The sequence below is a fragment of the Chenopodium quinoa genome, unplaced genomic scaffold, assembly GCF_001683475.1.
Source record: "Chenopodium quinoa cultivar QQ74 unplaced genomic scaffold, ASM168347v1, whole genome shotgun sequence".
Lineage (NCBI taxonomy): Eukaryota > Viridiplantae > Streptophyta > Magnoliopsida > Caryophyllales > Amaranthaceae > Chenopodium > Chenopodium quinoa.
Window position 1 is genome coordinate 398,923 of NW_018743937.1, and position 65,430 is coordinate 464,352.

Genomic DNA, 65,430 nt, shown 5'->3' on the forward strand with positions numbered 1-65,430 from the left:
AGTACAAAAATACTTAACGGTGCGTAGACCGTATTTAGATTTACAAAAATACATAACGGCACGTAGTCCGTATTTTCTATCCTAGTCGGGTCCCACTAGTTGCCATTTCATAAAACCTGTGAGAGAGAATATATATATTCCATTCATCCATTCACTATTTGTGAATATCCCATGCAATTTACAAAATAAAACAAAATAAAATGCATTTAAACAACGCGCGCACTAGTGTTGAGTTTTCCACCTCCCGAGGAGACCGGAGCTGGAGCTGGAGCTGGAGCTAGTGGAGAGGTTACTCCTCGTACGGTGTAGTTTTATGAGATGATGGGTGTACGTCCCCCGGCGCCGTAGTCTATTCCTGTGCTTTTTTTTATTTTATTTTGACTTTGTATAGAACTTTGCCTCTATTTGGACTCTTTATTTAGTCATGCTTGTATATACATATTACTTATGAGTTTATTCAGTATTTATTTATTATTTATTATTTTTTTATTTTTTAATGTTTATGTGTATGTTTGTGTGTGCAAAGGATTGTGAAAATTAACTTTGCGCAATAATTCCGTCATTTTTATTATTGATGGAGGGTATCCGACTTTCTCCCACAAAAAGATAAAATGAAAAAAATAAAAGTCAAAAATATTGGATTTATAAAAAACTTAGAAGTTAAGCCTAAATAAAATCCGAAAAATAATATAATTAATATAATAGTTATATTAATTAAGAAGAAGAAATAAATAAAATTTAGAAAAGAGGTATAAAAAAGAATAAAAGACCGTAAAGTCATTGGTCAGATTCGAATCAGGCCAAAAAACGCGGTTTTTGGAAAGCTTGTATAATAAGACACGTTAGCGCCACCTGGCGCCACGTGTTTTGGTATAGCGCCAGGCGCTACGCTTAGCGTTTGGCGCCAGGCTCTGGCGTTAGGCGCCAATATTTGGCGTCTGGCGCTAATGAGCGCTGACTCCAAATCCTTCCCGGATTAAAACTGCGCCGATTTTGTGTATAAATAGCCCCCTGCCCAACCGATTTTCTTCATAATTTTAGCAGATTAAATATATTCTTAGATTTTGAAATAATAATCATGTCTCTAGTCTCTAAAAGTTTTACCAACTTCACTCATGAATGGTGTCGGTCTCGTACTGCCAAGGAGAGAAAAGAGTTAGATGTGTTTCACATGGGGGTATTTATGGTGTCAAAGGGGTAGATCTTGATTTAGACTTTATTCATACCGCTCTAGAATATTGGGATGTGGATACTCATTGCTTTAGATTAGGGTATGATGAAATTAGCCCTTTGCCGGAAGAATTCGGTGCTATTTTAGGCTTCCCTGCATTAGATCTTGTAGTAATCCCTAGAATAAACGAATATTATTATAAGGATTTTGAACGCTTCTTTAATTTAAAAGACAAAGATCTAACAAAATTAGTAGATGGTAGCATAGTTAATTTGAAAGAATTTGCTCGCCATTATTTTGATTGACCTTATTCTGAGTCTTTTCATGTTTATAGAAGAAGAGCTTTTCTTTTTTGCATGCTTAATCAATATCTTCTCACTAGTGGTAAAACTAATGAGGGTCAAGCAATCCTATCAACTGTATTGGAGCAGATAGAATCTAGGAGAAATCCAATGCCATTAATAGTTGGAGAGACTATGCTTAGTCTTGACGAATTAAAGAAGAATTCAAAAGCGCCTTTTCGGGGCTCTCTAATTTTATTACAGGTAAAATAATATTTTTAATTACAGAAATCAAAAACATATTTTTGTATAGTAATAATAATTTATTTGCATTGAAATTTTTTTATAGATATGGCTAATGGAAAGACTAGAATTAATTAGTCCTCCAGACAATATCGAGAAATACACTCCAAATTGTTTTGTGAGAAGGAAGAAACACTTCTCTAAGATGGGGCGCCACGATTGGAAGAAGGTCTTCGGGTCTTGCAATTTTGCCATCAAGTGGGTCATCCCTTGGTGGAAAATAGAAAAGATGGTTGGTGTTAACAAGCAACCTTTCTGCAGTCTTCCAAACTTTTCCCGAATGACTTTTATTACCCTGAAGGGTAAAAAGACAGTACGACCTACTTCAAACAATTCCTTCCGGGGATCTTTGTCGTCCCTATGAATTCCCTGTCTCTCAAGAAGTAGACAAATTTGATACTTATTGGAGCGCTAGACCTTTATGGGAAGTGATTACCCAAAAGGTTCCTCCTTCTTTGCCCAATGATGTGAAGAATTGGCTTCTGAAGAAACCTTCAAAGGACATGAAGAAAAATCAGAGTAAAACTGATGTGAAGAGTCGTCTAGGTGATAAAGTGATTCCTGTTAAGGAACGCTTGGGTGAAAGAGTTGAGTTCAAAACACCTACAATGCCTAAGAAGAAAAGCTCTGCGAAGGATAAAGGAAAAAGGAAAGCTGACACTACAGAGAAGAAGGCTTGGGTAGAAAAGAAACATGGGGTCCTAGCTAAAGGAGAAACTATTTACTCCAAAATTGAATGTAGGTCCTCTAAAGGATGCCTACTAGCTAAAGTTATGGATGAGGAAGAAGACGCAGATAAGAATTGGAAGAGGGCAAAGAAAGAGAAAAAATATTAAAAGCATTGCTTAACTTTCAATTATTAGACTTAGTTTTAAATTCAAATTTAATTTACTTAGGCTTTATTTAAATTCCATCAATAATGTAATTTATTTTATTAATGAAATTCCAGCTTTATAAATTTAATTTATTAAAGCAATGAAAATCGAAAATTTAATTTTCCAGAAATTGTTTCGAGTACGGAAGTCGAAAATTTTCCGAAAAAACACCGAAATATATCCACATATTGTACAGAGAATTGGTGCCGCGATTTTATGACTGGCGCCAGCTGCGGCAGTCAGGCGACAGAGGTTGTCGTCTGGCACTAAGGTTCATCGGCTGGCGCTAGAATTTTTTCTGTGACGCTGATGTTTCGTCGATCTTTTGTTGAATTTTTTATTAAGTCTGGGATGCAAGGTTTGGAAAAAAATAAAGTGGTCGCACCCGTAAAGGGTTGCCTACGTATCCTTTCTTAAGGAATCAGGCCACGTAGCTCTCTTGAGTGTCCAACTCAAGTGATTATGGGTAGTATTTTTTAAGTTGGTCAAGATTTGTCATGTTCGAGAACTCATTGCCATCCATGTCAGTTACTTTTGTTGCACCTCCTGACAGGATTGTTTTGACAATGTAGGGTCTGAATTTTCCTCTTGGATCTAAAACTTTTTTCTTTAATGCTTTTAACACCAAATCACCTACTTTGATGTTTCTTGTCTTGACCTTCTTATTAAAATGCCTAGCCATACGAGTTTGATAACATTGAGTGTGATGTAGAGCTTCTAGTAATTTTTCATCAATGTTGTTTCAATGAATACTACAAGAAGGGGGGGTTGAATTTTAGTATGATACTTTAGCCAAACTTTTTGCGGAATTAAGATTAAGTAAGCTAAAGGAACGGAAAGATTAACTAAAGGAACTAAAGAATGCAAGAGAGATTTTTACGTGGAAAACTCCTTGGCCCTAACAAGGAGAAAAACCACGACCACTTGGGATTTTGGGAAAAGAATCTTCACTAGAATAGGGAAAATGGCCCTATTACAAACTAAAGACTCAAACTCAAGTTCCTCTACGAACTTGAAACCCCGAGGAACAAGTCACCCAACTTGTCACTCTTCTCTTCTCTTTCTCTCTTCTCACTTCTCTGTTCTCTCTTCTCTTTCTCTTCTCTTTCTTACTCTCTTTCTCATACACAAAATTTCACTCGAACTTCCCCATTCCCTAAATTAAAACTCGAAAGAAAAACAAACTCTAGTATAAGAACATTAAGAACACTCTAATGAACTTGTGTGTAATTGACACTTGACTCGAATTAAAATCTAGAAAACTTATATGATCAAGGGTGAGATTTTCCAACAGAAATTATGAACTATTTATAGAGCAATAAACTCCTTGGAAAAACTTTATTGTGCAGCAAATCCATTACGCCACTACTCATACCCACTAAGAAGATCATGTTCCTAAAATTAAGGAACCATGAACTCCTCAATGTGCAAGACCATGAATTGAAGCAAATCATGGAGGAGTAGGCCGCAAGCTTTTAGAAAACGTGGGAGATTTTATTTTCAGAAGATATTTTCGAAAATCAGAAATAATATAAAATCTTTTTAGTTAAGAAAAAAGATAAACGTTAAAGACTTAACCACTTTCCTAAAAACTAGCATGCAAAATTTAATCTTTTTAGACCAATTCCACACAGCTTTTTCGAGTGTAATTAAATATCTTATACTTACATAAATCCTAGAGTATAAAATATATTTAGTCTTTATGCCTTCTGATGAAGCTTCTACTCCGAGGCTTCCTGTTCCCTAGAAGGAACTTCTCTTCTCTGATGAAGCTTCTTCTCTGAAGCTTATGTTCCCTAAGGGGAACCTTCTCTTATCAAGTCTTCATTTCTGAAGCACCAGTTCCTGTTTAGGAACTCTTCTTTATGGATAGCTCTGCTTCTGGCCTTCTTGTTCCTCATGGTATTTTTACAAGACACTTAATTCTCCTGGTCTTTGCAAATGAACACACACTTAAACAATCAAGCACTTATTAGTTTGTAAGTAAGTGAGGTTGTGTCATCATCAAAATCATTAAGTTAAAAAATAAAGTAGAATTAGCTCCTCATATCTTGCCCTAGTCTATTCAACTTCATCAAGTTTGTTCTCTAATGCGATGCGTAGAGATGGAATCTCTAGCTCTACGGGTTGTACGTCATCCATTCCATAAACCAGGGAAAATGGCGTATTTCCTGTTGACGTGCGATAATCCCACAATGCGAAGTGAAGTTTGTCAGGCCAATCCTTGTAATTTTCCATCATTTTCTCGATGATAGTCTTTAAATTTTTATTAGCTGCTTCGACTGCTCCATTTGCCTGAGGTCTATAAGGAGAAGAATGATGATGTTGAATACCGTATTTTTGTAGCAATTCTTCACACTCGGCTTGAAAGTGAGTTCCATTGTCACTTATCATTTCATGTGGGACTCCATATCGACAAATAATATTTCTTTCGATAAAGAGTGCTACATGTTTTGCAGTGAGTTTGGCGTAAGATTGTGCTTCGACCCACTTTGTGAAGTTATCAATTGCCACTAAGATATATTCATGACCTCCTGTTCGTGGGGGAGTGATTTTGCCGATGATGTCAATTCCCCATATAGAGAATGGCCATGGAGAAGTGTAGGTGTAGAGTAAAGATGGAGGAACATGTTCTAAATTAGCGTAGATTTGGCACTTAGGGCATATTTTTACGTATTGATAGCAATCCCTATTCATTGTAGTCCAATAGTATCCTTCTCGCATTATCTTTTGGACTAACATTTTGCCATTTACGTGAGTTCCACAAATTCCTTCGTGGACTATCCTCATTGCTCTTTGAGCATCCTCTTTTCCTACACATAAGAGAGCTCGACCCTTAGGTACCCTTTTGTGTAGCTCGTTGTCTATGAGTACGTATTGGGAAGCCAAGAGTCTTAATGGTCGTTTTGCTCTTTTGTCAGCATGGGGACGGTATTCTCCTTTGGTGACATAGTTGAGTATATCCGTATACTATGGTTCTTCTTCTTCTTCTTCTTCTTCTTCTTCTTCTTCTTCTTCTTCTTCTTCTTCTTCTTCTTCTTCTTCTTCTTCTTCTTCTTCTTCTTCTTCTTCTTCTTCATGGGTCACTTCATCATCTTCTATAGCTTGAATGTAAGCCGGTTTATGACTTTTTTTTATAGTTAGAGGCATTTGCTCGATTTCCATAGGAATCCTAACCATTGAGGCAAGTCTTGCAAAGGCATCAGTAAATTGATTTTCTTCTCTAGGTAGATATGTGTATTCCACCTTCTCTAACTAATTAGTGAGGGTTTCCAAATAAGTTTGATAATGGGCTAGGCTTTCACTCCTTACTTTCCATCTTTTGGAGATTTGATTGATGATCAATGAAGAGTCTCCGAATATCCGTAACTTTTTCACTCCCAATGCCGAATCTGTTTCAAGGCCTACCACGCATGCTTCATACTCAGCAGCGTTGTTGGTAACGTCGAAATCAAACTTTATGGAGATTGGAACATGCTCTTCTTTTGGTGATACTAGTAATACTCCAACGCCACATCCCTTTTTGTTTGATGCTCCATCGAAGTACAAGGTCCAAGTATCATCTTCAGTGACCATTAAGTCTTCATCTGGAAATTCATTGTCATGTATTGGCGTCGAGTCTTCTATTGGAAAGTCTGCTAGAAAATCCGAAATCACAGATCCTTTTATAGCTTTTTGTGGCATGAACCTTACATCGAACTGGGCTAAGTTGACTATCCATCTCGATATGCGCCCATTGAGTGTAGGTTTCTCGAATAAATACTTGAGTGGATCTAATCGGGAAACTATAAAGACTGTATGAACGAGCATGTAATGTCTTAACTTGGTTGTGGCCCACACCAATGCGAGGCACAATTTCTCAAGTGGTGTATAGCGTGCTTCATACTCGAGCATCTTTTTGCTTAGATAGTAGATCGCATTTTCTTTGCCTTCTACTTCTTGTGCTAGCATGGCTCCTATTGTCTCTTTGGTGACTGTTAAGTACAATCTAAGAGGTATTCCCGGATGTGCTGGTGCTAATACGACAGGATTTGCGAGATAGGCTTTGATCCTTTCAAAGGATTTTTGACACTCGTCATCCCATATCACTGGTACATTCTTTTTAAGCTTTTTGAAAATTGGTTCACATATTGTTGTCAATTTTGATATGAACCTGCTTATGTATTGCAACCGGCCAATAAATCCTCGAATTTGCTTCTCGGTTTTGGGCGGTGGCATTAACATGATTGCCATGATCTTGGTTGGGTTTATCTCTATTCCTCTAGAGCTTATGATATAACCCAAAAGTTTGCCTAAGGTGACTCCAAAAGCACACTTATATGGATTTAGCCTCATGTTGTATTTTCTCAGCCTTTTGAAGAATTTTCTCAAGGCTATTTGATGGCCTGGGCGATCTTTTGATTTTACAATCATATCGTCCACGTATACTTCAAATTCTTTATGCATCATGTCATGGAGCAAGGCAGTTACTGCTTGTCGGTAAGTAGAAACCGCGTTTTTCAACCCGAATGGCATTACCGTGTAGCAGTAAGTAACCCATGGTGTTATGAAGGTTGTCTTCTCCATGTCTTCTTCCGCCATGAGAATCTGATTATAGCCCGCGTATCCATCCATGAACGAGAGGAGCGCATGATTTGCTGTGTTATCCACTAGAAAATCGATGTGTGGTAAAGGGAAGTCATCCTTTGGACTTGCCTTATTTAGATCTCGATAGTCGACACACATTCTTACCCTTCCATCCTTTTTCGGAACTGGGACGATGTTGGCGACCCATTCAGGGTATTTGGATACCTTGATAAAACCTACAGTTATTTGTTTTTGAACTTCTTCTTTTATTTTAAGAGCTACGTCGGGTTTCATTCGACGTAACTTTTGTTTTACAGGTTTCATTCCTGGAATTAATGGTATGATGTGTTGAGCTATTTCTCTATTAATACCTACCATATCTTCATATGACCAAGTGAATACATCGATGAATTCTTTTAAGTAAGTTAATTAAATCGGTTCTTTCTTATTCATTAAGTGTTAATCCGATTTTAACTTCTCTTTTATTGGTTGAATCATTTGAGATATCAACCGTCTCAGTTTCCTCAATTATCGGTGTTTTCTTTTCAAGTGTTCCATTGCTTTAATAATTTCTTTGTCATTTTCATTGTTAGTTAAGCAATGCTCATCATCTTGGGTTAAAGAAGAACACAAAGAGTAAGGAGAAGGAGACATATAATTAAATTTTGAGATCATTACATCAAAGAGATATATGTCCTCAGGGACTTGATCACTAACTATCCTAGAGGAAGAGATAGAAGGAGGGGGTGCTACAACTAAAGACTTAGATGACTCTATAAGGAGAGACTCTGTCTCTGACTCTGACTCTAACGACTCTTCGAACATCGGTCCTTGCCCCGTTGTGATGGAGATTTTCCTTCCGCTTGGAGTAGTCACCTTGACGGTCTTGCGCCACCCTTGTAGTGATCCTTCCGCTAGAGTGATGAGCTTTAAGGGATCAAAGCTTTCACTTTGTAGGACTGTTTGGATGAGCGAGGAGTTATCCTCTTTGTATGTTGGCTCATCTTTTTCTCGCCCGAATAGTAATCCCATGACATTAAAGTCAAAGCATGGGGGTGCTTTCTCCTTGTGGACAGGAGTTGGGATTTCTTCTATGAAGTAGCAATCTTAGAAAATCTCGAATCCCGGTTGCCTTATGCCATTTACGACAAATGGTTTAGGAAATTCGTAACATGGATAGTCCTCCCCTTCTTTTATGAATTGACCATTGAGGGTAAGAGGATACTGATCCATTGGGATTGGCTTTCTTGTGGATGCGAGCGTCCCTACGTGCCTTTGACTTTTCCTGGGCTCGCTTGAGATCTTCCCGAGTCGGTTCGAAACCAAGTCTAAAAGTGTCTAATTTAGGGAGGCTAGGTGATTCTAGCGGTTTTGCTATGCCTTTCTTCTTTCCTAGGGTCATCCCAGGAAAATGTCCTTTCTTCTTTAGAATAGCGTTCATGATCATATTGGAGTGGGGGTCGTGGCAGAGAGGGATCCTTTCATCCTCCTTGATTAAGGAGACCTCTTCATTAAAGCCCCACAAATATTCATCATCTTCATCGTGCTCCACATTAATTATTGGATTCTCTATAGCTTTAATCCTCATGGGTAATGGGAATTCCTCCAACTATGGCTTTTACCTGTTGGTGGAGTGATGAAGGGACGACCTTTAGGTCATGAAGCCAAGGGCATCCCAACAATAGATTGAACGAAGCCTTAATATCTACTACTTGGAACGCAGTAGCGTGTTCTATTGCTCTCGCCGTTACGTTCATAGTAATTTTACCAAGAGCTTGACGACGAGTGTTGTCGTAAGCTCTTATTCCTTGCTTTGACGGGGTTAGGTCTTCATACCTTATGCCTAGCATTTTCGCAGTTCTAAGTGGACAAACATTAATGGCCGATCCATTGTCTAAAGGAGCCATAGGGACGTTCATTCTCTTGCAAACCACTGTGAGATTTAACACCTTATAATGCTTGTCACCTTCTGGAGGTAAGTCTTTGTCGGAAAAGGTGATCAAGTTGATAAGACTAGGGAGATCACTCGTAAGGAAGTTAGCCAACCCCTCAGGAGTGGTGTTAGAATCTATCCCTATCTTATCCAAGGCATTCATTACAGCCAACCTATGCTCTTGAGATGTTTCCAGAAGCTTCCATATGTTCATTTCAACCTTGGTTTTCTTGAACTGTTTGACAATGTCATTGTCTTCTATGATAGGTATGGGAACTTGCTGCGTGGTTGGCATATGTTGTGTCGAAACAGGAGGTTGCATTCTCCCGAATCTTGTGAGGACGTTTATGGATGAATCTTCTTCAACCCAGAAGTCATACATGGCATATGACACCGAAGGTGGAGGTCCTACCATGTCTTTCAAGTAAACGTCTTCTTCGTCGCTGTCCTAAACTCCATTAATACTTATGTATTCTTCTTGTGGAACTTGGACTAGTCTTTTGTCATCAATCATCTTCTGAATTAAATCCTTGAATTTAAAACAGTTTTCAATAGTGTGACCCCCTGATTGATGATATTGACAATAAAATATGTCGGTCCTTTTTAACGATTCAAATGGTCTCGGTTCGAGAGGTTTGACCTCGCCACTCTCGGAGAGCATTTTGAACATTTGAGCATATGGAATTCCAATTGGATTGTAGAGTCTATTACTCATCTTGGGTTTATCAATTACTTGCAAAGAAAAGTGTTTATTCGTTTCCTCGCTAGCTAGAGGCAATGGAATCTTATTTGCTTCCATGAGATCTTGAATGAGGTTTTAAAACCTGTAACATTCATTTGTGGTATGACCGTTCCCTTGATGATACTTGCAGTAGGATTTGGAATCCCATTTTGAAGATCGTTTTTCTAGTGTGGGATCCCTAGTTGGGCCAATAGGTTTGATTAATCCTTGATCATGGAGACGATCAAAGATAGCGTCATAGGTCATTCCCATGGGCCTGAACTCTTTCCTAGGTTTATTTTTCGAGGGTGGAACCTCGTCATACTTTTTCTAAAGTTTCTTCACAACTTAGAGGGCTTCACGTAGCAAGTTTGATCCTTCCAACATGGACAGTGTAAGCAATTGTATGTCCTCTTTACTTGCTAATTCTAGAAGGTTATCCACAGCATGGATTTCCTCCTCTTCTTTGATAGCATGGATTTCTTCGACAGGTTTGATGAGAGATGAGGGATCAACCTCGTTTTCCTCATTAGAGATGGCCAAGGAGTGAGCGAGAGGCGCATTATCAATACTTGGCTTCTTACTGGCAGGAGGCAATAATAGCTTGTTATTGTCGATTAAGTCTTGGATAGCTTCATTAAGCTTCAAACAATTCTCGGTAAGATGGCCCCTACCTTGGTGATACTTGCAATGCGCATTGGGTTCCAATTAGCCGTCCTCTTCTCGACTGGTGGATCCCCAAATGGTCCAATAGGAGTTATAAGACCTTTTGCATTTAATCGGTCAAATGCGATGTCATAACTCATACCAATAGGAGTAAAGTTCCTCCTAAATGGTTTTTTTTGTCTTTGATTATTCATAGCAAGGACTTCACTTAAGTTAAAGGTACCAATATTATTTGAGTGGGTGGTTCTGGAAAAAGAAGGATTGTCGTTCTTCTTGCCTTTCTAGCCACTGTTGGAGTTATTGTTAGCAGCTTTCAACTTAGCCAGGTCATCTTCAATATTAATTCCAATGTCGTAGACGACCTTGAAGGTTTGGAGATTATTCTGGTATTTGAGATTCTTGGAGTACTTTTCTTGAAGGTTTTTTGATGAATAATTTTACGGACTCTTTTTCACTTTGAACCTCAATCATCTTAGCTGGGGATTTCAAGTTCCCTATAGTCAGTCTCAACTTGAATATTGCATTTGTATCTATCAATGAAAGCGTTTACTATGGACTCCCAAGTAGAGGTTCTTTCTTTCTCAAGAGAAAAGAACCATTATTGGCAAACGGTTTCGAGAGATAGTGAGAACAAAGAGGGAAATACCTTCTTGTCGATACCATTAATACTCATTATTGTTTCTAAGGCTCTTAAATGAAAGTAAGGGTTGTCAGTTGCTTTGAATTTCGGGATGTCGTTGGCATTGAACCTCTGCGGAAGAAGATCCTTGTCCACCGAGACCCCTTGTGAGCTAATACCTTGAAACTTGTAGTCACTAGACAGTTTGCTCAGACTGTCTTGCATGAGGTCCATCTGTTGTTGTTTCACAGGATCATTAATCTTGAGGGTTAGAACCTTTAACGCCTCGGTCACAGTAATCAGTTGGTTCCTGAGCTCATTGACTTCCTCTTGTGTTGCCATTATTGTCTTAGCTTTCCTCTTACGAGCAATGGGTTTGTCGAAAAGTTGGACTTGGATAAAAAAGATTGTCTTTGATCAAACGCCCTTCCTTTCTTGACCATGCGCTGTAAATTAAACCATTTTTGTTTTAATTATTTGACTCAAATTGACCTTGACTTTACGGTTTGAAAGAGAAAAAGCAAAAATAGGTGCATATTTTTGGCAAAAAATAAGGTATATATTTTTGGGAGTTAAGCATAGGGTTCAAACAAGTTGATTTATTTGGAGGATTAATATCCGACTTACCCCTCTAAAAAATGACGGAAAATACACGCATACAAGACTCCCTTAGACATGGTCAAAGTGTACATTAGTGTGTGTTGTATATGGTGAGTGTAAGTGACATGCTTTGACTCTTGTGTAAGACCACGGGACTTAGTGCTTAGACTCAATTAATGACTTGACAAGGTATAATTACCAGTTAAAATTAACTGAATCGACTAGAAAACTGCTCAATTAGACATAAGGTGATGACTCGAGCGATAAACCGAACTGTCGCCAAAACGACAGGACTGGCGCCTCTCTTTGTAGTGTAGCTCCAGGCGCTACACTTCATAGAGTGGCGTTGCAGTTCAAATCTTGGCGCCTTTGCTGGAACGTCAATCTGGAACTGCTTTCGGTATTATTTACTCTACAGGGTATGCTTAAAGTCGTACTAAGTCAATTCTGATTAAATTATTAAACTTTATTTACTCAAATTAATTTATTAATTAATTAATTAGGCAAAGTTCTTTTAGACATAAATCATTTTATTTAATCTTAGCACAAGTCAAACAAACGGTTAGGAAAAACACATAGAGTATGCAAAACCAATAATGCACAATTAGTCGAGTAGGCACAACATGATGTAATGAGTTTGCAACCTAACCACTGCTCTAGTTCTCTAAAGTTCGGGATATGGGTTAGTCAATAGAGGGTCCATGGTTAATTTTCCGGATGCACCGCGCGGAAGCCTAACCGTGAAGGGTTGGCGCGAGTGGATAGGACACCGCGAGTTTAGAAAAACTCGCTTCCATGGTTTGGTGAATTCAACATTCTCGGATGTACCCTTTATTGCTCAGAGCGTTTAATCAGGTAGATGGAGCATGAATTCCCAGAGGGTTATGTCCATATGTAGAACACATATGGGTTTCAGAAAAGTGAGAAAAACTCAATCAGGAAGTAGGATCGAGTAAACAGTGCTAAAAACTGGTCAAAACTAGAACGCATATTTCTGGCTCGGTATTGGAAGAACTTGACGCCAGCAAACAGAGTCCAACGCCACCTTTTGGCTTTAGCGCCTGACGACAGAAGTTGTTGCCTTGCGCTAACGTCAAAAAGTTGGCGCTAGTCTTTGTTCGCTGATGCTAGTTCCTACATGCCTCAGCAGCTTTCTGTGCTCGATAAAATTTTTCGGTTTCACGCAACATTATTTCGATCCTTGATGTGAAAGATATTCCTCAAATTTCTTACGTGTAAAAATCCTATGTTTTAACTCATTACGGATGGTCTTTCCAATGAGATCTTTTTTATGCATATGACAATAATGTTAATCAAAATTACGCACATGAAATACTTAGAACTTTTCGAGTCTCATCCACTCATTCTAAATCATTGCCGAAATAAATTTCGGGAATTAAAATAGAAATCCTCCCTAGTGGAGTCGCCAAAAATTGTAGGGAATATTTCAAGCATTATCCCAAACTTGAACCCCACTGTGATCATACACTAAAGTACGGTGGCGTCCAAAGGGAAAGAAGATAGAGCAAAAGAGTCGCCAACAAGTTTTAGAAACTTGTAAACCGTTCACAGAGTGAAGGTTACACCCCTTAACGATCCAGGAGATCGTCAACTCCTATAGGTCTGGAACCATGACATGTAGTTCAGGGATGAAGGTACAAATCCAACCTAAAAGAGATTGAACCTGCCCTAATAATAGGCCTATACTTTATTCTAATCGTATTCATGTGCGCTTTCTGACTAACATGCAATCAATAGGTTTAACCCTAAACTTGTTTATCTATGTTGGTTGAATATTAATGCACAAAAAAATCTATTATTGGCGATCACTTGAATTATAATCAAATTAACCCTAAACAAGATTATTGATTATCTTATTAAGCGTGATTACAAGTACCAATTCCTTTTAAACATGCATAAAAGGTGTGATCAAGCAATAACAATAAATATCAAGGAACATAATAAATAATCAAAATAATAATTATAATCATAATAATAATTATAATAATCATGTTAAAGCATAATAATAACAAGATCCTAGGCATGATACTAACAAGATTAATAACAAACTCTAGCATATCACTAAACATTAAAGATCAAAGTTTTAGTCCTAACATGATACTAACATGAATGTTATAAAAGAATATATAAGTCATCATACTTTAATCATACTTGATATTAGCATTTTTTAGTTGTTACCCTAAACATGATACTAGGAAGATCAAAACACCCTAACATAACGCTAGGAATCATAATAACAACCTAAGCATGATTTCTATATCATAATATCAATAAAAACCATTAAAGCACTTACTTGGATGCCTCGTACCTCTTTCTAATAACAAAATACACATGTTAGTAACTTCAAGGAAAATAATAAATCAAAACAATTAAATTAAATAATTGAAATAGAGATTTGGGACGAAACCCTCATAAATTAAAACCTTTCACGTCTAGGGAAAAGGCAACTTCAAATAATTCTAGGTGTGTCTAGTGCTAATGTATGAGGAATTGTGTTTATAAAAAGCTAGGCTTAGAAAGAGAAAGAGAATCAAGAAATTCTTGATGAGAGTTGATGAGAATTGTTGATAGTTGTTGTTAATTAATGATGAAAAACGGAGTTTTTAGGAGGCTATTTATAGAGAAAATCAGCCAAAAAGATAGAATAATAAACCAGAGTTTCGACGTGAAAAAACGAAGTTAGTACCAGACGTTGACATTAGCGCCAGACGCTAACGCTAGCGCCAAGCGCTAATGTCTGGCGTTAGGCGCTAATAAATTTTATACACATTTTCTAAATTCAGATAAAATTTAACCGTACAGGAGGATAAAATCGTATTTTCCTCAAAAAACGTTCTTTGATTTCTATTAAACTCTAAAAAGTCAACGAAAGTCAATTTATCAATGCTAATTGAATTAGGAATGAAAAGAACCTTGTAGAAGAATCTAAAAGACTAAAACCATTTCTAATTGCATTAGGAATGATAAATCCATACTAGGCCCTCCTCTAGATCATTGGGCCGCATATAAGGCTCAAACCGGGCCCAGTTTAGTAATTTGGCCATAACTTCCTCATTATTCATCGGAATTGAGCTTATAATATATCGTTGAAAAGCTCTTTTCAAGCCCCATCCAACTACACCATTATTGGACCCTTGCTATAAACCAACCAAACTGGATTGGCTGTTTTCATAAAATAGGTTTTCAAAAACAGAGAGAAAAGATTTTTTATATGCAACACTAGACTTTCCACACTTTCACTTCATTCGATTATGATTTGACGTGAAAGGTACTCATCACTGGGTTTGGTTTTGGGGAGACACAATTGGGTGTCTACAGTTAGATTCTTAAAGAAATAAATAGATAAACATATGACCAAAGATGTTAATGCTCTCCATTAAGTGAAAGACAAAGTCATGTCTACAACTGTACAAGTTGAAGAGGTAAAATTACCTTCATGTTCATAAAATTATATTGGAAAGGACGATAGATCTTCAATACATGCTAAACAACTAAACTATCACTTCGCTACTAAGCTAAGGAAAAACTAAGAAAGCAAGAAGAAAGCTTAAAGAAAATGAAATGCTTGTTGTTGATCTGATTAATTTATTGATGTATTTCTTTGGTTTCTTCACTTCTATTTATAGGAAAGCTTAGAGCGTTTTTTTGCTAACTCTAATAAATGTTGTGTAGTTATTCTTCCACTCGCTTTTTGAAAGCAAAATGCCTTGTTTCCTTCACGGGTTGTGCTCCTCTTCTTAGGCGCTCTTACTAAGTCCTACCCAGGCCATTCCTTTACTGAAAAGAATGGAGTATTTTAAACAAGTGTATTATTCCGATAGAGGGTTCAATTAATAAATTACGGAGATATGTATGTAGGAGGCCAAGCCAAGAGATCGAAATGTCTTGTGGAAACCACCTCCGATCATATTAATCTCACGGCTTTCTCTTGACTAAAACCAACCGGTCACACTCAATCGTGCAACCAAACTAAGGAGACAAATTAAGTCAAAAGGCTTTTATACGTCGATAAATACATTTCAGACTCAAATGTCAAATTTCGAGCTTAGAGCGTAAAAAACGAGCGTTAAACGTCGAGTAGATTCTAGGAATTGATAGGACGAGAAAATAATTCAAACAACACCTCGTGCTAGTATCGGAGGCCAACACTAGGCCTTACCGCACTAAGAAACAAGAGGCTAAGGGTTGCATCGCATACCATGGGCTAAGGCCACACACCAACCCTATTGCAAGGCCCTACATGTTGTTGGCCTTGATGGCGGGTGCTGGTGCGCTAGCAAACTTTTCTAGCTAAGAAGCCTTGCTAGCGAGGTTAGCAGAAAGCTCGTCAAGCCAACAAGTGATAAGTGTCATTTATGAAACTTATTTAGCTTTTTTTGGGATGATTTTTAGTTGCTTTTATAGCTCATTTTATCTCTATTTCTCTAGTTTTACCTTTGTTTCTCTATATTGTGCATTCCTAGTTGTTTTCTCATTTTCTTGCATTTTCTCAGTTTATTTTGCCTTTCCTCTTTTATTTGTTTGCTCTTCGTTGTTTACAAGAGAACGGTGGTGCTCAAGGCTCTCCATGGCTCTTCCTCGGGTTCTATGAAGCTTAAATGAAAGCCCATCTCTCCCTCCGTAGCTCAAAAGTCAAGGGGTGCAAGCTTCAAGTCTTCAAGGTCACGCTCTCATGTTGCGCTGGCATCAAGAAGTGATGTTGAACCCACCGTGGGGATGTTTAGAGACTGTCACCCCAAATGTTCATCAAGTGGAGCGCACGAGGAAGATCCCTTGCTCCCATGGCGCGGGCGAGCATAGGAGTGCGCGGGCGCGCACAACAGGGGCGCCGGCGCAGATCTACCCGCTCATATTGTAATACTCTGTATTTTTATCATATTTTTATATACATAAATTAATTATTTTATATATTTTATTTATTAAAATTAAATTATTTGTTAAAAATTAAATTATTTATTTAAATAAATTATAAGTGTGTGTAAATAAAATGGATCATGAATTGGGACAACTAAAGTATTTTTAATTAGATCAATCCTATTTAAAAGGGTGGACCAACTTATTGTGAATTTAGGGGCCCAATAAAGTTGGTCCAAAGGGAGAATTTGTAAGGGATTAGGAATTAGTAATGAAAAAGTTGTAAATATGAGTTTTAATTTTAAAAGGAGAGTATAAATACCTTAAAATCTCAAGATTTTTTCACATAAGTTTATAATTGTTATATTTCACAAAAAAAAAAAAAAAAAAAAAAAAAAAAAAAAAAAAAAAATCAAAGGTTTTCTCTTTATTTCTTTCTCTCCTTTTTCCTTTATTTATCTTTTCTTTTTCTCTTCTTTTTTCCCCTAAAACCTACGCATCTCCTCTCTCCTTCTCCCTCTTTTTGGCAAAACCGACCACTGGCACCACCACCACCGGCGGCCACCGGCTGCCCAGCCGGTCGACGCCACCCTTATCTCTCTTTCACCTTTTTTTAGGGTTATATATATATATATATATATATATATATATATATATATATAAATCCTAAAATTTATTCTATTAAATTTATTATAAAATTATACAAAATTCCCAATTAATAGGGTTTATATTTTTGGTTAGGGATTGAGGCGAGGTTGTTGCTCTTGATTAATTCATGGTCTAATCATGTTTTTGATGTGTTTAAAGCCTTTAATTTAATGCTGGAAATTATTTACACATACTACTTTTAATTATTGAGTTAAGGTTTAATTTCCCATAGAAGGGAAAAAAAGGTTTAGTGATTTATATATGATTTCCTAGTCTAAAAGTGATGTTTTATATTAAATAAGTATGCCTTAATTTTATTTAAGTCATAAAAATTAAGTCTTTTTGAAAGGGTTTGAAGTGCCCACTTAAGAAAAGGTTTTATGGTTTTTATGTCATTAAAAGGGGTTAATTAGTATAGTTTACATATTGTTATAGTTAGTTGCTGGAAATTTGTGAGAATAGTGGATTAATTATAGTTATGTATTTTTAATTGTAGGAAGTTTCGAGCTAGGGGAATTCTAGCAAGTGTGGCCGAGTTTAGGCGTTATTCAAGGTACATATTTGCACAATAATACTTGTGTTTGCATAGTATTATGCTAGGATTGTGAATTGTGTTTGAAGTGATGAATAGTAGCATGTTTGGTTAATTATATGCTTGGAATTGATGTTGGTTGAACATAAATAATTATGCAAGCATGTTAAGAAGACATTTGAAGCAAGATACAAGTTGAATAAATGTGAATTATGGAAGTATGTTTTATTTTTGAATATCAAGGAAGCATGAAATTAATAAGCAAAGCTTATGTATGTTTAAAAGAGCTATGATTATAATTATTGATCATGATTCACGAATTTTATTCTCACCCATTATTTATTGGTGTTGAGTCATGAAAAACAGTTTATTTATTTGGTCTTTCAAGTAAGTTGAGATCGAGTCAAGAAAGTTTATTAGTGCATTCTATGCACCAAGGTAGTAATCGTGCAATTTTGTGCACAAAACTAGGCAAGGAACCTTAATTAAAATAAATAGTATGTGCTAACTAATTGATTCAAGAATTTATTGGAAGTATGTGTTGATTATTATTATGTTTATTCTTGATTGATTGGTTGGAGTCTTCACATGTTAAATTGATAAATCACGTAAAGTGTAAGAGGATACGCACCAAAACTCATGGAACGTATCTACCTTGAGTATGGACATATGGGGGGGAGTCATGGGGTTTTATAGTTAACCATAGCTTCTACAGGGGTACAAGACCACTATACATTCTTTTATTATTATTTATGCGCTGGAATTCCGTCACCAAGGCGTAACATAGTAAGTTCCAATTTGGGTAGCTCCCTGGTTGGAAGCTCCATAGGGCTATATTTTTAAGGAAGGAAATCCGTTCGATGCGTAATCCAAAAGATATTAATTAATAATTAATATTGCTAGTTATGAGTCAAAGGTAAGTTGACTGTGATTGTATGGCAAGCATGTTTTATTACTATTCTTGTTTATAGGATATTCATGTTAGTGTGGTGCATATGTACTCAGCATTTGCTGATTTGTACTTTTGTGTTTGTGTTTGGCTTTCCTTTGGTTGGCCATACTATGACCCAATTATATGGTAGTAGAGGGTTGAAATAAAGGGGAAGTGACAGGTACTTGAATCATGAAGAGCATGATGGAAATGAGTGCCGAGAGTTACTTGTTATGCTTTCCTAGTTTTATGTTTTGAATAATTATATTATGGACTAACCTTATGTGTTGTTTGAAGTTGGATTTTAAAAGGGCCATGTTTGAAATGGTTCCAACTTGTGATTTAATTACTTTTATTTCGATTTGAGGTTGTGAACTCAAGTTTCATTTTAAAAGTTGGTTTCTATTTTAGACTTCCGCTATGTGACTTTGAAAAATAGTTTTAGCCGTTATCACGGTGGCGGTAATATTTTGGTTATTTCCTTAAAATAGTTTTAATTAAAATAAAAAGGGTAATATAAAATAAGGGAATTTCCAGGATATTACACATATGAGTTTCGTGAACAATAAAAATCAGCAGTAGATGGCTATGAGTTCTATGCGCATGTTCTTGGCGTAGGCGCGCATCTCTTGCTCCCCGTTCCGTACCCTTATCTTCGTGGCCGCGCTATCCGTGGTGAGGACACGCTTGTACGAGTTCTTCTTGGACGTCTAACTAACTTCTCCTTAGTTAGTTTTACTACATATAGATTTTCTTCTTATTTTAGAGAGAGAATTGTATTAGAAATGAATAGAATTAGATTTTTAGAGAGAGAAGTTTAATTTGGGGAAACTTTAGCTCTTAGATTCTAGAGAGAGAAAGTCTTGGATTGGATTTGTTCTTTAACAATTGCTACAATTTGGTGTGGATTTTCCTTCAATCAATGACAATTATTGAGAATTTCATCCTTTAATTCATTTTTATTACTTGTTTTCTTTAGATTTATGTTGGATTTTTTGATTAGTTTGAAATCAAATTTGATTGTGTAATTGTTTGGAATTTCTATTTGATTTATATTGAAGATGATAATCATTGTGATTTCTTATGTTTTGTTCTTCATTTCTTCAATGTGTAGTGAGTAGTTTCATTGCTAGGGATGTGGTGAAGCATGCATAAATGATAGATAATAGCTAATTGGTGGATTTTGATTGATTTGATGCTATGATTAAATTTAGTTGATAGAATTGTGCATGTGCTTGATTTGTAAGAAGTGATCAACCTCTTGTTCTTCATCCTGGAGTGCATTGTGATTCTCTAATGACACGACACATTGATTTGGAGGTCACATTTATCGATTATTTCATTTGTGATGTTCCTAACTAGTCATTCCTAGAGACTACTAGTTTGATGCCTATGAAATAGCTTTTCGAGTGCTTTTGATTGCAATTACTATTTTCTTTGCAACATTTGATTAATCAATCTCCTATCCAATTAGCATGTACGTCTATTGAGTGTGTATGTGGATCCTAATTCTCTAGTGTTTGTGATATAAATATTTGTTTTAGATTTCTCATGTTGGTTGATTCTAGTTTTGACCAAGCCTTTTCCCCTCATTTCCGAAGTAGCTTGACCTAAGACTTTAACATTTACCTCCATTTCTTTGGGTTAGACCCTTGACTGACCTCTATACTTGTATTTAAGTGTGTTAAGTGATTACAAATTTTGTTTGGCTATAGGAATATTAGTTATACCAACAACCTAGCCTTTCCCGTCGTCAAAATGGCGTCATTGCCGGGGAATGGCATGGTTATTTGTTATAGTTGTTGAGTCTATTTCTTCTTACTTGAAAAATACAAAAAGATTTTCTTTCTTTTAGGCTACATTTGTAGTCGTGCTACAAATATTTTCTTTGATATTGTATGCGTAGATCTAGTGTTCATTCTTTATTGTCGTTCGATTTGGAAATTGAAAGGACATCACAAAGTTGAGAGTTTTTAAACGTTCTCCAAGGTAAGAAAAAAAGAAATTTATCATGGGAGATAATCAAAGAGTAGAATTAAAGGAGTTGGGAGTTCTGGAGCCTATAGGTATGAGGGCGGGATCACTCTATCTACGACACTGGCAAACGACTTTGAAATTAGACCGGCAATGATTACCTTGATAGAAAGGCGACAATTTAGTGGTGCAAAGCATGAGAGTCCTCTTAATCATATTAAGCAATTTGAGAAGTATTGCAACACTATCAAAGTGAGTGGGGTTTCTCAAGAATTTATTCGCCTTAATCTTTTCCCTTTTTTCTCTCATTAGACGTGCATTGGAGTGGTTGGACAAGGTGGTGAAACCAAACTCCTTGAGGACATGGGATGAGGTGACAAAAGATTTTTTATCTCGGTTCTATTCCCAAAAATCGAATGAAAGAATTTATAAGGCATGGGAAAGGTACAAGGAGTATCAAATAGAGTTCCCACACCATGGGATACTTACCTATCAAGTCATCCAAATATTCTATGGCGGTCTAAGTCCTTAAGGAAAATCTTGCCTTGATGCGGGAGCCAGAGGACCAATAATGAATAACACGGTAGAGGAAGTGGTGGATATCATTAAAGATGTGGTGAGGCATTATATGGATTGACAATGGTGAGCACGAAGCAACAAGCAAGAGCGGTACTTCGGTGTACTCAGTCGATCACATCAATGCCATTAATAACTTGTCCTCACAAATCTCGGAATTAGGGAAGGAAATGACCTGAAAGGAATGGTGTCCTTTGAACAAGTATATTGTTCCAATAGAGGGTTCAGAGCTATTGGAAAACTATTTATTCAATAACTTCAAGTGATCAGAATGCCAAGGTGGAGGCCGCTTTCGATACAGTAATATTAATATATAAACTATTATTACAGCTTAATCTTGACTGAGCCCCTTGGGTCACACCCAAGCAACTAACAATCCGACACGACAAATTAATTCAAAAGGAATTAATGAGTCGCTTGAATAATAAATATTTAGACGTCAGAAATCGAGCTAGGAGCGTCAAAACCGAGCGTCACAAGTCGAGTCGAATTATTAAAAGACGAGACGGTAAAATCACTAATTAATCAACAATTTATCGAAATACCCCTAGCATCGGAATGCCCCGAGAAACTCGAGTGCTAGGGGCATTTGGTATAGCAAGGTGGCTACCATGCGCACCAAGCCGAGCCTAGCATGGCTGGCTAGGTGCTGCAGCATGCTAGCGCACCATCGCTATCATGGCTGCCAGCACATGGTTAGCAAGCTATGCTAGCATCTATTCTAGCATGTGCGGGGCAGCCGCATCAATAGGCTAGCAGTGCTAGCTGGCTAGTAGCGCGCTATCACTACTAGTAGCCATGCGCGCTTAGCGCTACGGCCAACCGCACACAGCAACAGGCCAGCCACGCACACCAAGCGCCAGCTGGGCTGCTTCGGTGCCTAGGCTCAGCCTGCCACATGGAAGTAGCCCTTTAGGGCACATGGCACTAGGGAGACGGTTTTTGGGAAGCTTGGGGATCAAGTATTAGTCTCCCTCTTTCCCTTGTGGTCCTTACCTAACCCCTCCTCTTAGAATGCCACTTGTTGATTAATTAGTTGTTGGCTATTTTCTTTTGTTTTGATTTAAAAATAAAAGGAGAAAATTGATTTTACCAACTTTCCCACATTGATAGGAGAGTGGATTTCTCACTTGAGTTTCCCTATAAATATCCCACTTGGGAATTAGGAAAACTCACTTGAGTAAGGGCTTAATTAGGCATCTCCACTCGAGAGAAAACCTATAAGCTTATTAATTACTCGGGTAGTCTTTTGGTTGGAATTGGCTAACCTCCAAGTAGTATACCAGTCGGGTAGTGTTGTGGGTGGACTCCATCGAAGGTCATCGCCCTTTGTGAGACTTGGATTTCTCAAGTAGGATTTCCATCCGGTTGAGAGAAGCACGCTACAAGGGTAATTTAATATTTTATCTAATCTTATTATTTATGCATTTTGTTATATTAATTGTGAGTTTTTCCTTGAGCTGGGTTTTTATTTTCTGCGGTGAGTTAGATTCATCGAAACCCAACATTACCTCCATCAAAATCAAACTTGAGAGTGCTTCATCTCAAGCACCTATTCTTCCCTCCCAAAATAAGAGAAGAGGTACATTCCTAACTCTAATCCCCTTCCCTCTTTTAGCGACATCTCTAGTAGCTACTCCCTCTGTCCCCAATTGTTTGCCCCAAACTATAAATTTACTTTATTAAGGCTTTGGGAAAAAAATGGTGCACATGGGTTGACACAAATATCAATGAGGAGAGAGATAGAGAGAGTGCAAGTGGGAAAACATGCCAAAAGTAGTATGGGGAAATCTTTTGGGGACACCTTAAAAAGGAAAGTGGAGAAAACAATTAGGGACAGAGGGAGTGTATGTAATGTTATATATGTGATTTATAAGATCATGATGCTTCTAATTGTCCTAATGCTTATTTTGATGGATGTGATGACTATGTTAGAAATGAAGATGAACATGTGAATTATGTGTCTAATAACAATGTTGGACCTAAATTTGATAGTCAAAGGAATCATTGGAATATTAACTATCATCATAATGGGAATTTTGATAATTATAACTACAATGGGGGTTATAGGAACCAAGGAAACCAAGGTTTTTGGGGTAACTATAACCATTAAGGTTATGGTGGTCAAAACCAAGGCCAAGGATATGGGAACCATAATCAAAATTATGGTAACCACAATCAAAATTATGGCCAAAATCAAGGCCGGGGCAATTGGAGTAACCAAGATCAGGGCAATTTTCAAAACAACAATCAAAGAGATTCCCCACCCAGTTTCACTCCAAAGGCTCAAGGCTAAATTGATAGCTCCTATTCTCAACCTTCTTCTTCTAGAGGTAGTTTAGAGGATATCATTGAAAATCAAATCAAGGTGTTGAACACTTACATGTCGTCTAGTGACAAGAAGTTTAATGACATGATGGCTCAAAATAAAATGTTGGAGAATCAAATTTCTCAATTAGCCAATGTTTTGAAAGAGCTTGCAAGCCCTTCTTCTCTACCATCTCAAGGTTTATATCATAAGAGACGGATAAATTCCATGTGACACGGAGTGGTAGGATTCTTGAGAATGGTGAGCCTGGGAAGAGTGAGGCTAAGGAGAGTCCTAAGGAGGTTTTGGTTGAGGATGAGGAAGGAAAAATCCCTTTGAATGAGGATGTAGGTGAGAAACCAATTGAAAAAGAAAAAGGGAAAGAAAGAGAAGTTTTCAAACCCAAGCTTCCATATCCCCAATAGTTCATGAGGCACAAATTTGATGAAAAATTTTGCAAATTCATAGAGATTCTTAGGCAACTTTATCTTACCCTTCCTTTACTGATGTCATTGACCAAATGCCTTATGCAAAATTCCTTAAGGACATCTTTATTGGAAAAAGAACTTGTGATGTGGCAGAAACAGTTAGCTTGACAGAGAATTGCAGTGCAATCAACAAAATGCCGCCTAAGTTGAAGGACCCCGAAAACGTTTCTATACCTTGTGCTATCTATAAGATGCTTATTGATAATTCCTTGTGTGACTTAGGAGTTAGTGTTAGCCTTATGCTATATTCGGTTAACCAAAGACTTGAGTTAGGGAAACTTTTTCCTACCAACATTACCTTGCAATTAATCGATAGATCAATTAAGTTTCCAAAAGGTAAGGTAGAGGATGTTCCTTTGAGGGTAGGAAAGTTTGTGATTCCGATTGATTTTGTGGTTCTTGAGATGGATGAGGATTTTAATATTCTTATCATATTTGGTAGACCTTTTTTTGCTACCTCAGGTGCCATGATTGATGTTAAAACTGCCAAGACTTCCTTCAAAGTTGGAGAAGAGGATATTGAATTTGATTTGAATGAAAGCATGAAATATCTTTCTTCTTCACTTGAAAATTGCATGAGAGTTGAAATCTTAGATAATATTATGAATTCCATGCATGAGCACTTGCTCAAACCTAATGATCCACTTGAGTGTGTTTTGTTGACTAAGGAAAAGATAGGTGAGCATGGCAAGGAAATGGCGTTCTTTGATAGAATCATTAATGAGAGCATGGAAGAGGGTGATGATTAAGGAAGGTAAAGGTGTGAACTCTTGGGCCCCAGCTAGGGATGGCAATGGGTCAAGTCTAGGTCGGGTACACTAAGACCCAGACCCGGAATTTCGGAGGTGAACACAGATTCAACCCAGACCTACTGGGTTTAAAAAAATCAGACCCAGACCCAGATCCATCGGGTCTAGCGGGTCTCGGGACTAAAACAGGTCCAAAACGGGTCTAACTATGATTTTTATTAATTTTTTATAATTTTTTATATTTTTTTTATAATTTTGTACATATATACATTATAAATTTATAATTATACTACTACTTCAAAATAATAAAGGATGCATTAAAAAAAATGTGTTCATATTTTTTACACACTAATAATGTGTTCATTGGGATTGATACTGAGACCGAGTGCGCTTTATGTTTTGAGCATGATGATATTGTGGATCATCTATGCTTTGAATGTTAGTATAGTAATGCCTATTGTAGTATTATTGGCAGAAAGTTGGGGATGCAAAATCCAACTTCTTTAGAAGACTGTAATGAGAAGCTTTTGAAGGTTTCAGGCAAGTTCAAGAGAAGAGTAACTCGGGGTTGTTATGATGGGTTATTGTATGTCATTTGGCAGCAAAGGAACAAGTCTCTTTGGGATAAGTGTCTGCGGGATCCTCAGAGAGTGGTGCAAAACATGCTCCGTGATATTTAGAGAAGATTGATGCAGATTTTGCCTTTGAAGACTAGTATGAAGAATAGAAAATAGGTTAAGATTCTTATTGAATAGTTGTTGCTACTTGTTGTGTTTCTGTTTTTTGGGTTGTATGGGTGTAGTGGGTCTTTGGGCTGTTTATGTGTTCCCTTTGAGTAGGGAACTTTGTAATGTTTGTATCTTTTATTGGTGATTAATAAAAAAAATTACCTTTTTTAAAAAAGAATAATTTGTTCATTAAAAAATAAAGACAATGCAAGAAAAAAAATCATACTATGCAAAAACTTAATTTCTTGGTTGCTTGTTGTTTTATTTGCTCACTTTCACTAAAATTTATCTTCTCAACCTCTAATTATGTAGTATATTAAGTGATTTTTTTTAATAATATTATAACTAATATATATTTATTATTTATAAAAATAAATAAAAAATTAAAAATAGATCCATGGGTCAAATCTGGGCCTACAATTTTTGGATCCAAACTCGACCCATTAAGATTAGACCCAGATCCGACCCAGACCAATTGGGTCTAAAAATTAAGGACCAAGACCCTAAAATATGGATCGGGTCCAACCGAGTCTGTGTCAGGTCCAGGACCCATTGCCATCCCTAGCCCCAATTGTACTTTTTCCATCAATATGAAATTAATCAAGCATTGACAATCAACAATAATAAACTACCCCTTCATATTATTTATGGATCCCCACAACTCTAGAAAATAATCTACTCACATATAATTAAATCTATACTAATCAAAGCAATTAAATAAAACATGATGAACAAAAGCAAATAAATTACTGAAAATAAAACGGAAGAAATCGTTACTAAAATTAACGGAAACAATGAATTGTATAAAAGCCAAGAGTTGTAGAGAGAGAAACAAGAGAGAAGTCTAAGCTTAAGAGAGAATTTAGCTAATGAAAGGGAGGTAATTGTATCAAGACTTAACAAAACTTATCTATCCAAAGTTTTAAAATCCTAAGGAAAAATTGCCCGGAATAATCCCACCTTTAAGCCGTCCGCTAAAAATAATCCCACCTATGGATTATTTTTAAATAATCCCACCTTTAACCCCCCCCCTTCTTTTTTAATGATCCCATTTTACCTGGAACCGGTTGTATAGGTAATTTTTTTAAAAAAAAAATTAATTGACACATGCAGCTACTTGATTGGTCAAAATTAAAAAAAAAAAAAAAAAAAAAAAAAAAAAAAAAAAAAAAAAAAAGTAGATAAAAAAAATAAATAAATAAAACCTGCACCACCTAAGCCCCACCATCCCCACCACCACCCAAACCCAAACCCTAACCCTAGAATTGAACCACCATCCTACCCAGATCGAAAACCACCGCCGCAGCGCTGACGAGGATCCCACCCAGGTGACCTAGCCGACCCAACTCCAAAACCCATTAACCCATTAACTCAAGACCCTTCGAAAACCACCAAACCAATTTCGAAATTAGGCTCGACGCGGAATCGGGGCAGGGGATGAGTTCGAAGAGGCTGGAATCAGGCTAGGGGACGGGGGAGGTCGACGCGGACGGAGAGAGACGGGGAGGTCAGCGCGGCCGGAGGGTGATGGGGGATGTCGGTGAAACTGAAATTGGGGGACGGGGTTAGAGGAGGTCAGCGAGCATGAATAAGGGGGTGGAGGTGATGGAGGTGGTCGGATTTGTCAAAGGTGGTCGGATTTGTCAAGGGCGATCGACGCGTGGCAGGGGAGGTCGGGGCGTGAGATCGGTACGTGGCTAGGATTATCGGGGCGCGCGGGATCGGTGGCAGAGAAGGTGGTTTGGCTAGTTGTGGTTTATAAATTAATTAATGTTTTTTTTACTTTTTTTAATTTAAATTTTTGGACTAATTAGGTGCCGACATGTGTCAATTAACTTGCTATCAATACATCATCATCACTAACTCTAGCAAATAAGTCTCTCTTAAGAAAGTGACTAAACTATCATTCAATAATTGATTGCCCATACTATTCCGCAACTTATTTTTTACATAAGTCATTGATGAAAACACTCGTTCCACACTTGCCATCACCACCGGAAGGATCAATGCTAGCCGTACAAGCAGGTAAACCAATTTGTAAGAATTATGCTTATTTGTTTCAACAAGCATCATAGAAAGCTCATTAATATCCTTCAAGTCTCCAAACCTTGCATCTTTGCGCATATCATCAATAAAAAATCCAAGTTCATGGCGAAGTGCAGTCATTGTCATATCATTTGTTGGAAATTCATTGGGATATAGCTCAACAAGTCTCATCAACTTTTGCTTATCAAATGCCGCAAATGAATTAACCGGATTTAAGCATGATATACAAATAAGCAACTCCATATTTTCCTCATCAAATCTATTATTAAGCATGATATACAAATAAGCAACTCCATATTTTACAATAATCATCAATTTATCAATTATAAACCCCAACAATCTAAGTATTTAATATTTCGATCAATAAATCAATTATAAACACTACAAATTTACAATCTAATTAAAAGAATTAACATTTAAGTATTAAACTATATAGAATTGTAGGATCCCTAAAAAAAAAGAATTGTAGAGTACCTTACTGGCTTACTCCGTTACTCACTGAGTCGCTGGGCTGTGGAGGAGCAGTCGTGAGTGACTGAGTGGTCGGTCGTCGGCGTGCCGCGGTGGGGTGGAGCGTGGAGGCGTAGAGAAATCGAGGAAGGTGGTGGGAGGGTTCGAACTCGTGTCTCCTTTGTAAGTAGGGGAAGGAAAGACGCGCAAGGGAAACACCACTAGGCTGCACATTATATTGTTGTTATTTAATGGAAAGATATTCTATTTAACCCTTTTTTTCTTTATTTTTTTTTAAATAAAAAAAAAACTTCTAATTTTTTTTCAAAAATTCAGTGGGTTCAAGGAACCTACTTAAACCCAACCTGTATCCGCCTTTGGAACCGATGAGTGATTGTGGTGTTTGAGGCGTGTTGGGCTTAACATTGTACTTATTAGGTTAACGTGATATAGATACCTCCTTGTCACCTCTTTCATTAACCATTATATAATAAATTTGTCAATAGTTTTTTCTTTTTTTTTTTTGGTCAATAGTACTCGTTTTTTCATTTAAGAAACGGTTGTAAATTTGTGATTTAAATAAAAATTCGTTTATAAAAAAGTGTTGCAATGAAATAAAAATGAAAAGAGTATCAAACTACTATACTTAAAATTATGATCTTTTAAGGAAAAGAAGATACACAATTTACAATTAAGTCGGTATTTTTGTTTATGTTTTTATTTTTGTTCAAACAAACAATGCATTAATAAGCAAATATTGCAATTACACAAAAGTCAGGTGAATGTTAGGGGGTCATATCCCTATTTCTTTCCCCTATTTGTAGTGCTGTCAAATTTCAAATCGAAACCGTTTAACTGTCCGAAACCGACCGACCCAAATGAGAAACGAACCGATTAAAAACCGATTTTGTAAAACCAAAAACCGACCCGAACCGTATTTAAGTAAACCCGAAACCGAACCGATCCGAATAATGTCAAACCGTATAAGAACCGGACCCGTTAACAAACCGAACCAATTCCGAAATCAAACCAAACCGAAAAAGAACCGAACCGCTTCTAACCCGAAACCGTTTGAACCGAGGTAAAAACCGTTTACACCGAACCGTTAACAAACTGCAACCCGTTTGCACCAAACCATTTATAAATCGAACCACTTACAAACCGAATCGTCTATAAATCAAACTGTAATTTCGACGTCACAATAACTCATCAAATCATGATTACGACACATCAATTAGTTGATTGAATAAGAAGCAGCTAATAATGTGATAGTAAAACAATAATAATTCATTAATACACTGAACTTTTATAATCTACGTTATTTCGTAATAAACTAATAAGATCAGAATGACTAAACTTGAAATAACATGATATGTATTTTTGACATCGATGAGAATTTGTATATAATATAATGCCTAATGCCTAAATATGAAGTGATGAAGTTTCGGCTTGATATAAAACTTGTTAACCAGCAAAAGGTTAGCAAGTACTATGAAACTTCAAACCAAAACCGTTTAACTGCCCGAATCCAAACGACCCGATTAAAAACCGACTTTTTGAAATAAAAAACCGTTCCGAACCATTATTTAGTAAACGTGAAATGGAACTGATCCGAATAAAGTTAAATCGTATAAAAGGCAAACCTGTTAACAACCCGAACCAAAATAAAACTGAACCGAAAAAGAACCGAACCGTTTCTAACTCGAAACCGTTTCCAACCCAAAACTGTTTGAACCAGTATAAAAATCGTTTACACCGAACCGTTAACAAACTGCAACCCGGCTGTACCGAACCGTTTACTTCCCGAACCGTTTACAACCCGAACCGAATTAAAACCGCTCAAGAATAAACCGAAACCGAATCGAACCGATAACTATTTAAACCGAACTGAAACCGACCCGCGTGACACTTAAACCGATTTTAAACCGACCCGATTTAATACCGAACCGATTTCAAACCGAACCGAACCCGAACTGTCAAACCGTTTTGACAGTGCTACCTATTTGGTATGCAAAATTAGTGTGGCCAAAAGCATGATTGACGTGGCACGTGGCTAAGTCCTTGTTTGGATACTTCCATAATTCCATTCCACCACTATGCATGCATATGAATTTATCACAAGTTGTTATCATCCAGAGAGCTAAAGAAATTAAAAGGAAAATTGTCACATGCTAAACATCACCATCTCCTGCAGCTGCTTGCCATTCTATTCTTGTTTTTATTTATGTTTAATTTTATGTTAAGGAATTATATTATTGTAAATAATTTGATTGATGATGATTGGGGCCTTAACTTAATGCTTGAAAGGTAGGACTCACTCGACCAATTCTTAGAGGTAATTATAAGCTTTGTCTTTCATGTTGTTCTAGTCTTGAGATGAAAGAGACTTAGTGTTTTTAATTTGTGATGTTTGATGGATGGATAATTGTTATGTAGTCCCTCCATTTCTAATTAGTAGATTAGTCAAGGCCTTGAGTAGGACTTTGAGTTTATATTGGCACACCAAAATTATTGTTTGTTGTTTAGATATTTTCATCATTGTATTACATTATTTATACATACAATAATACCTTGAATTTTGAATTGAAGTTGTAATTTTATTATCAAAGAAAATTTAGAAAAAAAAAAAATCAATTTTGACTTACTATATTAATAAAGTGAATTCTAGCTAGTGTTTAAAAGTAGTCTCTCTATTTGAGGTTAAATAGGTTGACTAACACATTTTTTATTTTTGTAAATGCGCACTATTAGAGTATGTTCACATTTAATGAATTGAGCTGAATTGAACTGATTAGAACTGAACTGAACTGAATATTTGATGAGTGAAGAAAATTAGGAGCTGAACTGATTAAAGCTGAACTGAAGTGAAATTAAATTGAAGTAAACATGCCCTTAATCATTTGTATTTATAATTATTTATAAGAAAAAAATAATATGTAAAGATAATGCACTGTAAACCTACATTTACATTTTGAGATGAACAATTAAAATAATTATAAAAAAAAAGTCAACATATGAAAAGTAAAAAGAAAAAAATTAACATGTTATATACTACCTCCGTTTCACATTAACTGTAACAAAGAAATTTTTTACGTCTCACATATAATACCTTGCCCTTTGTTACAATTAATGCAAATCAAAGCCTTCAAGGTTAATATACCCAAATACAAGGGCCAGAGGGGTATATGCTCCTTAAGTATTCATACATGCATCAATAATATGCCTAGAACTTGTATTACATGCATTATCGATTACTTCTACATTCGAATTAAATTTTACATCTTCTCAAATTCTCTGTCGATCCTTCCGACAAACATTATAATTGACAAAATGAAATGGGGTATGAGTTTCTAGTGAATTGTGTAAATAAGATAACGAACTTCAAAGGAAAATGTTGATAAAATGGACTATTAAAGAGCTGGCCCCAGGGCAGGCCCATAGGATGGTCCAAATAAGAATTATTATGTTTGGTGTACATGTATGTAATATATTTATGTCATTGTTAATTAATTGCATATGGTATAAATTATAAAAGCTCATTACCAAGTTCTACAGTAGATGTCTAAAGATATCACAAAGAATGGGAAAGAGTATTGTTCATTACTCTACATTGAAGTGACTTGTTTTTGAACTAGTGGAACCCAAGATAAGAACTTTCCTTTGACCCACACCTGGATTTTTGAGTTAGTTTCAACTTACGTATACTATTAGATCTTGCAAGAAGAGTGTTAATTGAAGTTAATAGCTATGTTGCTAGCTTTTTGGGGAACAATTTGCTGAATAAATATTTCGACATTTTTGTTTTGTTTTGTTTTTTATTTTACTTATAAATTGAGTTTCATTAGAAAGAACTATCTTAACAAAATAATTCACGAGTTTTTACAAGTTTTATGAGTTACACTATTATAAGGATTAAGAACTTATTTTACTCTTACAAATGTTCCTTTAAACTTCAATCTAATTAATTAGCAAGTTTGAATGGTGATGATGCCGATATGGATGCCTTGCATCGATGATTCAAAGGGTTGACTCTTTACCCTTATAGTCTTATCCCTTTATTTTAATATTTTACGGTACATCTTATTTTGAAAAATAGGAGCATTTTGGTTTCACATTGTGTAACCAAATTTTTTTATTAAGTTTTCATTGTCCCAATGTCTCATATTTTTACTCCGTATAATATAATCAAGTATTAGCAATAATACAAGTATAGTTTTATTTGCTTTCGACTTATAAATCTAAGAATATACTTTGTATAAAATGTTTGAAAATCTAAGAATATACTTCCTATAAAATATTTCCTATACATCAAAATTGTTGCAGCATTTGGTTTTCCATGATTTGCAACGCAACCTTGACAGTCCATGTCAATTAAAATCATAAATTACGTACTTCACTAGTTTGCGATACTCGTATTGGTATGTTGACGGTTGACCTAAAAAAAAAACCTTCAAGTTCTATTTTATTAATAATGTGGCAATTAATTAAAGAAGTTTAAAATTTCAATTCTACTAATCAATAGTTATAATAACTTAATAATGTTGCAATTATATAATAATGTTGCAATTATATAAAGACGGCAGAGTTCAAAATTTCTAGTGCATTTGAAGCAACTGGGTGAAAATCATTCTTTTGCACCAGCTAACTAAATTATTCAGTTAATGATTCTGAAATGTCCCTTCAGCTCTTAGGTTTAATCAATTTGCTTATGTTTTGTTGATCATCAACTTTATGGTAAAAACTTATATTATGAATTAGACAAATGGCCAGTACATCTTTGTTGTGCTGCAAGTTGCAAGGTTGTTGAGCATTTAATTAAGAGATCCTACATCACTATGCCATTGTTGTAGACTTGTACGTAGCTTATAATTCCTCAATTATTATTATTATTATTATGGCATCACCCTTTCGGTGTAATGTTTTGAGTAATGAATAATTTCAACAAATTGCAACATCTCAATCATACCTTACATTATTAATCCTGATTAGACCATTCATCATCAATAAATACATCTTTTGACAAAATTAAGCCTAATAAAACGTATTCTCATACTCCGTATTATAGTTAATATTGTACGAAGTATAAAATAATAATTGGTAGTTTTATACTTTGTATAATACATAGTCTTTTAATCACCCCAAATTACATAAAAGTCAACCTAATACTAAGTTGACTTTAAACAACCCATTTGATGTATTTAATATATAAAGTAATCCGTTCATAAATTCATATCATACAATTCTTGTTTAGACTTTTTTTCGTAAAATCAATCACCGTTCAAACAAGAAGTTTTAGAAAAAAATGGAATACACAACATTAGGAATATCATAATATGGAATATGTTTTACGGCCGTATGTATCCACATTGTTTTCAGTTTTTCAACCAAAAGTTAAATAATAATCAAAGAAAAGGCTTCCATCATTAAATTTACAACTATCCTTTCATTGATGAGTAAAAATGAATGTACTCATTACAAATTGGATTATCTTTTCACCATCTACTAAACCTTAGAAAATTCCAAACCCAAAAAAAAAAAAAGAAAAAGAAAAAAAACAAAAGAGATAAGGTAAGGTCCCCTCAATTCCTTTTAAAAAGGCCCAAAATCCAAATGATTCTACTGTGGGCCTTCGTCTCTTTCTGCTGAATAAAGGCCCGCGCCGTCGGGTACTTCCTTTGTCTCTCTCATCATGTGCCCACCACCCCCTCTTTCATCTTTTTCTCATTTAATTTTTTTTTACTTTATAAAATAAAATTAGAAGAAAAAAAATAATAAAAATTAAAACCGGGCATTTTCAAAGCCGTGTAAATCACTGACAGACCGGTTCAAGGACTTCTTCATTTTAGCCATCTTAGCTAGCTGCTCAGCCGCTCGCCAAGCCGACGTCGGCGTAAGCGGATCACCATTTTCATCCACCATTTGCTGGGCCACATTAGCTGCCTCTTGCTCCTTTTGTACTTGATACTGCCTCCTCCAGTGCACATGCCCCAATTCACACTCTAACCCTCTAGCATACTCCTCGGCTGAGGTTAACCCGTTAGCCGAGGATTGTAACACCAAGGCACGAGCCGAGGTGAGAAGGTGGTGAGCACTATTAAAATCGTAGTGCTCAACCAACCGTCTTGACTCGGCTACGGCTCGGGTGTATATAAAGAGGTTCCGTAGTCGCTCGATCCTCGGGTCAGAGGATCGGATTGCGTGGGGTCGCGGGACCAGTAGGGCCCGCTCCCTCCCATACATGACCTCTTGAGTCACCGGATCTTTATAACTGCAACGCACAGACATCACATGGTGGGACCCAATCGCTGACATAGGCACCTTCAGTTCTATCAACAATTCTCTCTCCTCTTCGGCGTACAAGTCCCCAAGCCGAGCCGAGTCAGAGCTCATTAAACTCGGTCTACCATTACACGAATAAACCGCCATTATCTCGGCCGAAGCTGAACCCGAAGCAAACCCGAGTTGAAGCCGTAAATCCTGAACCACAACACTTAACAAACCACCCACACATTTCGCAAACGCGTCTTGTTTTGGTTCAGGAGTTCGAAACCCGAACCCGGAAGGATGAACCGGGATCTCAATATGAGCGAACCGGGTCGACGACATTTGAGACGCTCTCTGCCGTTGATTTGAACTTGGCGGATCATCTTGACCGTCGGATAAAAGAATGATACTACAAACCGGGTTTTTCTCTCTCCGATCCTCTAATACTTTTGACGCTTTTTTTAACGCTTCTCCAACGGATGTTCCTTGGCCACAACTAAGGTGGTCGATAATTTTGCGCGCAGATTTCTGCCCCTGCGAAGTCATTTTTCGCAGCGGCAGCAGTCGCTGAGGCGCGGAGGAAAACGCAACAATGGCTAACCGATCGGCGGAGCTCAACGAGGAGATGACAAGTCGCATGGCACGCTTCAGCATTTGGAGCTTAGGTCCTGTCATACTGCCACTAACATCCAGGACCGTAACAAGGTCAATTGGTGCGCGGTGGGTTGGAGATAAAATTGCCTCCGGAGTCGGAGGCGCTTTTACTCGCAACGCCACCGCGTACGTCTCGTGAGTCCGAGACCCCGAAACAACCGCAGCCTCCGGCAACAATTTCACCTCTACATGTCGTGGTGCCTTCTTGTCAACTGAGTTGTAAGGATCAATTGATGATGATTTAGTGTTGTTTGCAACAGGAGGTTTCTTCGGGGTAACAAAGAAGCCTTGGAATTCTTCGGAATCCTCTGTTTCTTCAGCTTCTGGAATGGGGTTGAACCGAGGAGATAAAAGCGGCTCGTCGTCGTTGTATGGTCTGTCTGATGATCTTTTGAGTGATTGTACTCGCTTATCCTCGAAATGAATCCTGGCGCTCCCGGTTGGCGTAGCGGGAGCGCTCATTGCAGAGGATTTAGCAGTGGTGGTGGTGATGGTTTTCTTATCGACAATCTGTTCCGCCTCGGAAGGGTTGTTCTTGTGGAAAGAGAGGAGAGGGACATCTTTCCATGTGATATTACAAACTGGACAGATCAAGGAACCTTGCTTCCTCACATGGGCAGCTATACATGGGAAATGAAATGCGTGTGAGCATTCCGCCGTGTAAATTGCCATCCCTTGTCCTGTTTTTACACTCTGCATACACAATCCACATCCATTCTGCAATCCCCAAAACAAAAACAAAAAATTAAGAACTAAATTTGTTCATCTCATGCAATCTTACATATATAATTTTGTACATCAGTCGTCAATTACCTTTGTAAGGCGGAGAGTGTTCTTAAGCATGGCGAAAGGAGAGCGAGGAGAAGAAGGATTAGACCCCAACTTGCATTGGACCTTCGGACTCGGGCCGAGACTCTTACTACCACCATTGTTGGTGTTACCAGCTGTTGTGGATGCGGTGTTGTCAACGGTGGATGATGATGAGGTTCGAACGCGTAATCTAGGAGTAGAAGGATTGCTAATACTAGAAAATAAGCTTAATTTAGAGGTTTTGGGAGTAGGAATAGGAATTGGATGAACATCAACAACTTCATTGTTGTTACGATGATGGCGATGAGTAGGTCTTTCTTTTTCTCTATCTTTTGGGATTGTTGAACAGAAGGCTTTTCTCCAACCAGTTCCCATAATAAATTTTGTTTTTGTGTTAAATTTTGGTTAAGAAAAGAAAGGAAAAAAAAAAGTTGTTAATGTAGTTTTATAGGAGAGGAAAAAAAGTGGATCTGATGATGATGCCAACCTAGAAGACAAAACAGAAGGAAGAATCAATGAATCATGGTATTAAATGATTGACTCGGTGTGACTCACTGAGTCAGTGAACCACCCCTCTTTTGTTACTCATTTGAAAATGAAATGAAGAAATGAAGCAAAAGATCCCTTGCAAAATTTCAAGGGGATATGATATACTCGTACTCCGTAATATGAATTGAGAAAGGAGGTTATTTTTGTGTATAGTAGGCTGAATATATAAATAAATTCATTGGAAATGGTATTTTCTTAAGGTGAAGGTAATTAAATACAGTAAAATAAAGTGGCAGATGCTGAATTGAGTTAGTTTTTAAAAATTGTTTTAATGAAAATGGTCAACGGTCGGCTTCCATCTATCTCTCAAAGTCTGCACAACCACATCTGTGGCCTGTGGGCAGCTTTATATTAGCCCCATCCTCACCCCATTGTGTTTTTCAGATTTTTTGCTTCACTCTATGACTCTATGTGTTCTTATAATCAACCCACAGTATTACGGAGTATTGCACTATCTCGTTATATATACTGTATGTAACTTGAGACCTTAAGTGTTACTCCGTAAATTAATTTTACAAAGTATAAAAATTAAAAAATGTACTCTCTCCATTCCTAAATTACTTTATAATAAATATGATTGTATATTTCAAAAGTACACTCCTATTTATTTTTTATTTTTTTCAATGTTATGCTTTGAACATCACATAATTTTAGGCCGACGTGAAAGGGAAAGTATTAATTAAAACAAAAAAAGGAGTGAGTTTGAGTGCAAACTAAGACCATGGAAGAAGGGGAAAAAAACTTTACAAATAAAAGTATAATGCTTTAAAAAACCGGAACTCAGTTTTGTTCACCTTATTTCTACTTATTTCAGGATTAATAAGTTTAGATAAGGGATAATAAGTTCAGATGAGATAAGTTCAAGAAAAATAAGTTCAGATAAATTGTGATAAGGGTTAATCAGGGCTACTTAAGTTTAATTTATAGCTAAAATGAGTTCTAATAAGGTACAAATTCTTAAATGGACCTGATTCACACTAATTTATTGTGGACCACTATCATTAGAGAAATTATAATTGTTTTATTAATATAAAAAAGGTTTCTATAATAATAAAAAAGTTCACTATGTTGAAATAAAAGTCATTTTGGTAATATATAGGCTATAAGAGGTTAATATTTTTGATGAAATATTCAATATGAATAATAAAGGTCACTATGTTAAAATTAGGGATCATAACGTCGTATTTTAAATTCACAATAACATTAAACGTTATACAAGTTTTAATAAAGGTTACTATGTTGAAAATAAGGTTACTATGTTCAAAATAAGGGACACTATGTCCAAAATAATGTCAGTTGCGTGTGTATAAACATCGGGTCCACAATAATATTATTGTGAACCAGGTCCACGCAAGTCTTTCTGTTCAAAAGATACCTATTTACGGAGTATATTTTAAAAATATACTTTTTGACAATATTCCCTCTTTTTGATAAGTTGTCATCAATTTTCTTTTATTTACTTTGTACTTTTGACATAATTTTTAACAATTTCTCTCTTTCACTCTATCTCTTTAATAATTACCAACTACTTCCTCCGTTCCTATATGTTCTTTAGGTTTTTATATAAAGTTTTCCTTTTTATTCTTTATATTTAGGATGTTTCCTTTTTAAGTGAGTGAAGTATAAGACTGGGTACTCAACTTTCACAAAAGTTGCAAATAAGGTACTCAACTTTCAAAAGTGGCAAATTGGGTACTTAACTTTGGGAGAGTACCAATCGGAGAGAATATTCCGGCGAGTAACTTGTTGTATCCGGTTTCAACCGGTTTAGCAATTTTTTTTTTTTTTATTTTGTAAATTTCGAAAACAGAGTAATGATGACATTCGTTGGTAAATGTGCGAAGATGCTTTCTCTTGTATCAAGCTGAGGAACTTGTGGCGGGAAACTATGCTTCACGAAGCTTCTTTGGCAAGCTTCCCAAGATTACCCCTCCCTCCTTATTTCAGACAAGCTTTTGTCTCCCTTTTCCCTATAAAAGCAAGTAGAAAAGGGGGGGGGGCCTTCATCATTTACTCCATTAAAAAAACTCCAAAAGAAGAAAGGTGAAATTTTTAGTGGCGAATGACTTGGCCAGCCGTTGATCTCGCTGAAGAACGAGACAGGAAACTTGCAAAAAGAACCTCTGGAGAAGGTATATTCTCATTCTTTGTCTTTATGTTATTGAATTTGGTACTTGTTGGTTGTATTGTTGCTCTTAAAAGTGAATGTTTGTCTTTTTCGCATGAATAACATATGTTTTTTGTTACTTATTTTGTTGTAAAGTGTGACTTAGCTTAAACAAAGATTAGAATATTGATTACAGTGTTGAATTTTTTATTAAAAAATGGAGAAAGTAAGGTTTGTGGGTTGTATGTTGAAGAGAGGCTTAGTTTAAGTACACCTCACTAACTTTTGGTAAAAAAAAAATGTTGGCCTGGACTTTAGGTATGGACGCCCTTGTTGATGCACACTCTCTCTTCAGCCAGCAGGATGTGTTGGTGACACACATCTTCAACCGCCTGCTCTGGGAGGACCAGGAGAGTGTGGAGAGGACCTGCAAGAAGTGGCGGGTCTGGTGGCGCCTTCGTCGCATGGCCTTCAGCTACCCTTTCCATGGCCCTAGGGCTTCAATTCAGGAGTGGATCCTCCACGATGTGTTGTTCAATGATGGTCGCGACCTCCATGCGTGGGTTAACAAGGACATGACCGTCTACTTTGACGGGTTCCCACTCTTGTTTAAGGAGGAGTAGTTGCAAGAGGGCGGGGGTGTCTTAGGTGCAGCATGTTAAGGCTTTTTTTGGGGGATGCTGCTAGTATAAGCTTTTATGTGTTTTTTCTTTTTTTTCTGATGTAAGAAAAATTAACTATGTTCTGATGTAGTGGTTTTAGGTGTTTGTTCTGTCATGGCATATGTAGGTTTTTGTGGATGAAGTAGGTTTTTGTGACAAGTTATAAGATGTTGCTTGTCACTATGCCATGACAGAGTAGTAGTATTGCTAATTGTAGGTTGTAGTTGAGCCTACCTTTTGTGTGTATGTAATGGACATATTTAATGAAATGAATGAAATTACTAATTATGTATGAACTTCTGTCAATATTTGCAGCTTTAGTTAGTTTATTTATGTTGTATGCACACACACACACACACACACACACACACATATATATATATATATATATATATATATATATATATATATATATATATATATATATATATATATATATATATATGGATACATAACTCAATTTACATATTAAGACAATCAACTTATGAACAATTTGGCCATATTTGTATAACAGAACATATGCATTTGAAGCCTTGCATAATAGTTCATCATGGTGGGGAATGGGATCAAGATGAAGGTCAACTTATATACAATGGGGGAAGAGTCAACACCTTTGATGACATACCAGAAGATGTTGACTCTGTGTATGTGAAACAAGTTATTGATAGTCTAGGGTATAAAGATATAGTTAAAGTGCATTTCTTGGATCCCAAAAAGGATTTTCAATGTAGTATAAGGTTTCTGGGGTTTGAAAATAGTTCTTGTGACCCCTTTCTTTCACTGTTGTTGGAGTTTAGGGTTATTGAAGTATATACAGAACATGAACATGCACATGTACCTTCACACATAGGTATTGGAGTAGGTGGACATGGCTCCTTTGTTGAACTTCTTAATAGTGGTGTGCCTAGGAGTACTGATCCATTTATAGACTATAATACTGAGGGGTCAGATGAGGATGATGCAGAGATTGTGAATGCTAGAACAAGGTTGAATGAAGAGAAACAGAAAGAGAAATCATATGAGGATGAATTGGTCATGCTGAGAAAGCTAGCAGAATCAAAGGGAACAGATCCATCAAGATATGCATGTGATTCTGATGGACTAAGTGGGACAGACAACCCTTATGAGTCATCTGATAAGGATGACTATGGGTACCTAGTACAACCTGTGGGTAACAAAAAGAATACTGTAAAAGGAGGGTCTGAGGGGAGTGCTAGCAAGTTTTTTGTTGGTCATTCATTTGAGAATTCAGTGACATTCAAAAAAGTTGTTACTGACTATTGTATTCAGACTGGTAGAGACATCCATTTCAGTAGAAATGACAAAAATAGGGTTGGTGGGCATTGCAAGAGCAAAGACAAAGGTTGTCCTTGGAGGATATGGGCATCTTGGGAGAGAGGGAAAAGAAATTTCATGGATAAAACTCATGTTGGTGAGCATACTTGTGGTAAGGAACCAACAAGCAAGAGAGTAACAACTTCATGGGTAGCTAGGTTTTTTCAAAGCAAATTCAAAGTTAACCCATACATGAAGGTGCATGATATCATAGAGACTGTATGGCTTGAAAAGGGGTTGAAAGTTAGTAGGTACTTAGCTTTCATAGCCAGAAAATTAGGACAGAAACTCATTATTGGTGAGTATGAGGACCAATTTGGTTTGCTTCCTAGATATGCAGCTGAAATTCTGAGAAGTAACATGGGAAATACAGTAAAACTGAAATTGAATGCCAATGTGTTTGAAAGAATTTACCTGTGTTTTGAAGCTCTTAAAAAGGGATTCTGTGATGGATGCAGGAGGATCATTTCCTTGGATGGATGCTTTTTGAAGGGGCCTTTTGGTGGTTAGCTATTAGTAGCTGTAGGGAGGGATGGGAACAACCAAATGTTCCCAATAGCATGGTCAGTAGTGGAGGTAGAGAGTACAGATTCTTGGACTTGGTTCTTAGAGCTTTTAGGTTCTGATTTAGGTACTTATGGTGGGGGCAGGGTACACATTTATGTCAGACCAACAGAAGGGTCTGCTTGCTGCTGTTGAAAACACATTCCCTGAAGCTGAGACTAGGGTGTGTGCAAGACATGTATACTGTAATTTCAAATCAGTCTTTGGTGGGGGTTGGAATTCAGAAAGCAGTTTTGGAAGATAGCCAAAATTACAACTGAGAATGAATTCAATGAAAACATTGAGTTAATGAGAGCTATTTCAGAAGATGCTGCTGAGGATCTCATGAACAGAAACTACAAAAAATGGTGTCGGGCATTTTACACCCCACTCTCATGTTGTGATAGTGTTGATAACAACATGAGTGAGGTGTTTAATGCTTATATTCTCAACTCTAGGCATAAACCAATAATCACCATGTTGGAAGACATAAGGGAAGGTGTAATGGAGAGGCTTCATAAGAAAAGGGATCAGATTGCCAACAAGGAAATGGTTTTATGCCCTAGGATCCAACAAAAGTTGGAAACATGCAAGGTTTGGGCTAGGGGTTGGAATGCATATTGGGATGGTGGGTTTTGCTATGGGTTTAGAGAAGGTGTTACTCAAGACAAATTTGTTGTGAACCTTGCTCAAAGAACTTGTAGTTGCAGAGCTTGGAAAATTAGTGGCATCCCCTGCAAACATGTTGTAGTTGCAGTGTGGAACAAGTCAGACCATCCTGAGCCATATGTCAATAAATATTTCACAAAATCCACTTACCTAAAAGCATATCAGCACTTGTTAGAGCCTTTAAATGGACCTCAAGAATGGCCATTATCTAATGACCTTGTTTTGCCACCAAAGCTCAAGAAAACTAATCACATGCTAAAAACAAAGAGAAGAATGCAGGCAGCAGAAGTAACTGCAGCAGGGAAGCTCAAGAGGAAAGGTGGTGTAATCACTTGCAGACTTTGTGGTGTCCAAGGCCATAATGCTAGGGGTTGCAAAAATGTTGCTGCAGGAGACAGAAACAATAGCAACACCAGAAACACTGAAAACTCCACTTCTGCAACAACAGCAACACATGAACCTCAACTACCTATGCATATGAGGGGAGTGGGGATCTACACTTACCCAAATGGGTTTCAGAGAGTTGCAACAGTAAGAAATTTACAAATTTGAGTTTTATTGTCACTAATATTGCAGTCAAATGTTAACCTTTTTTTTAATTAGATGCAAGGTAGTTTAAACCACCAAAATCATGTTCCTGCACCAACAACACAACATGTTCAAAGGGCACTTTACTCTGACTATGATGGGGAGCAGACTGTGTATTCCTGCAGTCAAAAATACCCCCCTTCATCACAACAAAGCCACCATGATCCAACAACTATAACATCACAAGCACTACATAGGTGGGTTAATACAACAACTTTTATTCATTTCCTTTGCCAAATAGCATCATCTGAGTACATTTTGAACTTTTACAGGACCTAGCAAAGAAGAGAAGAACTAGCAAGAACAACTAAGGTAACATACTACCTATAACTTCTTACATTTTAATTTTAAATATGCCTTACATAAAATTAAATCCCCAATGCTGTAGCTACTGTAAAGCCCCACAATTGCCAACTAAAATTCAATCTAACACCCCTTTTGAATTTCATCAATGTGTTTTCTGCCTTCATCTTCCTTGCATATTCATTAGCTTCACAAAGTTGCTTCCTCATGCCCACCATCTCATGTTTCAACATGTCCTTCTCCTCCATCAAACCTAATATAACATCAGTCTGCCAATCTGTTGGTGCTTCAACATCTGTCCACTTGAAGAACTTACACCCTCTTCTTTCAGTGTCTGCATCATAATCTGGACATGCAAGAAATCATCTTCCAGGGTTTTCCTTTGTCCAAGCCCTTGTCCTAGACACAAGAAAACCACAGTGACACCTACTTGGGCTTGAGCTAAAACCTGAACTTAATCTTGACATGGTGACTGATTTCCCTTATTCTTAATACTTGCATATTCACCCAGCAGCAGCACTATTTTTTGGGGAAAAATTTCACAAACCAAGTTGTGAAGAAACTGAGGCTCAGAAGCACTCTTATATATTATTTGGCCTTAGCTCTTTCATTTGTAACGACAACATTTTTTGAAATACAGTTGCAGTTCTCATTTTCCTGGTTTAAATATGTACTCTGACAATTATTCAGCTTCACAGGCTTCAAGAGAATGAAAAAAAAAATATTCATATTTGCATTTATTAGCTGTTGATTACTGTAGGGAATAATTTCAAGCCTTTAAAATCCCACTAGCTTGAACCCCACTGTGATCATACACTAAAGTACGGTGGCGTCCAAAAGGGAAGAAGATAGAGCAAAAGAGTTGCCAACAAGTTTTTTAGGAACTTGTAAACCGTTCACGAGGTGAAGGTTACACCCCTTAACGATCCAAGAGATCGTCAACTCCATAAGGTCTAGAACCAAATAAGGGTTCGGGGATGAAGGTACAAATCCAACCTAAAAGAGATTGAACCTGCCCTAATAATAGGCCTCTACTTTATTCTGATCGTATTCATGTGCGCTTTCTAATTAACATGCAATCAATAGGATTTACACTAAACCTGTTTATCTATGTTGGTTGAATTTAATGCACAAATAAACTATTATTGGCGATCACTTGAATTATAATCAAATTAATCCTAACAAGATTATTAATTATCTTATTAAGAGTGATTACAAGTATAGATTCCCTTTAAACATGCATAAAAGGCGTAATCAAGCAATAAAAAATAATGTATCAAGCAACATAATAAAAATAATCAATATCATGACAATAAAAATATAATCATCATAATAATAATCATAAATAAAATAATCATCATCAAAATAATAATAATAATAATATTCATAATCATCATAAATTATAACAATTATAATCATAATCATATTCATGTTAATATTAAAGCATAATAATAATAGCAAGATCCTAGGCATGATATTAACAAGATTAATAACAAACCCTAGTATGTCACTAAGAAATAAAAATCAAATCTTTAACCCTAACATGATACTAACATGAATAAATATTAGGAAGAACATAAAAGGCATCGTAACAATCATATTTAATATTAAAATTACCCTAGACATGATACTAGGAATATCATAATAACAATGTAAACATGATTTCTACATCATAACATCAATTAAAACCATTAAAGCACTTACTTTGATGCCTCGTACCTCTTTTTAATAACAAAATACACACGTTAGTAACTTCAAGGAAAATAATAATCAAAACAATTAAATTAAATAATTGAAAGAGAGATTTGGGACCAAACCCTCAGAAATAATTAAAACCTTTCACGTCTAGGGCGAAGGCAACTTCGAATATGGCTAGGTGTTTCTAGATCTTGTGAATGCGGAATTTTGTATGAAAAAGCAAAGGTTTAGAAAGAATTGAATGTTTAAGAGAGATAGATGAAATCAATTGGTGAATGAATGTAGATGATGATAATTGATTAATGATTAGTGAGAATAGGTGAATGAAAACGGAGTTTTTAATACGATATTTATAGAGAAAATCAGCCAAAAAAGATAATTAAACAAAACATAGTCTGACGCTCAGAAAACAGGGTTGGCGCCAACCCTGGCTAGCTGGCGCCAGGCACCAGCACTAGCGCCAGGCGCCAATGGCTAGCGCTAGACGCTAGGCCTAGTTCCAGGCGCCAAGCTCAAATTTAACGCGTTTTCAAAAATCCGATAATTTTACCGTACTGGAGGATAAAATAATATAATTTCTTCGAAAATGCTATTTGATTTTGATTAAAACTCTGAAAAGTCAACAAAAGTCAATTTATCAATGCTAATTGAATTAGGAATGAAAAGAACCTTCTAGAAGAATCTAGAAGACTAAAACCATTCCTACTTGTATTAGGAATGATAAATCATATTAGGCCCTCCCCTAGATCATTGGGCTGTACATAAAGCTCAAACCGGGCCCAGTTTAGTAAATTGGCCATAACTTCCTCAATATTCATCGGAATTGGGCTTATAATATATCGTTGGAAAGGTCTTTGTAAACCCCATCTAAATAAAATACTATTGGACCCATATCATGGACCAACCAAACTGGATTGGCTTTTTTCTTAAAATAAGTTTTCAAAAATAGAGAGAAGAGAAAAGAAAATTAAAACTTTCCGCAACACTAGACTTTCCACACTTTCACTTCATTCGATTATGATTCGACGTGAAAGGTACTCATCACTGGGTTTGGTTTTGGGGAGACACAAATGGGTGTTTACAATTACCGGCTATAACAAGTCCATTAGGTTGAGTACAAAGTTTAGTACTCTGTCTGCAACAAATGAAAGTTGAGTACTCAATCTGCAACTTTTGTGAAAGTTGAGTACCCACTCTTATACTTCACTCCATTTTTAAGTCATTAATTTTGGACAAAGTTACTCTTGCTTTAGAATTTAAATACTACTTTTATTAAATGTTATCTGCAACTTTTGTCAAAAACGAATGATCAAGGTTATGTGTAACTTTTCATTTTCTTTAATATTTTAGTAAACAAATAAAAAAGCTTAAAAGATTGTGTTGGACTTAATGATTTTGATGATGACACAACCTCACTTGCTTACATACTAATAAGAGCTTGATTGTTTAAGTGTGTGGTCAGATACAATGACTAGGAGAATTAAGTGTCATGCAAAGATATCATGAGGAACAGGAAATCCAGAAACAGAGCTATCCATAAAGAGGAGTTCCCTTGCAGGAACTAGTGCTTTAGCAATGAAGACTTGAGAAGAAAAAGTTCCCCTCAGGGAACAGAAGTTTCAGAGAAGAAGCCTCACCAGAGAAGAGAAGTTCCTCCCAAGGAACAGAAGCCTCGGAGTAGAAGCTTCATCAGAAAACATGAAGACTAAATATATTTTTATATTTTAGGATTTATGTAAGTATAAGATATTAAGTTGCACTCGAAAATCACTACTAAAATTAAGCTAAATTGCGACCGCCTGTGACGGTCGTAGAAAATAGCAAAAACGGTCGCTAAAAGTGATTGCGACCGTCAACGGTCGTAATGTGGTGGTCATTATTCCTTTGGTTGCAAAACGAAAAAATTACGACTGGTTGACGGTCGCGATTAAAATTGCGACCGTTTTCAGTATTTTCAACGACCGTGTGAGGAACGTTCGCAAATTAATATAATTACGACCGCTCAGGCGGTCGCAATTATGGGAAATAGCGACTGGTTTTGGCGGTCGCAAATTAAATTAATTACGACCGTTTGTTTTGGCGGTCGCAATTCTGGAAAATAGCGACTGCTTCTGGCGGTCGCAAATTGTTTTGATTAACTAAAAAAAAGAAATAAAAACACTCACTGACTGTATTTGAAAGGCAGTCCCACCGCCACTTTCCACCCAACCCACCACCACCACCCTGCCTAAACAACTTTACCAAGCATCGCCACCAACCCAAAACATTTGATTTTATAAAAAAAAATACCCTAAAAACCCCCACAAAATTATAAAAATTTAACGAAAATCAAACTATACTTAACGAAAATATGAACAAAATCAAGAAACACGAACAAAATTATCAAAAATTTGAACAAAATCAACAAAACACGAAAATAATAAACGAAAATATGAACAAATCAACAAAACACGAATAAAATAAATGAAGATATGAACAAATCAACAAAATACGAATAAAATCGACGAAAATATGAACAAAATAACCGAAATAAATAACAAAATCAAGGAAAATTCGAAATCAATCACAAAGTTAACAAAATTCAAACCAAATATGAATAAAGTTCGCAAAATCAAACAAAATCAATGAAACTAAAAATCAAACCCAAAATCAACAAAATTCGAACAAAAACTCAAAACCAAAATCGAAAATAAAATCAAACAAAATTTGTATAAAAATAAACATGGAAAATCGAATAAAAACGAAGTAAAACACAAACCTTTCCTCATATTTCTTCATTTTTGGGTTTATATGGTCAAATTGGACCATAAAAACTCCAGATCTGGAATTTTTATGGTCCAATTTGACCATAAACACCATAATTGTTCGTTTGTTGACGAAAATCCGAACACTTGAAATACTTTGTTGACGAAAATTCATAGAAAAAGAAAAAATGAAGTAGAAAAATAGACCGAGAACGGAGGAAATAGTGGTGCGAGCGTCGGTTAATGGAGGCATAGAGACTTAAGAAGAATAAAGGAAAGAGAAAGCAAAGAAATGACAAGAGAGATGGAGGAGCGTGAGAAAAGGAAAAAGGAAAGAGAAAGATAAGGAAAGAAGAGAGAGAAAGGAAAGAGAAGAGAATGAAAGAAAGAGTAGAAGAACAGCGTGAGTGAAGAGAGGGTTAGGGTTTAGGTGAATGAGGAGTATCCTTTTATACCCTATTTTTTTTATAAAAAAATATTAACCCCTTTTACGACCGCTTTTTTTGGCATTTGCGACTGTTTTATAAAAACGGTCGCAATTTGTGAAATTTGCGACTGTTTTATAAAAACGGTCGCAATTTGTGAAATTTGCGACCGTTTATAAAACGGTCGCAATTTTTGATATTTGCGGCCATTTACAAAACGGTCGCAATTGGTGAAATTTGCGACCTCATTAAACGGTCGTAATAGATTATTTTTCTTTTGCAATTATTTTACACATGTATTTTTTTTAAAAAAAATTGTTTAAATACTCTTGCGACCGTTTTTTGGCCAAAGACGGTCGCAATTTTGCGACCGCTTAAAAAACGGTCGCAATATTGCGACCGTTTGAAAAACGGTCGCAAATTGCAACTTTTGCGACTGTTTTTATGGCGGTGTAAATAAATGGTCGCAATTTGGCCGAATTTTAGTAGTGAATTCTGTGTGGAATTGGTCCAAAAGATAAAATTGTGCATGCTAGTTTTTAGGAAAACTGTTACTTTCCAACGTTTATTTTTTTCCAAATTAAAAGGGATTTTATTTTATTTTTGATTTTCGAAAATATCTTCTGCAAATAAAATCTCCCACGTTTTCTAAAAACTTGCGGCCTACTCCTCCATGATTTTCTTCAAGTCATGGTCTTGCACAAAGAAGTTTTTCCTAAACGAATTTTGGTCTATAAATAGCTGTTGATTTCAGATGAAAAAACTCACCCTTGCTCACATAAGTTTTCAAGCTTTAATTCGAGTTAAGAGTCCAATTTCACACAAGTTAAATAGAGTGTTCTTAATGTTCTTATACTAGAGTTTTATTTTTCTTTCGAGTTGTAATTTGGGGAATGGGGAAGCTTGAGTGAACTTCTGTGTATGAGAAAGAGAAGTGAGAAAGAGAATAGAAAGAGAAGAGAAAGAGAAAAGAGAAGTGAGAAGAGAGGAAGAGAAGAGAAGAGTGACAAGTTGGGTGACTTGTTCCTCGGGGTTTCAAGTTTGTTGAGGAACTTGAAGTTTGAGTCTTTAGTTTGTAATATGACCTTTTGCCCTATTCTAGTGAAGATTCTTTTCCCAAAATCCCAAGTGATCGTGGTTTTTCTCCTTGTTAGGGCCAAGGAGTTTTCCATGTAAAAATTTCTCTTGCATCTTTTAGTTCCTTTAGGTAATTTTTTTGTTCCTTTAGCTTACTTAGTTTTAATTCCGCAAAAAGTTGGCTAAACTCTCATACTACAATTCAGCCCCCCTTCTTGTAGTATTCATTGAAACAACAGACTGATGTACCCTCACTTAAAAATCAAATTTAAATAATTAAGTGGGATAGTCTCATTTTCTCTCTCCCTCCTAATAAAATCATATTTCTCCATCTTTTATTTAAGTGAGGTGAGACTTGTTCTCTTCACCCGAAATAAGTAGATATGGTCTGAATTTTTTAAGGTTTGATCTGGTCTGATCTGAATTTTTAAGGGTACTTCAACTGAGTATTTACATTGTTATGGAGTGCATAAAATGATAAAGAGAACACAATAAACAGATCATTATTCTTTACTTTATTTTAGATCATTTATAAAAAAAAAAAAAAAAAAACATTTCAAGAACTATTTCACTATTTTGAGTTTTTGACTTTGTATAAATAAAACTCAGAAACATCCATAACCCGAAAAAAACATTACTATATGAAAATTTGTCGTGGAAACTACATGGAAGTAATTAATTATACTAAACGCAAATGGTACTTTATGTTACACTTGTTTAGGATAAAAAGAGTGAAAATTAAGTATGACTTATTTTGGCATTATATTGCATGGTCTGAAATTTGCTGACAAAATTACTGTAGAATATCATAGGCTCATAGCATAGCATAGCATAGCTAAGCAAATTAAAAGGCGTAGTAATAGTTTCTCTTCTCGTGTGTAACATTAATTAAAATGTTCAGCCTATAAAGAAGGTTTTACATACTTTTTGGTAAGAAATCTTAATTTAATAATATCACAGTCATTAATTTCTACTGCAAAAATATTTATGAGTAATTTGCTCAATATTATAGGCTGTTGCCCTAGCTTTTTCTGACACAACTACAGTTGTAACACGTACGTACATACGTACTGTAACTGACGTTCTTAGGGGGTTAAAACTTAAAAAAAGGGGAGTAACTTTCAATTCTAATGATATTACTATTCAAAATCTTGCCTAATGCATGAAATTAACATGTTTACACAATCTCCTCTCTACATGTACCGATACGAATAGTGTGTGGTGCCTTTCTTACACCATTGTGGCACACCTACGCATAGGCAACTACTAGTAGTTGTATTACTCGTATACTCCATTCTTTTTGAGTTAATGGCAACAATAGGATATGGAAAGTTATACCGGGCATTTTTCAGTTTCTAATACTCCATAATTAGAGTTATCAATGACTCTGATAACAATTGTTGGTATAAAATTGTATTTTGATGCTATTTTTCAATATCAACAAAGAGATCTAATATATTATACAAATGACAATATTTGATCAATATTTTTATGTTGGATTGAAAAAAAATATTACAAAAGGAAAATATTATAATTATTAAAAAAAAAAAAAAAAAAAAAAACCTCTTTTTTCAATCGAGAGTTGAGCTGAGGTACACGCCTTCATTTCATTAATAAGTTAAGCACACTCTATGTAGAATCTACAATCTAGCCTTTTGCGCTTGTTAAAGTAAACTTAATTCTTAATCAAATGAGTACTCCGTAAGATCGTAAGTGTCATTTGTTGGATTGATTAAAAGTACGTAGTTATCTATTTCTTAGGTTCACGTGTTAGATAGTGGCATATTATGTTCCTAAATAATTGTTTTTTTTTTTTATTTGCATTACTTTCTTTTCTTTTTTTGGGTGATTTTTTTCAAATGCGTCACTTCTATATAACTTTATACTATATTTTATTATTTCTCTCTCTTACTTTAAACTCCACTCAACTTATTTTATCATTTCTCTCTCTTCCATGGTCTCCACTAAAATAATAAAAATCTCTCACACAATTTCTCTTTCATGGTCCCCATCTTACTTTCACTCTAATAATTTATTCATCCACTCACAAATATTATATTATTCTCCTGAAACTTTGTGCAATCCAGAGTGATGCAAATATTTTTTTTTTTTTAAAAAAAAAAACCCGGAGGGAGTAGTAGAATGTTGTGTTGGTGTTATTAAGTTGTTGAGTTAGGTGTGCGTGAGATCATGTTACCCACTTAGGGCATGTTCTATTCAGATTATTTTCATTTATCAAGTTCAATTAAGTTCAGTTCAATTCAGTTTATTTCAGTTTTTAATTTTCTTCTCTCATAATATATTAATTTAAGTTCAGTTCAACTCAGCTCAGTTCAGTCAATCAGAACAGGTTAGAGCCTGTTCTCATTGACTGAACTCAACTGAACCGAACTGAACTAAATATTTTATAAGAGAAGGAAATTAGGAGCTGAACTGAACTAAACTAAACTGAATTGAGATGAACTGGACTGGACTGAGCTGAACTAAACTGAACTGAATTGAACTGAAATTCAACGTAAAAGAACAGACCCTTGGTTTATTATTTGATATTTTATACTCCATAGCTTGTTAGTGTCATTATGTAAGTCTATTTATATGGCTTAGTATTGAGAATTCTAATGCAATTTAATTGATAAAATATTTACCTCTTATCATCTCTCTTTATGGTTTCTATTAGGGGTGAGCAAAAATTCAGGGTACCCTGATATGGAACCAGAACTTGTTCGGAACCGCAGGTTCCAAACCCGGAACCTGTTGATCAAGTTTCGGTTCCGGGTAATAAAATTAGGAACCTGTTGCAACAGGTTCCAGTTCCGGGTAATAAAATTTTGGATCTAGAACCTGTAGGGTACCCTGTTAGTACAGGTTCTCTATATGGTACATGAAACCAGAACCTATATGGTATTAAAAATTCTAGACAATTAGTGTTGGTTTGTTATATTTGAAGTATTATACTAAAGTTGTAAGCTTTTATTGTGATCATCTATTTTAAAAAAAAAAAATTGTCACAATTTATCAAGTAACTATTAAACTTACTTTGATAGACAGGGTACCCTATTTAGGAACCGGAACTTGCAGGTTCCGGTTCCGGTTCTCAATTCTTAGGAACCTGTTGCAACAAGTTCCGATTTCGGTTCCTATTTTTAGGAACCTGTTGCAACAGATTCCGGTTCCGGGTCCTGATATTTTTACAGGGTACCCTGCTACGCTTACCCTTAGTTTCTACATCAATCTCTTCCGTTCACTCCACCCCTAGTTTCTACATCAATCTCTTCCGTTCACTCCATGTTCAACTATAGGCCAATACATACGCCTAAAGCGGCCTATAAATGGCGACTCACATCAGAAAAGGGTTCCATGACCATAACCATATTGAGATAAGCAGTGATGTGAAGTGACAATACAGTGATCAATCTGATCATCCCTATTTAACGGCTGTGATCACTCGTGTATTAGCCATGCTCTCACTGTACCACATGGATCTTAGATCATAGGGAATCTCATTAGTTATAAACTGTACTGTTCACCACCTTTTCATGTTATCCACATTTAACTCAATGTATTGTGTTTCCATCAACGGCTAAACAAGTAATCATGCATCTAATTTTTAATTTGCCATAAGTTAAGATGTACGTGTTGTTTCAATAAAGATAAGTTTAATTAAGTAAAAAAATCAAGTTTTAATTAGTAAAAATCTATAGAAAATTCTACACTATGGTATTTAGATTTTGCATTTTTTATGTTTAGTGGAAATTATGCACTGAAAATCTTGTTAAAAGATTAATGAGACAAGCAAAAAAATGTTTACCGATAGTACAACCTATTTTTTATGGTATTTTAAGATCTTGTTAACGAACGTCTTCCAACCGTTGAAAAAATATTTAAAATATTACTCAAAATGATATTAATTTGGGAACACATGACAAAATCACGAGTCGATCGGTGTAATTAATGTTAATTTTAAATTAATCTTTGTATGTCTAACTAGGTTATCCAACGCCCCCAGGGTGTTTGTTTGCTTTTGCCTTATTTTAAACCAAAACAAAAATCCTACTTTTGTCTAAAAGTTTGTTCTTAAAAACCTAGTCTTATGGAGCATTTTTTTTTGAACAAAGGTAGATAAATGCTTTAATAAGAAGAAGACAAATTGTCGATATGTATGCCAATTGGTCTTGTATGGAGCCGGTCTAGAATAATCTATTATAGACCAAAATTTGACACTTTCAAATAATATAATCACTTTTCTAGATGATATAATTAATTATTTTTTTATGAGTCATATTTTGAATTATATAATCTCTTATTAAACCATTTAATGAGATTATATAATTATCTTTAGGATGAGAAAATTTAAAAATCATGTTTTGAATGATGTAATTTACTATTTGATATTTTTATAATGATAAATTCACTTTTTGAGTTATACATTTACATAACAATTTCAAAATGATATAATCACTTTTGTAGTAATATAATCACATTTCGTATGATATACAAGAAGGTTGGGTCTACAATAAGTTATTATAGACCGGGTCTATTCTAGTTTTTGTATCTTTTGAAACCCTCAAATAAAAAAGTAGACATCTAATTAAGGGATAGAAAAAGTACTATATATTGTGCTTCTTATATTCGCACTATATTCTTCCTCCAATAAATATTAATTGCAACAAAGGAATATTTTATAAAATATCCCTTTGTTGCAATTAATATTTAACCGAAAAAGTTCATTATTTTCCATTTCATTTTCAACTATATTGTGAACATGGGAATGACAAATTGTCACCTTATTAAATCAAGAAGTATTTTTTTGAAATTGCTACCCACCTATTGTAAGTGGGTAATCAAGAAGTATCTTTGATGAGAAGAAAGCATACTAATTAATTAATCATGCTTAAAATAAAAAAAAAAGAAATGCAAACAAACATGAAGATCTTGTAACAAGGTCAACAAGTAACACTCAAAAACATAATTGAGATTAAAATAATGAAGAGCATCTTAGGAATTAATTAGTGGAATGAAGCCCAAAACTCAAGATGATACGCCAGCCTACAAGGCAAATTAAAGAAAATGTATGTAGGGGCATTGCATGGAAAGAGAGAGATAAGTAATGACTAGTGAATAATGAAATGTACCTTCCCAAAAAAAAAAAAAAAAAAAAATAAAGAGAATCTGCAGAAGTCGTAACACCAAATAAGGGGCATGCAGTGAATTGAATTGACAGCAAAGTAGTCATCACTCATCAATAGTCAATAATTTCCACACCATTCTCACGTGCTTTACCTTATACTTGTCTGTTGAGGTTTTTGAATTTTGTTAAGTAAATACATTTGATCAATGGCGGATCTTTGAAGGGGTGTGTGTGGGCTTGGCCCCTGAAGCAATTAGGAATATTTGTTATTAATAGAATCTAATGCATGGCAATTGCATGCCAATTGACAATTTGACAGCAAAGGTCAACATATAATAATCTCATATATTTTTCTTTTACATGTTTTTTTGGCACAAATTTCATTTAATTAGTTAAAATTTCATTTAATTAGTCTAAGTACTAAAATTTAAATTGACGAAAGTAATATATTAGTAATTAAGAAAAATAATTTAATCAATAATTTATAGATATATATATATTGAGACATCATTGCTAATAGTTTGAAAACAATTTGAAAATAGATTAATCTAATAAATTCTTACATGACTATGTATTTCTCATGTACAATTCACAATTAATGGTCAATGAAAGATGTATGAATAGTGAAATGTCCAATGTTACCATGTTTAAAGTACAAGTACCGGAGACAAGTATTTTTTTATGTTTATCATAGATCCATAGTAACTTTATTTGATTTCATTTAGACTTGTTTATATACTACGTACATTCAATCTTAGAATTTATCGGCCCCTAAAAGAAAAGATATGAAAATCTGCCACTGCGTTTGATATTATGATTTTCTATACTAAAACAAAAAAGGTACTGAGATTGGGGCATGATCCGAATCCTTTACATAACATTTATTGGTTTTTTTTATTTTTTTTTTATTTTTTTTAGGGTTTATTAGACATAATGAATATATTACCATAAGGAATAAAGTTCAAATCTTGATCTCATATAGTTTTTTAGTATCATACTTTCACATACACATTAACAAGCACGAAACTCCCAAAATCTCAAAACACGGTTTTAAGTAAATCTATTTTAAAGAAAATCTTTTTAGAAAACTTATCAAAGATAAATTATCAAAAAAAAAAAATACTATCTTTTGATAATTATGTTTTTAAGAAGTAAATCATTTTAGAAATTTTTTTCTTCTAAAACTTTTATATTTTAAAAGCTTGCCAAACTCATTTGTCACGTTTTTAATAAGTCTCACACGTAAGTGACGTAACCCTAACAATCATATATACAGCAAATCTAAAAGATAAAAACTTAACAAAACAAAACTAGGATATTTAGGCTTCACGTAGTCCAGGACTAAGTTCCTGCTGTCACTTGTAGTCCAATTATGATCTGAAACTTCGTAGACCAATTTCCAATAGAACTTGCTGTCTTCAACGCAGACCAAGCCAATACTTCAACTTGTTGTCTTCAAGCTTCTGTTAGAGAACTCAAATAGTTCTTATTAGAGAACTCTTCTTCTATCTTATTTAACCTTTTCTTGAAATCCCTTCATGTCTTCTTAGATTAGGTTACTCTTCCATTTCTAAAGTCTACTTCACCTGTTCTAATTACAACACTTAGAAAAACCTTTATTAGTTGAAGTTTGCTTAGTTTTTTAGTTCATTATCATCAAAACCTTTAACCTTCGATAATAGTTAAAATTCCGAATTGAATTACTATCCAGTTAATTTTGATTTAGTGGGATCAGACTTGCGCTTGACACCTCTACACCTCACAATTAACTGAAGCATGGCCTAAGAGAACAATGCCATGTATTGTGTTGAAATTTGTAAACCATGTTCGAATGCTATGCTGTGCGATGTCACACCACCATTCTTTATTACTTTCATTCGTCAAATCTTCCCATATCATCCATGATAATAATTAGCATTGAAAATTGATCCCTTAATCCTCACCTAATCATTATTTAATTGATTAAGCATTCTTCCCAAAGCCACTTTAGCATAAATGTTTACTGCTACCCTTTGTAGTATATTAGTCATGCAATGTGATCTTAAAGATTGGCTTTCCTCATAAAGTTAGGTTTATTTCCACAAGAAAGGGGGATTAGGTTAGGTTAACTTAATAATCACCCTTTAATTAGGGATAATCTTGGAAGAAGTGCCGTATTAGAAGAGTAAAAATATATGCTTATTGAACCCTTTGTCAAAAAAGTATCGCAAATGATTGAACTGTTTCCCTTGTCTAATCAAAATTAATTACAACTTAATTAAGTTCATTGGAGTTGGTAATTAACTACTTAATTAATTAACTTTGAAAGAGTAGTTACTAGGTCTTTGAACATACAATTGTTATGTTTTCTAGTTTATTCTTCCAACTTTTTTGAATTGTGACTGCAAAGTGTAATCTAGTCTTTATAAATTATGATTAGCAATTTAGCATGATTATCCTTTAAAAAGTTATGCATGGTAATAGGTGTTTTTACATTAAGCTAGCACGTAGCTTGTAGAAAAGATGCTTCCAATTTCGTAAATTGATTATTGCCCTAACTTTTATAGTAGTTTAACTCAAACAAAGAATATAGTCCAATTTCAACCTCGCATGCTGGTAGGTTAGATACTTGGATATGGATTATTGATGCATTCCCACCATCTTTGCTAGGGTATTTTTTTCTTTCTTTTTTACCGCCCTCACTTTCATGTCATTATCTATTCATGATTTTATGAACTTTTGTATGCATATGGGTGTAATAATATATGGGAAAATTTCACATTTACTATCAGGAAAAGCACTGTTCACATTTGCTACCCCTTTAATTTTTTATTTTTTTATTACTACCACACAAACACACTAACTGTTGAAATTACTACCACTTAACGGAATCCGTTAGGATTTCCGTTAAGTTTATTAAAAAAAAATTAAAAAAAATAAAAGCCAGCCACTCAAAAAACCCTAGCCCTCCCTGTCAGCCACCCTCCCCCCTCCCCCTGCCGGCGGCCAACTCCCAAAGATGCAGCGGCCGGCGTCGGAATCGAACCCCTCCACTTCCCCACCCAAAATCGACAACCCTAACCCTTATTTCCCTGCCCGAAACCACCACCACCGACACCACCGTAACCCCCAAACCCGGCGACGCCCCATACCACCACCACGACACCACCCTAACCCCCAAACCCAGACCACCACCACCCACGTGCTTTCCCACGAACCCACCCACAAACCCACTGCCAGACCACCACCACCCATAAACCCACCCACAAACCCACTCAAACCCACGAACCCAGACCACCACCTACCAAAACCACCAAACCCAAACCGGTCGGAATGGGTCTAGGATCGGGTTTTCGAGGGGAAGAGGTTGGGATCGGGGCTGGGATCAAGGTTTGAAGGGAAAGGGGATGGAATCGGGGTTTGGGTTGGGTTTTTGAGGTGATCGGGGCTGGGAAAGGGGCCGTTTTCGGCAGCCTTGGTGGTCTGGTTAAGGGGCCGTTTTCGGCAGCCTTGGTGGTGGAAGAATGGGTGTGCTCTTGGTGGTTGTGTGAAGGTGAGGAGGTGTTGGTGGCGTTTGGGAAGGAGGTGGGCTGCTGGTGGAGTTCGCGGATGCCGTGGGCTTCTTTGGGCCCCGGCGTAGATGGGAAATGGAGGTTGGATGGTGGCAATGACGGTGGTTGAAGATGTAGCGGTGGCGGTGAGGTGGTTGGATGGTGGTTGGGCTCTACTAACGAAAATAGTAACGACATCAGTGAAATGGTAGTGATATCAAAAATTTTGGTGTTTGTGTGGTAGTAATATAAAATAAAAAATTAAAGGGGTAGTAAATGTGAACACGAGTGCTTTCCCTGGTAGCAAATGTGAAATTTCCCTAATATATGTGTGGTTTGAATTGACTGATCTTATTGTACACGCCACACTTAATTTTTATATAAGATCTACTAAATGTTGTTGAGCCGTCTACAAAGATTATTAATACAAATTATGTAATTGGTGAAAATTAGATATAGATTATTATAATATTTAACAGTACTCTTTTATAAAATCGGGTTATTCTTGAGCAATAATTATATTATCATACTTATTTGAGAAGTGACAAAAGGGGTTGGATATAATAACATGTGTTGTGGCCTAATTAAGTTATTAAGAGACGACGAATCCGTGCTACCTCGACTCATGTAATGTACGTAGAACAATATTGAAAACCATTTAACTTACAATTAGTTTAGGAAGCAAAAGAGATGGATTCCATATCATAAAGGAGCGCATGCAACTCATGTTGTGTCACAACTCTGAATCCCAATCAGCGTGTGTGAGCCGGGGTCCTGAATCCCTCATACTTTTTATAATCTTAAGATTTATTGAACAACTCTTTAATCTCGTAACTTAGCTTATAAACAACTTTTGGATCAATTAATCTTCTACATACGTGGGAAATGGAATAATTTTCACACTTTTGAAGCCTTTTAACATGAAAACTTTAATAAATGGTATATCGGTCGTCCAATACCTTGCAAAAACTACTTGTTGATGACCAAATAAATGCAAGAAATTAAATTTGAACAATGGTATGGTGTTGCATTGATCAATACTAGCATAGTGGAGTGAATCAAAATTTAATTTCTCTTTTTTTTTTTTTCTTAATTCTTTCATACACGTAAGGAATTAAAAGAGATGCATGAGTACCGTAAATGTGGCCAACCCACTCCGTCCATCGATCCCTCTAGGCTGTAACTCTTTATAAATTAATGGAAACACACTTCATACAAGCTAAGTATAAAATGTATAATACTAAGATCCCTTTAAAACACCTTTTGGGTTTGATTAATCCTTAGGTATGAGACAAGTGGATTAATTTTTCCACTTTGAAAACTTTAAACCTTAAATCATCCTACAAAAGAAGCCGTAATATGTAAGAAATCAAATTTGAATCATGTAGATAATTTTATTAGGGAGTAATTCAAATTAATTTATGTCGTTATTGGTTAACATATGTACTGCACAAGTTTAACATTTAAAAGACTAGCTAGCTAGATATTGTAGAAATAATTGAATACGCTAAGTGTTAAAATGTTGGTTATGTTGTGCTTAGATTACATGACATTATTGTTACAAAAGAAGTTAAAGAAGAAGTCAAACAAAGTTGTTTTTATATATAATCCGTGTGGTCCATGAAAATACTCGTATTATGTTTTATGTTGTAATAACATTGGCAAATTAGCATGCCATGTTAGATGTCCAAGTCATCACTACACAAAGAATGCCCCTTCCATGTGGTATTACACAAAGTCAAAAGTCATTGATCATTTTAGATATGCACTTTAGTTTCTAACTTTAATTTGGATGTTAGCTTACTCCTAATCCCTTTATAATGTACAAGTAGATCCTTAGTATTTGGTGCATTTGGGGGTTTATCAGTGCTCTCCCCACCCATTTCCCTAGTCCCTAGCTAGCTACTTGATTTAATTTTATAACATATCTGGTCCATTTTAAGATAACCTTTCCATCCGTCTTGAATTAATTGTAATATCTAATGTTCACATCTCACTCAATCAAAGACATGACATGAATTTAATTATAATTAGGCTACTTATTATTTTGGGACATTTTCTACTTTCTTCTATTGTCATCCATTTATAGCACTTCTATTAAAAACAATGAGATTTAATCCTATTTTTTTACTATCACCCCAAACACTTCAACCATCTACACTATATCTAACTATTTCAAATTTACAGAGATAAGATTATTATTTCGATCAGAAGTGTCATAGTGCATCAATAATTAATATTTTAAATGACATATGATGGTGTGAACTGTGAAGTATAAAGTAAATTGGTTCGATAGTGTAGGACGTAGAGAGTGTCACAAAATTATACAATAAGACAATGATTTATTGACCCTTTATGTTTCAAAAAATTGGAAATAGTCAAATAACAATTATCCTTTATCACATGAAATTTAAATATTGTGATTATGTTCGTATTATCTTATAAAGGTACGTTTGGTAGGTGATTGGTCATAAGTTATAAATATATGATAATAAATTTATATGTAATTTTGTAAGTAAACCTTATGGTCATTCTCATTACCATGTCAATGGAACTTAACCTACAAACATGTGTTTTTAAATTCACAAGTTTTTAATTCAATAGCACACAAAATAACACCTCTAAAATGGTAATGGATGATAATGGAGATTTGTGAAGTAAGGAATTTGGAGAGGGACTAGCATTACCATATTCGCCTGACATTTTTTTTTTTTCATAAAGATACTTACAAAATCATTACCAATATAGCCATTTATTACCAACAATCTAACATTTTGTTAGGGACAATCTAAACTAAAGCTAGGTTGCTTATATATTTAAACAAATTCATAGCTAAGTATACAATAACCAAGTCAACCTAAGGTTGATGTGAATCATATGATAAGACAACATAACAAATAATGAAAAAACAATTTATTCAAAAAAAAAATAATAATAATGAAAAAACAAAATTCATAAATTCGTTGTATCAATATATATTTTGAACATTTAAACATAATTAACAAGTCAAAGCATGCACCAACTTGAAAATGTGGGTACGTACTTTATATCATGAAAGAGATAATGGTTTTAGTTAGACAGTTCGTTACATTACAATTTACAATAGCTTAAATTTGATGGCGGGTCCTTTGGATTTCAACGATTAAATTATAATAATTTTGCCAAAAAATTAATAAATTGATATGATATATTTTGGTAATATAACTTAGAATCGGAGAAATTTAGGGTGGTGGGCTAAGATGCTCTGCAATTATTGGGGCACATGGACGTTAGATGCAAGAATCCTTAACTACCATCAATATGTATAAAATATTATACCAATACCATAGTCTAAAAAATAAATTATACGATTTGTATGAGTTTAATAATTATTTATTGGTTGGTACATGTATAACTACATAAGCATGTGATGGGTTAGTTCAGATTTGCGTCTTATAACAAAATCCTTGACCCCCCCTTCCTTTTCAGGTAAGAGTTTAGGTAAAAACCAATTTTCTTTTTAAGGTAATATGATATGATGTGTTAAATATTTGGTGATAATTTTGTATATTATAATCTCATTATGATATTTATACGATTGATAGTACAAAGTTAAGGGTTTGTTCACATTTATTGAACTGGGCTGAATTGATTGGAGCTGAACTAACTGAACTGAATACAACTGAAATGAATATTTTATAAGAGAAGGGAATTAGGAGCTGAAATGAGCTGAACTAATTCGAGCTGAAATGAACTGAACTGAAATTAAATTGAAGTGAACAAACCCTAAATTATATAGGTGTAATAAGAGTTTTTAAGGACAATGATAAAGACGTGTCTCAAGTATCAAGTAATACAGCATATTAATGTATTATAGAAAAATGAAACATACAAATCATCTTCATGTGGCTTTTTACTAATCTCAAAACTTTTTTTATACATCATTTTTACTTTGTAGATGTGCATCAACTTTTCTTGTAAATCCGATAAATAAATACGTTAAAATATAACATGACAATACTTAATTGAATTGTCTTATGACACATTTCGTTAGATTATTATGTTTGTTTTCAGATTAAGTCTAATGATGATTAAGTTTCATATAGTATGAATATAAAAGTCAACTATACATTTTTGAGCGGTAGGCAAGGGACTGAAGGGAGTATTGAAATTTGAAAGGGGTTACATGTGATTGAAGGGCCATTTGCATAAAGTCAAAGGCCTTGGACAATTTGGGTTTGGAACAAATTAAGTGTGCCTTAAACACAGTTACATACTTACATGTGCTTGTTAGTAGTTTTGCAGTTGGTGATTGTGATTAATACAAAAGTTTAATTTCATGTGATGGTTCCATGTCACATCATCAATTTAGTTTCTGATTATAAAATTAGTTGTCACAATATCTCAATCTTTCATTATTATTGATATGTTATGGTTATCAAATCTCAATTACATAATTCAATATATTGAATTTTCTATTATCATAGCTCACTACCAATTCAAGAAAAGTGACAATTTTTTTCTAACGTCCTAAACCTAGTAAAATGACCGTTAAAATTAAAAGTACGAGATAATTTGTTTATTATTGTGTTTAGTTAGTCCTGTATAACAATCGTTAAACTCTACCTTAAATTCAGGAGGGTGGTAAAAAGCAAGTGTGCTTGTAATTATAATAAGATATACGATATTTGATCCTAGGTCTTAACTAACACCCTTATGGTGTGTCTGGATAGAAGGAAATGGAAGGAAAAGAAGGGGAGGAAAATGGAGAGATATGATATCTTTCATTTGGATAACAAATGAGGAAGTAAAGGAATTGAAGGGGGGAGAAATGGAGAGATTAAATTGTAGTAAATTGATCCCTCCAACAATGGAGAGATTTGGAAGGAAAATTCATCATTCTTCTCTCCCCTCCTCTTCTCTTCCCTCCCTTTCTTTACCTTCCTCTTATGTTATCCAAACACACAGTTAATGTTTTTACAACGTTAGTTGGCATTCACATAACAAGATATACTACTGCGCAAATGATCTCTTTGCTTGATAAATACAGTTACTAGGCTCATTCAATGGTTGCTTTGTTGCCCATATTTGACTCTAATACGTAGGATAATTAACACTAACACTTTGTTTGGATAGGAAAAAATGGAAGGAAAAGAAGAGAAGAGAAATGGAGGGGGACAAAATCTCTTGTTTGGGTAAAAGATTAGGGGAAGGAAGGGGAAGGAGAGGGAGGGATCAATTTTCCCTCTCTCTTTAATAACCATAATCTCTCCAAAATTGGAGAGATTTGGAGGGAAAATGGAGCTCACCTCCCCCTCCCTTTCTTTTCCCTTCCCTTCCTCCATTTTCCCTCCCCTTCTTTTCCTTCCTTCTTTGCTATCCAAAAAAAGCATTGTTTTCCTTCCTCCATTGTTTTCTTTGCTATCAATTTATGCTTTGTTTGGATAGCAAAGAAGGAAGGAAAAGAAGGGGAGGGAAAATGGAGGAAGGGAAGGGAAAAGAAAGGGAGGGGGAGGTGAGCTCCATTTTCCCTCCAAATCTCTCCAATTTTGGAGAGATTATGGTTATTAAAGAGAGAGGGAAAATTGATCCCTCCCTCTCCTTCCCCTTCCTTCCCCCAATCTTTTACTCAAATAAGAGATTTTGTCCCCCTCCATTTCTCTTCTCTTCTTTTCCTTCCATTTCTTCCTATCCAAAGAAAGTGTAAGTCTGATAATGAACTACAAGTCCAAAACGAGGAAATCTTGTTATTCAATAAGACGATAAAGAAGTAGGTTACGACCGATGTTGAGGGGTTGTTCTGTGTAGATTTATATGATATCCGAAGCTTTAGATGTACTCAAAAAGATTAATGAGACATTTACAAAATATTGCAATAGTCTGTATGTCTAAACATCCTTGTCCCATGTAGCTCTTTTTATAGTACAATAAAGACCGACTGAGTTGCGGGAAACTAATTGATTTGCAAATTTTAAATTCTATCTTTTTTACTCGATCAAAACCGAGGTGATCAGAGGCTGTACTTGGGAACAATATGGCAAATAAGCATTAATAGCAGAAAAGCGCGATAGAGGCAACATAGAGATAAGCTATTTTGCATCTTCAAGCGCGATTAAGTTCAAATGAAGCACTCACAATAGAGAACTGCAGCAAACAGCCAAGCAGAGTAATTTACATACATGTAGGCTGTCCTGATAGCAAGCAGGAGTTAGACATAGCTAACAGTGCAGATAATACAAAACACAACAGCAATCTGATATACACTTTGTATATCAGTAAGACAAGGAATGATCAGCAAAGCCAAGGAAAGCTAGCGCCTGTTCCTGGATTTCTCCAATGCTCTTGGAGCTGCACAAAAGTTGTGATGGGATATCTATAAGCGAAGATCCTATCAAAATCACGAGATTTCATATGCATATAATGTTTTATTAGAGGAAAGATCTACAAAGAAGCATTTTCTATTCAATTTTGTGATGATATGACATATTTTATAAGTCATGATCAGACAACTCTTTTCTCACACTGTTAAGCTGAAATCTGATCTTCTGAGTACAAACAAACCTCAATAATCTTTCTATTATTATGCCCAAATGTATTATCTCCATCTTTATACATTAATAATTCGTCATTTATTCTTTCACTCAGGAATCACTAGAATATAAAAAATCCTTTTGCTATATTCATTTCATTCTTCCGTACTTTTGTAGCTTTTTTAGTGAATCAGTCAGACACACAGGTCATTGCACTAACTTAACAAACTGAGCACCACATTGTGAACCAAAGAACATGACTCAAAAGTGTATGAATGTCAAAAATTTTATATACATAGATGAAAGATGTACCTAGACCAATTGCATCAGAGCTCTTCATGATTCTCAACCTTCTGCATGTATCTACAAACTTCTTGTAGAAACCCATATGATGTTATTTTGAGCAGCATAAGCTTTTTACATATAATTCATACAACAGTCAAGAGTGAACAACAATCCTGTATGTTTTGGAAAGGAGTGCCTGATAGCTTGCCATTTTGTGTGATTATAGAGTGGTTTTTAATGTTGAATATGTGAGGAATCGATGCCTTAGTTCATTATTCACTCTATTTTTTTATGCATTTTTGTGTATTACGTTCTTCACGGGTTGTTATTGTTTTTATGACAATTTAGGTCCAAAGAATGCACTACGAAGCATCCGGGGAAGTATTTAAGGAACTTTAAGCAAAGAAAAGAAGCTTAGAAAAAATGAAGAAGAAAGAAGCAAGATCGAAAAAAGAAAGAAAAACAAGGCCAAGAAGACCCTGCACGGCCATGCAAGACTCTTAACTCTTGCACGTCCGTGCAGGGGTGTTCCAGAACGCAAATTGGTTCTGCCCAAGTCTGCACATCCGTGTAGGATGCCTGGGTTAGAATCAGTAGCTACTGATTCAGTTCTCCCCATCCAGCACGGCAGTGTAGAAATCGGCATGTCCATGCCAAATTCTGCACGCCCGTGCAAGTTAGCAGCATCAAAACAGTAGAGACTCTGCATGGCCGTTTCCCCTAGCGTTCCTCTATATAGAAGTTAACTAATCAAAACCCAATTTGTGACCGAATTAGCTTACAACTGTTTCATACTCTTGGTATTCTTTACCCATTCCCTGTGGATACGACCCTCTACTTACCCTAGACTTGTATTAGGTTAGTTTAGGTAGAAATATTGTTCGGTTTAGGGTGATTTTCCAACGACCAATTGTTCCTCTACGAAAATGGCGCCATTGCCGGGGAGTGGCGTTAAGCATTGAGTTACTTGTGAAATATGTGAAACTAGTTCATTTTATTGCTTTATTTTTCTTTGTTTTTCTTTGACTAACCTACTAATATCCTATTTAGTCCTCTTTGTTTTACGCCCAAAGGCAGCAATAGGACACTTCCTCTTGTGTCGTTGAACCTCGAGCTTGAAAAAGTGGTAAGGGCAAATCGAAGAGAAAAGAGAGGGATAGCTAGTGGTGCTACTTCAAGTGAGCCACAAGTGGTAGTTGAGTCCGACCACTCTAGTTCTAGTGACTCTAGTGGAGACACCATTCCACTCGATTCACCAAGGACAAATTCTCCAACTTCTCCACCTCTTCACCAATTTAAAATGGCTCTTCCGAACAAGACATTGAGAGAATTTGGTGTTCCTCCGCCATATTAAGAAGCGAGTGGGATTGCTACTCCCATTACCGAGGCAAACAATTTTGAGAAAAGGCCCGCCCTTATCACCTTGATTGAGAGTCATCAATCCTTCGGGGCGAAGCATGAAGACCCCATTGATCAACTAAAACAATTCACACGATATTGTAGCATCGTG

The 65,430-nt window shown here is 35.6% G+C and overlaps 3 protein-coding genes across 3 annotated transcripts; 1 reads left to right on the forward strand and 2 right to left on the reverse strand.

The window, feature by feature from the left end:
- Nucleotides 1-24,099: 24,099 nt before the first annotated feature.
- Nucleotides 24,100-24,816, forward strand: LOC110688759. The gene has a single exon (XM_021865522.1). It carries the CDS (start codon nucleotides 24,100-24,102, stop codon nucleotides 24,814-24,816), a length of 717 nt encoding a protein of 238 aa, XP_021721214.1.
- A 2,570-nt stretch (nucleotides 24,817-27,386) lies between these two features.
- LOC110688760 lies at nucleotides 27,387-27,833 on the reverse strand. Its single transcript, XM_021865523.1, has one exon. The coding sequence runs from the start codon at nucleotides 27,831-27,833 to the stop codon at nucleotides 27,387-27,389; it is 447 nt and encodes a 148-aa protein (XP_021721215.1).
- Nucleotides 27,834-33,455: 5,622 nt separating this feature from the next.
- Nucleotides 33,456-36,472, reverse strand: LOC110688682. Its single transcript, XM_021865421.1, has 2 exons — nucleotides 35,772-36,472; nucleotides 33,456-35,675 (listed from the first exon to the last, which is right to left on the reverse strand). Exons 1-2 carry the CDS (start codon nucleotides 36,141-36,143, stop codon nucleotides 33,819-33,821), a joined length of 2,229 nt encoding a protein of 742 aa, XP_021721113.1. The 5' UTR covers nucleotides 36,144-36,472; the 3' UTR covers nucleotides 33,456-33,818.
- Between the last annotated feature and the right edge of the window lie 28,958 nt (nucleotides 36,473-65,430).

What these genes read in the sequence shown, in the direction of transcription:
- LOC110688759 (XM_021865522.1), top strand. Translation starts at nt 24,100, where the DNA reads ATGCCTTATGCAAAATTCCTTAAGGACATCTTTATTGGAAAAAGAACT.
- LOC110688760 (XM_021865523.1), bottom strand. Translation starts at nt 27,833, where the DNA reads ATGGAGTTGCTTATTTGTATATCATGCTTAAATCCGGTTAATTCATTT.
- LOC110688682 (XM_021865421.1), bottom strand. Translation starts at nt 36,143, where the DNA reads ATGGGAACTGGTTGGAGAAAAGCCTTCTGTTCAACAATCCCAAAAGAT. An exon ending in ACACTCTCCGCCTTACAAAG is followed by an intron (nt 35,676 to 35,771) that starts GTAATTGACGAC and finishes TGGGGATTGCAG; the next exon opens with AATGGATGTGGATTGTGTAT.